The sequence below is a fragment of the Anomaloglossus baeobatrachus genome, chromosome 4, assembly GCF_048569485.1.
Source record: "Anomaloglossus baeobatrachus isolate aAnoBae1 chromosome 4, aAnoBae1.hap1, whole genome shotgun sequence".
Taxonomy (NCBI): Eukaryota; Metazoa; Chordata; class Amphibia; order Anura; family Aromobatidae; genus Anomaloglossus; species Anomaloglossus baeobatrachus.
The window spans coordinates 636,118,168-636,190,256 of NC_134356.1; the positions used below are offsets into that span (position 1 = coordinate 636,118,168).

General features: G+C 46.6%; 1 protein-coding gene across 2 annotated transcripts; it reads right to left on the reverse strand.

Moving 5' to 3' along the window:
• Window positions 1-4,405: 4,405 nt before the first annotated feature.
• On the reverse strand, window positions 4,406-57,978 carry RHOBTB2 (Rho related BTB domain containing 2). 2 transcript variants are annotated; one of them, XM_075346426.1, is made up of 10 exons: window positions 57,132-57,978; window positions 50,062-50,263; window positions 49,113-49,216; window positions 47,091-47,276; window positions 42,730-43,634; window positions 42,372-42,490; window positions 32,336-32,486; window positions 14,476-14,564; window positions 14,107-14,212; window positions 4,406-10,794 (listed from the first exon to the last, which is right to left on the reverse strand). In XM_075346426.1, exons 1-10 carry the CDS (start codon window positions 57,140-57,142, stop codon window positions 10,589-10,591), a joined length of 2,079 nt encoding a protein of 692 aa, XP_075202541.1. In that variant the 5' UTR covers window positions 57,143-57,978; the 3' UTR covers window positions 4,406-10,588. The 2 variants fall into 2 exon arrangements, with proteins under 2 accessions (XP_075202541.1, XP_075202540.1); XM_075346425.1 differs by having other exon boundaries at window positions 57,105-57,978.
• Between the last annotated feature and the right edge of the window lie 14,111 nt (window positions 57,979-72,089).

A 72,089-nucleotide genomic window follows, 5' to 3' on the forward strand; every position in this document is an offset into this window, starting at 1 on the left:
TTTTGTTTATCTGGCGAGGACGGAAGGCAGGGAGCAATCTCTGTTACAGCAGCGGGAGGAAAGGAGGGGGGTATTTGAAGGTGGGGTTTGCACTAAAGAGTGAGGGGGAACCCAGTGCAGGAGCATGTTACTCCTGGGGGTGCAGTTGTTTGGTTAACATGGGTCCCTGCTGGGTTGAGGTCTTAGTGGGACATTGGTTAGGCAACATTCGGCTAGGTGTCCTCAAGGAGGTGTGGTGCGGCTGAGGGCAGGTGGGGGAGCTGATGTTGCGATCAAGCAGTTTCTTGGTAACCTTCATTTACCCCTCCTCCTTTCGGGTTTTTCTATTCATGGTTACAGGTATAAAAATGTTATTGAAATGTTATTGTTTGATTTTATTGTTTATTATTTAATAAACGGGGCTACTATGGCCTTTTATATCCAAATATCACGTAGTCTTTGTGTTTCTTTTAGGTAAAGATTCGGGAGGTAAGGGGTGGGTGGTGGTCAGACGAGCAAGGTAAGGCCGGTCAGTCAGACATTCCGGAGTCATGACCTGATCACCCTAATTAGGCATGCCATCACTTCTACCTCACTTGGTGCTTTCCGAAGCTTTTTATGTCAGCACAATCAAAAGCTTCAGTATAGTCAATGCAATGAAGCACAGGTAGAGCTTCTTCTGGTACTCCCTTGTCTTTTCTATGATCCACCACAGGTATGCGATGTGATCACTAGTACCTTTTGCCCTTACACAATCCAGCTTGGGCGTCAGGTAATAGTCTATGAAGGATGTTGCCCAAGTGCTTCTGAATGATCTTTAGAAACTGGTTTCGCCATGGCAAATAATTCCCTTCTTGTAGGCTTCTTCAAGGTTTCATGCATCTGGCATTCAGGAAGATGTTCTTGTCTTTCCTGGTTTCTCTGTTTAGCTTGGCATTGAGTCTCCTCACTTCATTCAACCTGCCATTAGCATGGCCTTGGCTTTTCTCCTCTTTTAGTGATCTAAAGTGTGGCTGCAGTAAGCAGTTTCCACCACATATTGGCCTCTTGTATGGCACATGCTGTTGAACATTTTCACTGCCAATTCCTTTGATCTATTCATACAATTCTGGTTGAACCTGTTACTCTCTTTGATTGCAAACTGTGCAGGGATCTTACTGATATAAAACTTCCTCTGCATGTTTGAAATCTTTATCTTGCATAGTCTAAAGGGTACTTTACACGCTGCGATCTCGCTAACGAGATCGCAAGCGAGCATACCCGCCCCCGTCGGTTGTGCGACACAGGCAAATCGCTGCCCATAGCGCACAACCTCGTTAGTCCCCGTCACACGCACTTCCCTGCCCTGCGACGTCGCTCTGGCCGGCGAACCGCCTCCCTTCTAGGGAGGTGGTTCGTGCGGCGTCACAGCGATGGCACACGGCAGGCATCCAATAAAACCGGAGGGACGGAGATGTGTGGGACGTAACATCCTGCCCACCTCCTTCCGCATTGCCGGTGGAGGCAGGTAAGGAGATGTTCCTCGCTCCTGCGGTGTCACACATAGCGATGTGTGCTGCCGCAGGAACGACGAACAACATCGTACCTGCAGCAGCAACGATATTAAGGAAATGAGCGACGTGTCAACGAGCAACGATTTTTCACGTTTTTGTGCTCGTTGATCATCGCTCATTGGTGTTACACGCTGCAATGTTGCTACCGGCGCCGGATGTGCATCACTACCAACGTGACCCCGACGATATATCGTTACCGATATCGCAGCGTGTAAAGTACCCTTAACCCTGACTTTGGCTACGAGATGTTGGTGACCAGACCCACAGTCTGCACCTAGTAGTGTTTTTGCAAAGAAAATTGACCCCTTCCATTTTTCTGGCAAAAGATGTAGTGAATCTGGTTGCGATGCAGTCCATTTACTCATGTCCAGATTTAGAGGCACCGCTTCAGCTGAGGAAGGTGTTGGAGATCCGAGATACTAAACTTGTTCTCATGATAGAATTTCACTAGGCGGTCCCCGGCTTCATTCTTCTCCCCTAAGCAGTGTGACGACCTCTCCTGCATCATTTCCTTCTCCAACATTGGCATTGAAGTTGCTCATAATATTAATGTTGTCCCTTCTTGGGGTTTGTTTGAGAGCATGTTGAACCTGGGCGTAGAAGTCCTCAATGTTCTGCTGTTGGTATATAGACTTCAATGATGGCCATATTCATAGATTCAGGTCCATTCACATCAGAGGGAAACCTATCATTGAAGTCCTCAGATCCATTCCAGTGCAGTTCATTTACTCCCACTAGGTCCACACCTGTTCATTCCCTGTTGATAATATCCAGCCTTCCAATGCTCATCTCTGTCACGTATCACATTCCAATGGTATATCATTCTTTGCAGTTCAGGTAGCCCTTTACATAACGGACTACATCAATAATTGGACCCTTATGCCTCATTCTAAATGTGAAATTCAAACCTTAAATATCAGGAGGGTGATACAATAGTAATCTGATGTTGGCCACACACTTATAGATAACCATACCGATAAGATAAATGCAGGTCAAAATTAATTATATGCAGTGTTTTGTATTACTTAGAAACGTAATTTTTCTTGAAAATGACCAATTGTGAAACATGGAACGAGTATACTGGATTTCAAAAATGAGTTTGAGTTCAACATTGAGGATAGAGTTCAATGAGTTCACGTCAGGTGAGATCACCTGAGGTCACAGCTGGAGTACTGTGGGAATAGCCAGCTGTGACCTTAGGTGAACTCAGTGACGTCACCGCTCTCATAAGTGCGGCTCTGTCAGTGTATCCTTGACACCACAGTGCTCGATCACGTTTTCTAATGTGACCGCATGCTGTGACTTCAGGATGTAGCAGAGCAGGGATCATCGTGGGACGTCATATCTGTGGATTATGTTGGACCTGCAGGGTGTTTTGGGGGGGGTCAATAAATTGGAGAAAGAGGATGTTTGTTTTTTGTTTTTTTTTAATAAAAGATTTTTCTCTGTGTTTTGTGTTTATTTCTTTTTACTTACACGGTTAGTAATGGGAGGAGGTCTTATAGACCCCCTCCCCATTGCTAACCTTGTGCTTGATGACAGCTGTGATTTTTTTGACAAATCACAGCTGTCACTAATGCTTTTTATTATCCCAATTGCCACCGCACTATGGCAATCGGGAAGAACCGGGTAAGCACCCGGATTGTGTCAATTTTGGGGCTGCTGAGTTGGTATTTTTAAGTTAGGGAGAGCACAATAACCATGAGCCTCCCCAGCCTTAGAATATCAACCCGCATCTGTCTACTTTTTCTTGCGGTGTATCAAAATTGGGGGGACCATACGCCCTTTTTTAAATTATTTACATTTTTCTTTAAAAAAGACGAGTTCGGTCCCTCATATTTTGATACACAGCCAAGATAACGCACACAGCTAGGGGCTGCAGCCTTCAGCTGTCTGCTTTATCTGCACTGGGTATCAAAATGGGGGGATCCTACGCCATTTTTTTTAAAATTACATATGTAATTTTACACTCCACTTCGTGGACACAGATGGCTAGTGTGAGGTCAACCAATCACAGATGTTATTACAGAGGGCGGGAGAGGAAAGCAGTGAATATTCATGAGATTTAATGAGCGGACCCAGAAGCAGTGTGACAGCAGCGTGGAAACTCAGTAAGTATAACTGTCCTGCTTTCATTCCCATTTTGCTCCGTGATTGTTGGCAGATACAGGACTCATGGCAGCGCTCATATTTTCTGGACAATTATTCTTCAAGATGTGGGAATGGAGAACTCAAGCATTTTACCTTAAGATCTTATGTAAAAAAGCTAGCGTTCCCCATTATACTCGGGTACTCGAGTCGTGCCCATCCGAGCGTCTGACTGCCTGTTAGGAGTACCGAGCACCCGAGCATAGTAGTGCCCGCTCATCACTAGTTACAAGTACCGAGTACCCGAGCATGGTAGTGCCCGCTCATCACTAGTTACGAGTACTGAGCACCCGAGCATGGTAGTGCCCGCTCATCACTAGTTACGAGTACTGAGCACCCGAGCATGGTAGTGCCCGCTCATCACTAGTTACGAGTACTGAGCACCCGAGCATGGTAGTGCTTGCTCATCACTAGTTACGGGTACTGAGCACCCGAGCATGGTAGTGCCCACTCATCACTAGTTACGAATACAGAGCACCTGAACATGGTAGTACCCACTCATCACTAGTCCCAGTCTGAAGGGTCTTCATCAGATAAAAAATAACTTTGTAGGAACTAGAGGGATTGGACTACAAATTAATGGGGTAAAGTTGCCTTTTATTTTTTGTTTTTTCTTATGTATACCATGAGGTCATTTACTCATGTAGAAGATTACCTTGCTCACTATTCGGCTAACATATATGGTAGAAGACTGGACACAAAACACTGATACACACAAACCCAAATATTTTGTCAATTTTATTAAAAAACAAGAAACATGAATTGTTCGTAAACAGAATGATCAGTCAATTTAGCTCAAAATATACAGAGAGCATTTACATAGAAGCCTCCCCTCCATGAAATCAGCAGCCATAGACCCAAGGGGAGGCATATAAACTATAGTACCTACACAGTCATCCGCGCACGCACAACCCGTTGTGCCCTGATCAATATATACACCTTCTGTATATGAGCCACACACAATGAGTTTAACATGTAGATTGCTACATACCGATAGGACATGATTTAAGGAAAATGTATTAAAATCGTGGTCCATACTGCTGGTAAGAGTGATAATGTCTACAGCTTGTCTCCTCATGTGTCCCAAAGACGACACTTAAGCCTAGGTCACACGTAGCGACACAGCAGCGATCACGACGACGATAGGACCTTATCAGGATTGCTGCTGCGTCGTTACATGGTTGCTGGTGAGCTGTCAAACAGGCAGATCTCACCAGCCCCCAGCGACGCGTGGAAGCGATGCTGCGCTTGGTAACTAAGGTAAATATCAGGTAACCAAGCAAAGTGCTTCGCTTGGTTACCCGATATTTACCTTGGTTACCAGCGCACCGCTTAGCGCTGGCTCCCGGCACTCGTAGCCAAGGTACACATCGGGTTAATAAGCAAACCGCTTTGCTTATAGTTACCCGATGTGTACCTTGGCTATGTGTACAGGGAGCCGGCTTCAAGAAGCTGCGGACGCTGGTAACAAAGGTAAATATCAGGTAACCAAGCCTTTGCTTGGTTACCCGATATTTACCTTGGTTACCAGCGTCCGCAGAAGCCGGCTCCTGCTCCCTGCACATTCAGTTCGTCACTCTCTCGCTGTCACACACAGCGATGTGTGCTTCACAGTGGGAGAGCAACGACCAAAAAATGGTCCAGGACATTCAGCAACAACCGGCGACCTCACAGCAGGGGCCAGGTTGTTGCTGGATGTCACATACAGCGAAATCGCTAGCAAGGTCGCTGCTACGTCACAGAAAATGGTGACTTAGCAGCGACGTCGTCGTCGCTGTCATTGTGTGTGACATGACCATTATTGTTGTCCATGCTAGCATTATATACCTGATATTGTATGGTATTGATATGTATGTTGATTTGGATCCATATAAGTTCTTTATATTAATTTCTTAATGCTTTCCGCAAAAAAAACAACATCCACCTCTTCCATGCCTTCTGCATGGGCGTTTGGGTGCCGGGGCTGTGTATGATGGCAAGGCATACCGGCGTTACGCTCAAGAAGTCTTCCAGAAACACTACTTTTCAGTAGAGTTCTGTGAGAATTGGCAATTTTTTGGGCGGTCCTGAAGGTCATCCCTTTTTTCAAAATCCTCCAAGTCATTTTGGGAAAGTTTACAAGTATGCGTTATAACAAATTCTGGAGTTCGGTAACCTGGCAAAGGTCCATTTAAGAAGTGCAATAACCTTCATGTAAACACTTCAAGTGTCCATTACTTTTTGTTTCGAGTTCTCCGGTTAAACCTTTATGAGACGCCATCAGGAACTGATGCATAGTACCTCTTTCTTCATCCGTCCCATCACAACAAGTGGTCCTTTAAGGCTGCGTGCCTATGATCAGGGTTCACAGCGTTTTGGATGCAGCTGCATCCAAAACGCTGCATTGTACAGTACAAGCACAGTGGTGGGATTTCTAGATATCCCGTGCCCACTGTGGTTGGTTTTATCACAGCAAAAACTGATCTGCACTGCGACTTCCCGAGCTTCACTGCAGAGATGTGAGTGTTCTCTGCAGGGAGAAAACAGTGAGAGACCGCAACTGCCCGAACCCTGATCGTGGGCACGAGCAGCTGCGGTCTCCTGCGGAGGAGATTCGCGGCCCCGCAGGTCAGGACGCAGCGGATCCTGATCATGTGCACATACCCTAAAGACAATAATACACAGTGTGCAGGAGGCGAGAAAAGGGTGCTTTACACGCTGCGACATCGCTACCATTTGCTGGCGATGTTGAGCGCGATAGAAGCCTCCCCCGTCGTACGGCCGATATGTGGTGATCGCTGCCGTAGCGAACATTATCGCTACGGCAGCGTCACATGCACATACCTGCTCTGCGACGTCGCTGTGGCCGACGAACCGCCTCCTTTCTAAGGGGGCGGTTCGTTCAGCGTCACAGCAGCGTCACTGAACCGCCACCCAATAGAAAAGGAGGGGAGAAGATGAGCGGCCGGAACATCCCGCCCACCTCCTTCCTTCCTCCTTTTCCAGTGGACGGAGGTAAGGTGATGGCTGTCGCTCCTGCGGTGTCACACACAGCGATGTGTGCTGCCGCAGAAGCGACGAACCACATCAATACTGAGCAGAAAACGATATTTTGTTTTAGAACGACCTCTCCATGACCACCGATTTTTCCCTCTTTTGCGATAGTTTTCGGTCGCTCAGAGGTGTCACACGCTGCGATCTTGCTAACAAGGCTGGATGTGCGTCACTAACACCGTGACCCGGACGATATCTCGTTAGCGATGTCGCAGCGTGTAAAGCACCCTTAACTCTTCTTTAAAGCTTAGTTTATACTGAGGAATATAGTATTTAAAAAAAAAAAGGTTGCCCAATTGGTGGATGAGGACTTCAACGTTACCCCCCCCCCCCAAAACAAAAAAATTGAAGCTTCACAAATGCCAATTTCTATGCCTCTGCCCCATCCAAAGAAACGCAATAAAAAGCAATTAAAAACTTGCATTTATTCCGTGAGAGTGTCAATTCAAACTACAGCTTGTCACGCAAAAAACAAGCCCTTAAAACAGCTCCAAAGATGGAAAAAATTAGTAACCAATTTTTTTTCCTTCAAATTCTTGAATTTAAAGGGTTATAATAAAGTTTGCAAGTTATCCCCTATCCATGGGATACATACAGTAAGTGCCTGATCGCTGGTGGTCTGACCGTTAAGAACCCAACCAGTTTCACGAATTGTGGATCTGAAGACTGAAAGCATAACCTCTGGTCCGTTCAGACCAAACTGGAGAATTAAAAAAACACTAAAATCTGAAAAATTTATATACTGACTTGAAAATTCATTTTGTAGGGTCACTTTTGACGTTCAATGAACTTCATAAAAAGTAAACCCCCAAAAAAATGGCGGAATGTGTTTTTGTTCGTCATTTCATCACGCTTGAATTTTTTTCCTAGGTTTCTGTACATTATATAATAAGGCTATGTGCCCACGCTGCGGAAAATGCGCGGATTTTGCCGCGGATTTCTCGCGGAAAAGCCGCGGATTTCCTGAAAATCTGCAGCTCTGGCACTTCCCAGCCATTTCTATGGCATTTTGGAAATGCTGTGCCCACGCTGCGGATTTTTCCGCAGCGGATTTCGTGCGGATTTTGATCCGGAAAAATCTGCAACATGTCAATTATTGTTGCGGATTTTCATCCGGATTTTGGCTTTAAAATTGGAAAAAAAAAAAAAAAAAAAATCCACACCAAAATCCGCGGCAATTCCGCGGTAAATCCGCGGCAAATCCGCACCTTTGAAAAGGTGCGGATTTTGCGGGAAAGCTGCGGATTTTGATGCAGAAAAATCCGCAGCTACATTCTCCCGTGGACACATAGCCTAAAGGGAATAGTATAATTTAATATTACAGATCATCTTGTAAAAAACAAGCTCACATATGGCTATGTTGAGAAAAATAAGAAAAAAATGGAAAAAAAGCTATAAAAAAGGAAAAAAGACCCCCATAAAACTGGCCGGTCTTAAAGGGGTTCGATAATCCCAGATACGTAGATGCCTGCCAATTTCTCTTGTAGACCTCTGCGGGCAACCTAAGTCTATATCTGATTCATAAGTCATTTAGACAATATATTTTTAGTGATCGGCTCTGAGAGGAGGATACTGGAGCCCGATATCGGCACCTACCCATAGACCAATGTCGTCTGAGCCCTGTCGGTATGCAGCAGCCACATATCCGCTCCTCCGAATCCACACATATTCATACACACACATATACTATATACACTGATGTGCCCCTATGATAGGAGCACACTACACCCTGTAGTTCTCAGAGGTTAGGTACTCAAGAAATATATGAGCTAACTATGCCCACGATGAGGATGATGAGGAGGAGCATGCTGGAAACGCCATTCTGACTTCCCATCCCCCAATGACAGAATATACCAGGACGGATACGTCTCTGTAAGCATGGAGTATAATTATCAGTGCCATAGAAGTTGATAGTTATAGAGTTATTTTTTTTTTTGTAGTTTTTATTTCCTATTAAAATTTGAATGTAAATTTAGAAAAGTTTAATTTCTAAAACGGTTAAGATGGGAACTAATCGTCTTCTAGGTGATTGCTCCAAAGAGACGTCTATGAAAGGACGGTGGTGAACAGAATACTATATACTGCATGGGCTTCCTCCTGCGTGGTGGATGTTATGGGGTAGGAGCGCTTAAAGGGAATCTGAGAGCAACATTATGTAGGGGCAGAGACCCCTATTCCAGTGTTGTATCACTTACCGGGCTGTGTTTTGCTGTTTCAATATTATTAGTGTTTTATCAGCAGGAGATTATCAGTAGAGGACAAGCTGCCTCATGCCTCCTAGTCCAAGCACATTTTCAGCACTGTTTGGCAGCTTTCTGTAACTATACAATGTACACAGAAAGCTGCGGTTATACACAGCTCAGTATTCAGAGCTCCGCAACAGATAAAACTGTGATACATCACAGGAATCTGCTTCTCTGACCCTACATCATGTCAGATTACATAGTAAAAACCTGGTGGCATAATTCCTTTAATAAAGAGTCACTTTGGAGAGCTCAAATACCGTACATCCAGATGAAAAACTCAGGAGTCCCCTCAGTAAACATCAGTCCGTCTAGATATTTTCTTGAGATTACTAGTAAGTCTGGCCAGACCTGGTGCTATATTTTGGGAAGACGATAGATATATTTTTCAACGTGAAGAATATAAAAAGGGTACAATAATTCTGCTACAGTCCAAAGGCCAAACTCTGTAAACCTTAAAGGGAACCCGTCAGGCGCAATATGCACCCAGAGCCACGAGCAGTTCTGGGTGTATATTGCTATTCCCTGCCTAACTGTCCCTGTATACACTAGCATAGATAAAGGGATCTATAGAAAAAGTATTTCTAAAGATCCTTTATGATATGCTAATGAGCACAGGGACTAGTCACAAGGGCATTATTTCCCCTGACTAGTCTGGCCTTTTAGTACACCCCTGTGGACGTACTAACATGCTATGCGTTTTCACCAGCTCCGACACCAGGTTTAGGCCTAGTGCGCATGCTCAGAAGTCACCATACGTCCGGTCATGCGCACTATGAAGCCGGGTGTATGTGTCCCGGCTTCAGAGAGATCTAGTCTAGACAGGGGCGGGAACAGATGGCAAGACCGGACCCACCTATTCCCACCCCTGTTGTACCTGTCAATCAAATAGCAGGGCATTGCTGGATCTTTACTTGCTCATATTTCTGAAATAAAACCTCTAATTACTGAACAAAAGCTATGCTTACATTCAGCATCCTAGCGCCAGTATAGCACTGGCTTTACCTTATATATGAAAATCCAGATGGTTGGCTCCCTTTAAGAGGAAAATCTAGTTTCCACTGCAGTGGAAATACTTGGGTGACGGAGGTGTCACCTTGCAAAATAGCCATTTGTCAGGAGTAATGGGAGAGTGACCAAGGGCGATCAGCTGATTGCTCCATTTTGTAGGGATCGTCTCCGATGTGACATACCATTTAGAAGAGAACGATTCCAAAAATAATATTAGATTAAGGAATCGAGATAAAAAATGTCCCTACATCTGAACTAGATGATGACGAATGCCCCTTTAACAGTACCGTATGCTACAGCAAGACAGAACCGGTTGCGCTCCAACCAGTGATGGCGAAAGGAGATTTCTACATATCAAAGAACTCTGTGCACAGTGGTAAAAAGTTCCTGGGAAAGTTTTCGGAGGTTGCATTGCTGAGGCGGTTTGTACCTATAGATAGTGGCTTAATCGGGCCAAAATCTAGATATGATTTGTCATTTTGTACAGTTCAGTAGACATTAGGCAAAACAGTAGTGCACATTCATTCATAGATGCCGGAACACAAGACACACACAGCCTCTCATATCCTTGCATGCACTCATAGCTGCCGGAGGGAGATTATGCAGATGTGGTACCACGTCTTAGCCCACCGCAGAGGAAGGGTTCGTAGAAGACGCCGGAGAAGCTGCACTATTGCTGTTCCAGAACAACCAGCGTCTCTTGGGCTGTCTCTTCTGGTGTAGGGCCATCTCTTTCTCACGTTCCCTCTGTGCTCTTTGGAAATGGTCTTCTTCCTTCAGGTACCAGACGGGGGGCCAACGCTGCCCCTCCAAGATCTGCTGATTCTCTGCAAAATACAACCATAAGAGAAGATGAGTTTTCGTTAAGTCTATGGAGACTGTACAAGTTCTGGTCTACAAGGATTTGTAGACAGTTTCACATGTCTGAAATTCACAGTCCTGAGTACAGACTGCAAGGATCGGACTGGCCAAGGGTGGCCTTCACCCTTTATTGTCATATATGAGGCTGTGGAGTTCTGAGGAGACCTGCAGGTGGTCTGGACTCTGGATGTCAGACTTTTGAAACCAGCCTAAATTTGATAAAAGTCACCCAAGCTTGCCAAAATCGAGTGGATGATCCCATGTGTATAATAAGCAACTAAACACCAATCCTTTGTTCTCATGCAAAGTAAGCCCTACGAGAGGTGTCTGGCAGCTGCATATTGAAATAATTGGTTGAGCTGAGCAAGCATGGTAAAAGAAAGCATCAAGAGAGATTTTGGACATGCAATTGGTCACAAATTATATCAAAGGTACAAAATATATTCCCAGTCCGATCAAGGTTCATGTAAACATTGGGTTCCCTTGATAGAAACCACAGAAATCCTCCAAGATTGTCTATAGAAATGTCATCAAGAAACATCCAACAAGTTAATTCTTAAAGGGAATCTGTCACCCTTTTTTAGTTATTAATATGGGCATACACGTGTCGTAAAGGTGAAATTAGCCATACCTGTCTGCCTCCTGGATAATGGGTCATTTGGCAAAAATCATTTTTTTATATCTTCTATCTTCCAGGTTATGGGGGTGCGCTGCCCAGAAGATAAGACTGCCTCCGGTCTTCATTATAGAGGATTCCTCCTCCCCTTCTCTTCCCTGGTGTCCCTGTGACGTCATGTGAGCAGCCAGAAATCTCGCGCCTGCACATTATGCCTGATGTCTCTCCCTGCACTGTTCCACCCATCTGTGGCCACAGACTTCAATTTTTCTGTGTGCAGGCGCCGGAGAGTCACTGCTGCTTCACAGTGCAGGGGAGAGACGGCAGGCAGAATGCGCAGGAGCTGGATTTCCGTCTGCGCGCCTGACGTCACAGGGACTCTGAAGAGAAGGAGAGGAAGAATCCTTTATAATGAAGACCAGAGGTTGGCTTATCTTCAGGGCAGCGCACACCCCATAGCCTGGAAGATAGAAGATAAAAACAAGGATTTTTGAAAAACGACCGATCATCCAGGAGGCATACCGGTATGGATAATTTCATCTTTATGCCACCTGTATGCCCATATTAATAAATAAAAAAAATGGAAAAGGAAGACAGATTCCCTTTAAGGGTTTCTTAGATAGGTATTCCCATCTCCATATGGAATGGCGTATTGCTGGGATGAGCCACCTGATAATTACCGGGGGTACAACCTCTGGGACCCCCATCTATCCCGAGAATGAAGAAGTTGCAGCATCATTCAAGTTTTTCCTCTGCATCGGGCCTTTCCTGGCCTCTCACCGCAGTGCGGCTCTGTTAAATTGAGCTGGAAGCAGTCCGTAATACAATATTGTGAGGAGGTTGCTGTGGACTAAAAAATTTTTGGAGCAATGGACGTAGAGTACAGACCTCAATTAAGCCATTGTTCTCCCAGCCAATAGCCCCATAATGTGGAGCCGTCACCACAGGGGTCTCACATGCAGTCCCAGATGAGGGGCTCGGCCTCAGGAAAATACCTCCGCCAATGCACAGTTAGCTTGAGGAAGGGGGGTGGAGATCCTGGGGGCCGGGCTTGAATCTGGGGCGTCTTGGAGTACTTAGGACACTAATGAGTACATGGGGTATTGTTGCCGGCTGGAGCTGGATACACGCGTGATGGTTATGGTATCTGTTGTCTGAAGGAGCATAGGCAGAGACTGCAGACCATACCGGCAGGAGATACAAAAGCTGTGGGCCAACCAAAAGTTTGGAGACCATGGGTATCGCCTGGTACGGGAGCAGTGGAAATACCAGTCCCCTTTTGGGATCTCGTGGATTGGGGGCATCTTGTTTTGGCAATCTACACAGAGTTGTTGGAAGACCGTGGATGGAAGAATAACAATAATTGCATTGTCAAACTGTCTAGGTGATTAATACAATCCACAATCTCAGATCTTCACAAGTATAACGGCCAAAAATCTGAATGGGGATACAGAGCTGAGGAAACACTGGCCCCCTTTATTCTCAAGAGTAAAAAAAATCATTAGGTGATGAAGATATGACATCACTTGCTAAGCCGGGAATACCCCTTTAATTTTTTCTATGGGAAGACTTAAGCGGGCTTTACACGCTACGACATCGCTCAAGTGATCTCGTTGGGGTCACGGATATTGTGACGCACATCCGGCCGCATTAGCGATGCCGTTGCGTGTGACACCTATGAGCGATTTTGAATCGTCACAAAAACGTGCAAAATCGCTCATCGGCGACATGGGGGTCCATTCTCAAATATCGTTACTGCAGCAGTAACGAAGTTGTTCCTCGTTCCTGCGGCAGCACACATCGCTCCATGTGACACCGCAGGAACGAGGAAGCTCTCCTTACCTGCCTCCCAGCCACAATGCGGAGGAAGGAGGTGGGCGGGATGCTCTATTGGGCGGCGGATCAGTGATGCTGCAGTGACGTTGCTGTGACGCTGAACGAACCGCCCCCTTAGAAAGGAGGCGGTTCGCCAGTCACAGCGACGTCACAGGGAAGGTAAGTAGTGTGACGAGTCCGGGCGATGTTGTGCGGCACGGGCAGCGATTTGCCCATGTCGCACAACAGATGGGGGCAGGTAGCCACGCTAGCGATATCGGTACCGATATCGCAATGTGTAAAGCGGTCTTTAGTCTGTTGCAGTTCCTTAAAGGGGTATTCCCATCCCTAAGATCCTATCCCTATATGTAGTAGGTGTAATATTATTATTATCAATAATAATATTAGCAAATTCCTCCAATTAGAAATGTAGTATAGTTCTCCTGATATAGCCATGCCTCGTACCTCATGTGCAGGGCATTGCAGCTTAAGTATCCATAGCTATGACCACGAGAAACTAACTGACTGTCACTATATGAGAGGATGTAACCATGGAAATCTAGGCTGCAATGTCCTGCACATGGGGTATTACATATGGCTGATCAGGAGAACCATACTACATTTCTAACTGGAGGTATTTGCTATTATTATTATTACATCTAATATAAATTAGAATAGGATCTTGGAGATGGGAATAACCCTTTAAGGACTTTTTTTGGGGGTGGAGGAATAGTGCTCGAGGGATACCTAGCATGCCTTCATCACCAGTTGGTATAATACCAATGCGTTGTGCTTTTGTAGTGCAGGGTAAAGTGTTTAAGTGCTATTACTGTACCGCCATACTCACCTGATGACACCATCTTGATTTCCCGGGGGAACCTCCTGCACACGCGGTTATAATTTGTGGAGATGTGATGTACACACCAGGCTGCCAGCTGCTGAGCACCATGAAACTGAAAAACACAATGCAAAAGTATATAGGAACCTCTGGATTAGATGATTCCGTAGATACCAGGACATTGGCACATACAGACTTGTTTCGGGCTGTGTCTCTGCAAACATTGGGTTGGCACCTTGGCAGATGTGCCCTTACTACAGATGGCCAGAGCATATTGTACAGTCGGTACGTTTAGGGGATAAAGATGTATAATCAGAGGACAATCTGATTTTAGGCCAGGTCTAGACCAGGTGAGAATAGAGGAGGCACGGCGGTTACCTGAGAAGCTTCCAGTATCAGAAGTACTTCCTTGTCAATATCCTCGTTATCCAGAGACGCGTCCATAATGAACGACACTGTGTATTTCTCTGGGGAAACAGAATAAGATGCAAATTCAGTCTGTAGCGGAAATCAATATTAATCATCATCATCATCATCGGTGCTACATCTGCACAATCACCGCACAATGATGGATATTGTCTCCTGTAACGCTCTGTGCCCTAAAATCTGCTCTAATATTAGACATGAATAGTGATGAGCAAACCCGTGGATATATTCAGGTTCTCTGAATCAGCACGGAAAAAAAAGAACAAAAAACGGGATCGGCGAGTAAACTTGACGCTGAACAATGAACCCAATACAAGTCAATGGGGAGGAGACGTTCAGAGTTGTAAAATGTCTGCAAAATGGCCATAGTAAGCGCTAGGGGGCTGTGATGGAAGTAAATGGCAGTAAGAGCAAGATAGTTATACAGTACATACTGTTTTTCCAGGAGGATCACACTGCAATTAGGGCTCTTTCAGGCCCGCTACTTAAGGTTCATGTGTAGCGCCCCACAGGGCAGGTGCGTTTAACCTACTCGTTGCCGAGCCATTGACTGTCGCGGTCACGGGCGGCCTTAGCCCGGCTCCGTTGCCTCGAGGCATACAGAAGATGGCAGGGGAGAGCTATTGGGGTAGTTGTGAGGTGATTGTCGTGATGCCACCTGCGGTATTCGGCCAGGGAATGGGCCGCCGTTGCTGTCACTGTCCTCCGGGGCAGGTGGTAGTAGCACCCATGAATGATATCGCTCTCCACAGGGAGAGCGGGCCCCGGGGAGGATGATGGGGAGAGTAGTAATGGCGGCGGGGAGCAGCAGTACCGGTAATAAAGAGTCAGAGTCTATAGTTGCAGTTCCTGATTGTTTACTCATTTTTGTACGATGCAGCTCACTCAGGTAATACAGGTCACTTGCTATGATGGGCTCCGCTGAACCCGAATCCCTTTAGAAATCAGTCCGGTTTAGTGTTCGTTGGGTTTGTCCTTGTAACGTCTGTCTGTGGATCCCCTGGCTTGAAGCTACGAGGGGACCCTGGGTTTCACAAGATGTACTCTTGTCCCTATATGCAGGTGCCACGGTTTCGATGTGGGGCCCGGCTTGAAGAGAAACCCCGGATCCTATATGGCACTGTACTGTCAAGCGCTGTGTGGTCAGGGAAGCTCGAAAGTTTCCTCGTCCAGGCAGATTCTGTTAAACCAAATTGAAGTATGATCTTCCCTAGGGCCCTGCCACCCTGTGTGGCATCGGTTCCGTGGGGAGCAGAGATCCCTCTCCCCGCGGCGACCGTTGTGAACTTCTCCTCCTTCCCACCGGACCACCTGTAGAGGCGACTGGGCCACTGCTCTCCTGCTGGAGAACTCTCTAGATTGCCTCCTGAGTGTGCCTAGCTCACTCGCTTTTTTAGCTGTTGTGTGACTCCAACCTCTCCCTTCTGGCTGCACCTCTCCCCTCCCAGGTCCTAAGCTAGTGGGACTTGGGCCCCTGTTGAGGACATCCTATGAATGCCTCTCTGTCGGTGACCCCTTTATTATCCTACCCTAGCCCAGTCCCAATTGGGAACAGGGCAACTTGGTGTGTCGTTGAGTGTGTAATGTGGTGAAACCGGGACTGATCTCCTCAGGAATTGGGTTTAGCATTACACCCAAAGATGGGTGAAATACTCTGTGGCGACTGAAGCCTCAGGGGCGCCACACATGAATATTCACTGCTTCCCCTGCCCACCCTCTGTGTCAGTGTCTGTGATTGGGTGTAGTCAGTTTGCTGTATAGTAGTGTAAAAATAAATATCTTTAAAAAAAAAAAAGCCCTAGGCTTGTAAGGTGCCATTGATTTTGGCCCCTCCAGCCTAAAAATACCAGCCCGCAGCTGCCCAAAAATGTTACATCCATTAGATGCATAATTTCCAGGCTTTACTTGGCTCACTCCAATTGCCTTGGAGCAGTGGCAATCAAGGCAATATAAGGGGTTAATGACAGCTCATGGCTGCCACTAAGCCCTAGATTAGTAATGAGAGGAGTCTAGAAGAGCCCCCCATTACTAATCATGTAAGTGAAAAGAAATAACACACAAACACTAAAGAAATTCTATATTTGAAATAAAATACGCACACCCTCTTTCACACTCTTTATTAATCCCCAAAACACTCTTGAACATCCGATGTAATCCATACAAAGTCCCATGATGCTCATCAGCTCTGCTACATCCAAAGCTTGGAGAGATTGGAAATGCGTCCACTCTCCACATTCTCCGGGAAACACGGACAGCAGCGGGGAGAGCCCGGGTGTGACCTACGCTTAACTGAGTGACATCATCAGCCAACGGGGGACCTGGCTATAGCAGGTGATGCCACTCAGTTCACTGGACTCCCCAGCTCCTCTCAGTGAAAGTCTAACTCGCGCGAGAATCGAGTTGCATCACCTGGAACAGCCTGACGGTCTCCCTACACAAGCGTGCATGTGCATATATTGGTATGCAGCTGCACGCTCCTGTCTGGAGAGTGGCAGGCTGTGCCAGGTGATGTGCCACTGGCCTCACTGAGAGTAGAGTGGACCTCTGGTGAACTGAGTGACGCCAATTGATCACAGCTGGGTCCCCCATTGGCTGGTGACATCCCTCAGTTCAGAGGAGGTCACACCTGGTCTCCCCCCGCTGCTGTCAGTGTTTCCCGGAGCCTGTGCAGTGCGGATGTGTTTCTCGTCTCTCCAAGTTCTGGATATAGCAGTGCCAGGATTGCTGTGGGACGTGGTGTGAATTACGTCAATCTTCAAGGGTCGTTTTGGGGTTAATAAAGGGAGGAAAAGGGGTGTCACTCACAAGATTACAAATGGATGCAACAATTCTGGGCAGCTGCATGCTGGTATTTTTGGGCTGTGGGTAGAGGGGGCAATTATCATTAGGCCTTCCATCCTGATAATGCCACCCCAACCTGTCTGCTTTACCGTGACTGGATATCAAAAATGGGGGGGAGCCTATGCCTTACCCCCCCTATCTATTTTGATATCCAGCCACGGTAAAGCTCACAGGTGGGGGCTGCAGTCTGCCGCTGTAGTATTACCCGTGCTGGCGGCAAAATATGGAGCGAGCCTAGGTCATTTTTTAATTTAATTACGGACACAGGGTAGGGGGCAACCAGGGTCGGCTCTAGGTTTTTGTGGGCCCTGGGTGAAAGAGTCTCAGTGGGCCCCATCCTCACACAGACACGCACATACAGATACATACACATACAGGCATACGTACATATACATATTTAAAGAGAAATTCCGAAAAATACATATGAAACAGACAAATCCGTACACAGTCATATACACTGACATACATAGATACACATCATATACACACAGACACATTAGAGATATTATTAGTATGGGGAAGTCAGCAATAGCCTCACTCACCTCCCCGCTTGTATCTCGTTCAGCTCCTCCAGGGCATGTGGCTGTGCAGCGCTGATTGGTGACTGTCACTAACAGACATGGCCGCACACAGAGCACACTGACACTGCTGTATATACATCACAGGAGAGGCTGGGGACATACACGTTACTGGGGGGCATACACATTATTGAGGAGGGGGGCATACAGCTCCAGAGGGGGGAGGGGGAACAGCTCTGAGGGGCATACAGCACTGGGGTGGAGGGGGCATAGAGCTCTGGGGGTATACAGCACTGGGGTGGAGGGGACATACAGCTCTGGGGGGTATAGAAGTATGCACCCCCCACATTCCTCCAAATAACATAATGCACCCATATTGCTCCACATAATTTAATGCAGCCTCATATTACTCCATATAATGCACCTGTATAATCCTCCATAGTGTTATGCAGCCCCCATAGTCCTCCATATAGAATAATGCACCAAATATTCCTCCATATAAAATAATGAACCCCAGATTGCTCCACATAATATAATGCACCCCTATGTGGCAGCCTTATGCAGAACCCATGTGGCAGCCCCATGCAGCCCCCATGTGGCAGGACCATGCAGCTCCATATCGTTTAATGTACCCCCATAGTCGTCTGGACACCGTGATTAATACATACAATTGAAAGTGTGATCCTCAGCAGGGTGGGCCGGGGGGCCCCTTCACCACCACGTTGGCACTCGGCCTCTCTGACTCATGGGCTCAATAGCAGATGCGTGGCCTGCCGCCATTGGCGGTATGCCACCCTGCTGACTGCGAGTGGGCCCCCTCGACAGTCTAGGGCCCCGACACTTGCCCAGGTGTGTCGGGTGCTGACGCCGGCCCTGGGGGCAACCAATCACAGGACACAGGGTGGGCGGGGAAACATTGAATATTAATGAACCTTAATTAGAGGGTCCAGAAGAGAGTCTGACTGCAGCGTGATCATCTGGGAAACACGGTATGTATAAATATCCCGCTCTTACTACCATTTAAACCTCCATTTGTAGCCCACATTTTTTTTTTACAGTGATTTTACTGGGCAAACACAGCCATGTGATGGCTTCAGAAGTGCCCACAGCCTAAAAGCTTGCTGATTGACTGCTCTGCAACCTTTCAACAAGCTTTATTCGGGTGGCAAACCTGAACAGGAACCGGACGTACAGTCAAAAGTCTTTGTTCACAACTGCACACAAGGTGTTCGATACGGACCCCAAATTTTACAGTACGGGTTCGCTCATCCCTAGACATGAAGGGAAGGGAAGAATCGGCTCCGCCGGTATGACGAATTCCCAGGAAAAGATCAGATTGGAACACTTTTTAGGGATCCACTTGCTTTTTTTTAACCCCTAACAATATTAACATGGCAAAAAGTTTGCAAACTGCCTTACTTTTTTAAATGTGGATATTTAATTTATGTCTCAGAGAAATATAGGTGGCGCATAACTCCAGCCCCTTCATGCATATTATACACTATACATGCTGCACAATTTTGCCTTAAAAATGTCCAAAAAGGAGCAGAGGAATGAAAAAGAATAAAGTGTAAAAATGTGCGCAGAGTGCGGCTGTCAGTACAACAGCTCCCCCTGCTGGAGGACTACAGGAAAAGCGAGAATTAAAGGGGATGTTCTGTTATTTATTTATTTATAGACCACCATTAACTCCATGGAAAATACAGATATAAATTGCAGTAAACAAGCTAACAATGACAGACGGGTACAGAGTTAAAAATAAATTGTTTAACTCCTGTATAATGTATCCCCTTTCCACAGCTGATATCTATATTTTTATCCACGACGCTGATGTCTTACAGTCATATGAAAAAGTTTGGGCACCCCTATTAATGTTAACCTTTTTTCTTTATAACAATTTGGTTTTTTTGCAACAGCTATTTCAGTTTCATATATCTAATAACTGATGGACTGAGTAATATTTCTGGATTGAAATGAGGTTTATTGTACTAACAGAAAATGTGCAATCCGCATTTAAACAAAATTTGACCGGTGCAAAAGTATGGGCACCCTTATCAATTTCTTGATTTGAACACTCCTAACTACTTTTTACTGACTTACTAAAGCACTACATTGGTTTTGTAACCTCATTGAGCTTTGAACTTCATAGGCAGGTGTATCCAATCATGAGAAAAGGTATTTAAGGTGGCCACTTGCAAGTAGTTCTCCTATTTGAATCTCCTATGAAGAGTGGCATCATGGGCTCCTCAAAACAACTCTCAAATGATCTGAAAACAAAGATTATTCCACATAGTTGTTCAGGGGAAGGTACAAAAAGTTGTCTCAGAGATTTAAACTGTCAGTTTCCACTGTGAGGAACATAGTAAGGAAATGGAAGAACACAGGTTCAGTTCTTGTTAAGCCCAGAAGTGGCAGGCCAAGAAAAATATCAGAAAGGCAGAGAAGAAGAATGGTGAGAACAGTCAAGGACAATCCACAGACCACCTCCAAAGACCTGCAGCATCATCTTGCTGCAGATGGTGCAATGTGCATCGGTCAACAATACAGCGCACGTTGCACAAGGAGAAGCTGTATGGGAGAGTGATGCGAAAGAAGCCGTTTCTGCAAGCACACCACAAACAGAGTCGCCTGAGGTATGCAAAAGCACATTTGGACAAGCCAGTTACATTTTGGAGGAAGGTCCTGTGGACTGATGAAACAAAGATTGAGTTGTTTGGTCATAAAAAAAGGCGTTATGCATGGAGGCAAAAAAACACGGCATTCCAAGAAAAGCACTTGCTACCCACAGTAAAATTTTGTGGAGGTTCCATCATGCTTTGGGGCTGTGTGGCCAATGCCGGCACCGGGAATCTTGTTAAAGTTGAGGGTCGCATGGATTCAACTCAGTATCAGCAGATTCTTGACAATAATGTGCAAGAATCAGTGACGAAGTTGAAGTTACGCAGGGGATGGATATTTCAGCAAGACAATGATCCAAAACACCGCTCCAAATCTACTCAGGCATTCATGCAGAGGAACAATTACAATGTTCTGGAATGGCCATCCCAGTCCCCAGACCTGAATATCATTGAACATCTGTGGGATGATGTGAAGCGGCTGTCCATGCTCGGCGACCATCAAACTTAACTGAACTGGAATTGTTTTGTAAACAGGAATGGTCAAATATACCTTCATCCAGGATCCAGGAACTCATTAAAAGCTACAGGAAGCGACTAGAGGCTGTGATTTTTGCAAAAGGAGGATCTACAAAATATTAATGTCGCTTTTATGTTGAGGTGCCCATACTTTTGCACCGGTCAAATTTTGTGGATGGCACATTTTCTGTTAGTACAATAAACCTCATTTCAATCCAGAAATATTACTCAGTCCATCAGTTATTAGATATATGAAACTGAAATAGCTGCTGCAAAAACCCAAATTGTTATAAAGAAAAAAGGTTAACATTAATAGGGGTGCCCAAACTTTTTCATATGACTGTATGTCAGTTTTAAAATGGAGCAGCAGATTGAACACCCAACCGCCGCTCCATTAATTCTCTAAGGGGCTGGCGATAAAAGAAGAGCGTAGCGCTCCTCAGCCACATAGGAAAGTAAAGGAGTTCCTTGTTCTCCAGCGGTCGGACTCCAAGTATAAAGCCCACTTTACACGTTGCAATTAGTTGTACAATCGCATTTGCGATGTGACACGCCCAGGTTGCATACGGGATCTTATGAGATTGCACGTTGGTCGTTCATTTGCTGTCACACGTGCGTTAGTAGTCTATGTTAAATTGGTCAATTTTGTGTGCGATCCTTTAGATCATGTGTTCTGTGACGTATGCATTGGGCACCTTTTTTTTTTTTTTATTTATTGACTTGCCAAGCGTGTGTAATGTGTAGGGATGCGTTTTTACTATGTCATCTGCCATTCAGCTCTGCTACATGGCTGCTGACAGCAGACACAGACAGCCATGTAGCAGAGCTGAATGGCAGATGACAGCAGACACAGACAGAGCCGCACTGTCAGAATGAACTCGGGTGAACTTCACCCGACTTCACGGTCATGCTGCGGCTCTGTCTGTGTCGCGTCCTGATTAGCGGTCACCAGTGAAGGACTCACCGGTGACCGCTAATCTCCTAAGTTACTGAAGTTAGCAGCCCTCTCTCATATACTCACCAATCCCCGATCCCCGGCGCTGCACGGCGTTCACACTGCTCCGGCGGCTTTTACTGTTTTGAAAAAGCCGGCCGCCCATTAAACAATTTCGTATTCCCTGCTTTCCCCGCCCACCGGCGCCTATGATTGGTTACAGTGAGACACGCCCCCACTCTGAGTGACAGGTGTCACACTGCACCCAATCACAGCAGCCGGTGGGCGTGTCTATACTGTGTAGTGAATAAATAATTAAATAATTAAAAAAAACGGCGTGCGGTTCCCCCAATTTTAAAACCAGCCAGATAAAGCCATACGGCTGAAGGCTGGTATTCTCAGGATGGGGAGCTCCACCTTATGGGGAGCCCCCCAGCCTAACAATATCAGCCAACAGCCGCCCAGAATTGCCGCATACATTATATGCGACAGTTCTGGGACTGTACCCGGCTCTTCCCGATTTGCCCTGGTGCGTTGGCAAATCGGGGTAATAAGGAGTTATTGGCAGCCCATAGCTGCCACTAAATCCTAGATTAATCATGTCAGGCGTCTATGAGACACCCTCCATGATTAATCTGTAAATTACAGTAAATAAACACACACACCCGAAAAAATCCTTTATTAGAAATAAAAAACACAAACATATACCCTGGTTCACCACTTTAATCAGCCCCAAAAAGCCCTCCATGTCCGGCGTAATCCAGGATGCTCCAGCGTCGCTTCCAGCGCTGCTGCATGGAGGTGACCGGAGCTGCAGAAGACACAGCCGCTCCGGTCACCTCCACGCAGGTAATGAAGACAGCTGCGCGATCAGCTGCTGTCACTGAGGTTACCCGCTGTCACTGGATCCAGCGGTGGCCGCGGGTAACCTCAGTGACAGCTCAGCTGATCGCGCTACTCACCTCAGTTGCTGCGTGGAGGTGATAGGAGCGGCGGTGAGTAGCGCGATCAGCTGAGCTGTCACTGAGGTTACCCGCGGCCACCGCTGTATCCAGTGACAGCGGGTAACCTCAGTGACAGCAGCTGATCGCGCGGCTGTCTTCATTACCTGCGTGGAGGTGACCGGAGCGGCGGTGTCTTCTGCATCTCCGGTCACCTCCATGCAGCAGCGCTGGAAGCGACGCTGGAGCATCCTGGATTACGCCGGACATGGAGGGCTTTTTGGGGCTGATTAAAGTGGTGAACCAGGGTATATGTTTGTGTTTTTTATTTCTAATAAAGGATTTTTCGGGTGTGTGTTTATTTACTGTAATTTACAGATTAATCATGGAGGGTGTCTCATAGACGCCTGACATGATTAATCTAGGACTTATTGGCAGCTATGGGCTGCCAATAACTCCTTATTACCCCGATTTGCCAACGCACCAGGGCAAATCGGGAAGAGCCGGGTACAGTCCCAGAACTGTCGCATATAATGTATGCGGCAATTCTGGGCGGCTGTTGGCTGATATTGTTAGGCTGGGGGGCTCCCCATAACGTGGAGCTCCCCATCCTGAGAATACCAGCCTTCAGCCGTATGGCTTTATCTGGCTGGTTTTAAAATTGGGGGGGACCGCACGCCGTTTTTTTTAATTATTTAATTATTTATTTCACTACACAGTATAGACACGCCCACCGGCTGCTGTGATTGGGTGCAGTGTGACACCTGTCACTCAGCGTGGGGGCGTGTCTCAGTGTAACCAATCATAGGCGCCGGTGGGCGGGGAAAGCAGGGAATACGAGATTGTTTAATGGGCGGCCGGCTTTTTCAAAACAGTAAAAGCCGACGGAGCAGTGTGAATGCCGTGCAGCGCCGGGGATCGAGGATCGGTGAGTATATGAGAGAGGGGGATAGACTGACATGGACAGAGAGAGAGGGACAGAGATAGTGACCGACTGACAGAGATTAGTGAATGACAGACATTGTGAGGCACTTCAGAACGCAGCTTTTCAGCTGCGCTCTGAAGCGGACCTTTTTTAAGCTGCGGTGCAGAGCGCACACCTGCGCACATAGCATCAGACACCAAAATCGTATGAGGGATGTCACACGTTACAATTGACTAGGTTCGTGCAACAAAACGCTCAATTCTAGAGAAAGATACGATGTGTTTGCGATCAACGGTTTTGCGTTCAATCCTGATCGCACGTAGATGTCAAACGCAGATACCTCACAAACGATGCCGGATGTGCGTCACTTACAACTTGACCCCAACGACGGATTGTGAGATATATTGAAGCGTGTGTAGCGGGCTTAAAATGTAAAAAATGACTGCTCACCTCAAATCCTCGTCATCACATTGTAGGTCCCCATTGATGTCACTGCTGCGAGACCATGTCCATCAATCATGTGAACACCGCAGCCAATTGCAGGTCTGGCATGTGACAACTGAGGTCAATGATTGGCTGCAGTAGTCACATGAATGAGTGCACTGGTCACATGCTTTTTACAGCACCAGCAAAATCTGAGACTTCAGAAATCTCATACACATGATTTTTTTTTTCTGACTGAAATGGAAAACTGCTGCTTTTTTGTAAGAAGCAGCGTGTCAATTCTATCAGCATTTTTCCTGCTTTTTCACCATTGAAAGCAATGAGAGTTAAAAACTGCAGCTGCTTTTTTGCTGCTTTTGTGGCAAATTAAACTAACATTATTTAAACATGTACTGTAAACAAGTGACACCCCAAAAACGCAACTAAAACAATTCAGCTTTTCTTATTGCCAAGAGATCAGGTTTTGTGGCAGAAAATAAATGCAGGAAAAAAGCAACGTCTGAACATAGCCCAAGGCTATATTCACACGTTGCCTTTTTTTCATGAGTTTTATAAAAATAAAGAAGGGAATTTTGTTTACTTACCGTAAATTCCTTTTCTTCTAGCTCCTATTGGGAGACCCAGACAATTGGGTGTATAGCTTCTGCCTCCGGAGGCCACACAAAGTATTACACTTTAAAAAGTGTAACCCCTCCCCTCTGCCTATACACCCTCCCGTGCATCACGGGCTCCTCAGTTTTGGTGCAAAAGCAGGAAGGAGGAAACTTATAAATTGGTCTAAGGTAATTTCAATCCGAAGGATGTTCGGAGAACTGAAAACCATGAACCAAAAGAACAATTCAACATGAACAACATGTGTACACAAAAGAACAACAGCCCGAAGGGAACAGGGGCGGGTGCTGGGTCTCCCAATAGGAGCTAGAAGAAAAGGAATTTACGGTAAGTAAACAAAATTCCCTTCTTCTTTGTCGCTCCATTGGGAGACCCAGACAATTGGGACGTCCAAAAGCAGTCCCTGGGTGGGTACAAGAATACCTCAATAACAGAGAGCCGAAAAACGACCCCTTCCTACAGGTGGGCAACCGCCGCCTGAAGGACTCGCCTACCTAGACTGGCATCTGCCGAAGCATAGGTATGCACTTGATAGTGTTTTGTGAAGGTGTGCAGACTAGACCAGGTAGCTGCCTGACACACCTGCTGAGCCGTAGCCCTTAACACCCTGTTAAGGTCCCAGGGTTCCAGCGGACGCTTGTAGGGTGGAACTATGTGGCAAACTCCCTGCAGGAACGTGCGGACCTGCGGAAGCCTTGCCAGGCGCTTTTGAAAAAATACTGAGAGCGCCGATACTTGTCCCTTGAGAGAGCCGAGTGACAAACCCTTGTCCATTCCGGATTGAAGGAATGAAAGAAAAATGGGTAAGGCAAAAGGCCAGGGAGTAAAACCCTTATCAGAGCACCAGGACAAGAAGATCCGCCACGACCTGTAATAGATCTTGGCGGACGTTGGTTTCCTGGCCTGTCTCATAGTGGCAATGACATCCTGAGATAAACCCGACGACGCTAGGAGCCAGGACTCAATGGCCACACAGTCAGGTTGAGGGCCGCAGAATTCAGATGGAAAAACGGCCCTGTGACAGCAGGTCTGTGCGGTCTGGAAGTGCCCACGGCTGACCCACCGTGAGATGCCACAGATCCGGGTACCACGACCGCCTCGGCCAATCTGGAGCGACGAGAATGGCGCGACGACAGTCGGATCTGATCTTGCGTAACACTCTGGGCAACATCGCCAGAGGAGGAAACACATAAGGGAGTCGAAACTGCGACCAATCCTGAACTAACGCGTCCGCCGCCAGAGCTCTGTGATCTTGAGACCGTGCCATGAAGGCCGGGACCTTGTTGTTGTGCCGTGACGCCATGAGATCGACGTCCGGCGTTCCCCAGCGGCGACAGATCTCTCGAAACACGTCTGGGTGAAGAGACCATTCCCCCGCATCCATGCCCTGACGACTGAGAAAGCCTGCTTCCCAGTTTTCTACGCCCGGGATGTGAACTGCGGAGATGGTGGAGGCTGTGGCCTCCGCCCACAGCAGAATCCGCCGGATTTCCTGGAAAGCCGTTAGGGCTAGATACACTGCCCTTATCTCCAGAACATTGATCTGAAGGGAAGACTATCGGAGTCCAGGTTCCCTGAGCCCTGTGGTGGAGAAAAAACGCTCCCCACCCTGACAGGCTCGCGTCCGTCGTGACCACAGCCCAGGATGGGGGCAGGAAGGATTTTCCCTGCGATAGAGAAGTGGGAAGAGGCCACCACTGAAGAGAGGTTTTGGCTGCAAGGGAAAGAGAGACGTTCCTGTCGAGGGACGTCGACCTCCTGTCCCATTTGCGGAGAATGTCCCATTGGAGTGGGCGCAGCTGGAACTGCGCGAAGGGCACTGCCTCCATTGCTGCCACCATCTTCCCCAGGAAGTGCATGAGGCGCCTCAAGGGGTGTGACTGACCCCGAAGAAGAGATTGCACCCCTGTCTGCAGCGAAAGCTGTTTGTCCAGCGGTAGCTTGACTACCGCTGAGTGAGTATGAAACTCCATCCCGAGGTAAGTCAGTGATTGGGTCGGTGTCAACTTGGACTTTGGGAAGTTGATGATCCACCCGAACTGCTGGAGAGTCTCCAGAGCGACGGTCAGGCTGTGTTGACACGCCACCCGGGAGGGAGCCCTGACTAGGAGATCGTCTAAGTAAGGGATCACCGAGTGGCCCTGAGAGTGTAGGATCGCCACAACGGATGCCATGACCTTGTGAAGACCCGTGGGGCTGTCGCCAGTCCGAAAGGCAGTGCCACGAACTGAAGGTGTTCGTCCCCGATGGCGAAACGCAGGAAGCGTTGATGCTCGGGTGCGATCGGCACATGGAGATAAGCATCCTTGATGTCGATCGATGCTAGGAAGTCTCCTTGTGACATCGAAGCGATGACCGAGCGGAGAGATTCCATCCGAAACCTTCTGGTGCTCACATGCCTGTTGAGCAGTTTGAGGTCCAGAACGAGACGGAATGATCAGTCTTTCTTTGGCCCACGAACAAGTTGGAGTAGAAGCCGTGACCATGTTCCTGAGGGGGAACGGGAATCACCACTCCTTCTGACTTCAGAACGCCCACAGCCTGAAAAAGTGCTCCGGCCCGAGATGGGGGCGGAGATGTTCTGAAGAAACGAGTCGGAGGACGAGAGCTGAACTCTATCCTGTAACCGTGAGACAGAATGTCTCTCACCCATCGGTCTTGGACATGTGGCCCCAGGCGTCGCAAAAGCGGGAGAGCCTGCCACCGACCGAGGATGCGGTTCGGGGAGGCCGAAAGTCATGAGGATGCCGCCTTGGAGGCAGTGCCTCCGGCGTTTTTTTGGGGGCGTGACTTAGACCGCCACGCATAAGAGTTCCTCTGGCCCTTCTCTGGCCTGTTGGACGAGGAGGATTGGGACTTGGCTGAGGGCCGAAAGGACCGAAACCTCGGTTGTATTTTCCGTTGCTGAGGTCTCTTCGGTTTGGACTGGGGTAAGGATGAGTCCTTTCCCTTGGATTCCTTAATAATTTCATCCAATCGTTCGCCAAACAATCGGTCGCCAGAAAACGGCAAACCGGTTAAGAACTTCTTGGAAGCAGAGTCTGCCTTCCATTCGCGTAGCCACATGGCCCTGCGGACTGCCACCGAATTAGCGGATGCTACCGCTGTACGGCTAGCAGAGTCCAGGACGGCGTTCATGGCGTAGGACGAAAAAGCCGACGCCTGAGAAGTCAAAGACGCAACTTGCGGAGCAGAGGTACGTGTGACCGCATTAATCTCAGACAGACAAGCTGAGATAGCTTGGAGTGCCCACACGGCTGCAAAGGCAGGGGCAAAAGACGCGCCTGTGGCTTCATAGATGGATTTCACCAGGAGCTCTATCTGCCTGTCAGTGGCATCCTTGAGCGATGAGCCATCTGCAACTGATACTACAGATCTAGCCGCCAGTCTAGAGACTGGAGGATCCACCTTGGGACATTGAGCCCAACCCTTAACTACGTCAGAGGGGAAGGGGTAACGTGTGTCATTAAGGCGCTTAGTAAAGCACTTGTCCGGAAATGCTCTGTGCTTCTGGACAGCATCTCTGAAGTTAGAGTGATCGAAAAACGCACTCCGTGTACGTTTGGGAAACCTAAACTGGTGTTTCTCCTGCTGCGAAGCCGACTCCTCTATAGGTGGAGTTGGGGGGAGAAAGATCTAGCACCTGGTTGATGGACGCTATAAGGTCATTTACTATGGCGTCCCCTTCAGGTGTATCAAGATTGAGAGCAACGTCAGGGTCAGAGCCCTGAGCTGCGACGTCCGCCTCATCCTCCAGACAGTCCTCAAGCTGAGACCCCGAGCAGCGTGAGGAAGTCGGGGAAGATTCCCAGCGAGCCCGCTTAGCCGGTCTGGGACTGTGGTCCGTGCCGGAGTCCTCCACGTGAGACCTAGGGGCCACCCCGGGAGCACGCTGCGGCGCAGACCGAGAGGGGCCTGGAGGCGATGATCCGACAGTGCCCGGGGCCTGTGTAAGGACCGGTCTGGACTACAAGGCTTCTAGTAGCTTGGCAGACCATTTGTCCATAGACTGAGCCATGGATTGAGAAAGCGACTCAGAGAGTTTCTCAGCAAAAACTGCAAACTCTGTCCCTGCCGCCTGGACAGGGGAAGCAGGAGGGTCTGCCTGAGCCGAGGGGCCCACTAGTGACCGAGGCTCCGGCTGAGCAAGTGCAACAGTGGTCGAGCATTGCTCACAGTGAGGGTAGGTGGAACCCGCAGGTAACATAGCCCCACAAGAGGTACAGGTTGCAAAAAAAAAAAAACCCTTTGCCTTAGCGCCCTTGCTCTTTGTGGACGACATGCTGTTGTCTCCTAGGAGAGTGATCACTGAGGGTATATAGCCAAAAGCAAAACAACCCGGCCAAACAGAGAAAATATATACCAATATATATATATATATACTCCGGCACCCTAGGGGGACCAGCATCGGGTGACCGGTGTGGCTAACCGACCGCCCAAAGCGGTGTGTGTCCACCAGATTCCCTGCCTTAGGTCTCCCAGAGCTGCAGAGCTCGTTCCTGAAATCCTCCACCGGCAGAATGTGTGTAAAAATGGCTGCCGGAGCTCTCAGGGGAGAAGGGAGCCGTGGGCGGCGACTAGTAAAGTGCGGGAATCTGGGGCCCCACAGTGATCAGTGAGGGGGGGGGGGAAACCTAAAGTATGCTCCAGCCCTCACTGCCGACGTCAGGTCGACCGTCCCGCCCTTACCCCTGACTGGCAGGCCCGGGGGCGGGAGTTATGGTACTAGGCCGCAATGAAGCCGGGGACTAAATTTAATACCGCGGCCGACAAACAGGCGCGGTCGGCGCGGAAGTCCCGGTCTTCACAAACCAGCAGCTGCTGCAGCGTCTGTGAAACAAGCGCTCCATGCACCGTCCCCATGGGGACACAGAGTACCTTTAGATGCAGGGCCCTGTCCCTGAGGATACATAGACTCCTGTCCGGCAGATTCCCACAGGGGCTGCGGAGGGAGCCCGGTCCCAGTGAATGGATGACCGGTTAGGATCCCACTTCTCCCAGAGCCTCTAAGGGATGGTGAAGGAAAACGGCATGTGGCTCCAGCCTCTGTACCCGCAGTGGGTACCTCAACCTTAACAGCACCGCCGACTTAGTGGGGTGAGAAGGGAGCATGCCGGGGGCCCTGTGGGGGCCCTCTTTTCTTCCAACCGATAAAATCAGAAGCTGCTGCTGACTAAAATGGGATGCATGAGTGGATGTGTGCCTCCTTCCACACAAAGCATAAAACTGAGGAGCCCGTGATGCACGGGAGGGTGTATAGGCAGAGGGGAGGGGTTACACTTTTTAAAGTGTAATACTTTGTGTGGCCTCCGGAGGCAGAAGCTATACACCCAATTGTCTGGGTCTCCCAATGGAGCGACAAAGAAAAACTGCTTTTTACAGTTCCAGGAAAAGCTATGAGATTCCAGAAATCTCATGCACAAACTTTGCTTTTATTTTCCTGACTAAAATGGAAAACTGCTGCGTTTTTTCAAGAAGCAGCATGTCAGTTCTTTCAGAATTTTTGAAGCTTTTTTCACCATTGAAAGCAACAAGTGCAGAAACACTGCTGCATTTTTTGCTGAGTTTTGCAGTAAATGTAACTAACTTTATTTAATTTAAAAGATATACTGTAGAGAAATGCCACCCAAAACGCAACTAAAAAAAGCGGCAAAAACACAGCTTTTCTTTTACTGCCAATAGAGCAGGTTTTGCTGCAAAAAAAAAAAAACAGCAGCAAAAAAGCAACATGTGAACATACCCCAAGTGAGAAACTTTTTTCAGATAAACATACATACCATACCATACCATATACCCCATTTATGGCGAATAGACAAATCCTTTTAGGCCAGTTTCACACATCCGGCTTTTTGCCGGTTTGCCGGATTCGGCGCACACCAGTACAGTGTATATAGTACAATCCGTCCGGGTCACATACTACGATCCCATGACAGCATGTGACCGGCGCTTGTCGTGCTGCTATTGTACTGTATACACTGTACTGGCGTGCACTGAATCCGGCAAACCGGCAAAAAGCTGGATGTGTGAAACTAGCCTTGATGAAAACCATTCACTCGATTCACAGGCAATATGAATCAGAGACTGGCTTTTTAATGGCAGCTAGATTGTCAGGCTTCTCCCTATAGCACAGTGGGCAGGGAGAAGTCTCCGGAGACACATGTGACTAGTCACCTCTGCCCCAGCCCTGTTATCAACTATATTTTTCTCTAAACGTCTGCAGCACAGTGTAAAACTTACATGTCGGTCTCTGATTCATGCTGCCCACCGATCAGGCAGCATGAATCAAGTGCCAGGTTCCCTTTAAGCCACGCACATACAGTGTCCACCCATATCCTGTCCACCGCTATTAACTTGAGAATGGCGGCAGCTATAGGCATAGAAGTGGTGTCTAGGTATAGTAAAGTAGCCATGTGCTACGCAATGAAACCACCTATAGCGCCACCTGGTGGAAAACAACAGAGTTAGCATTGTTATCTCGAAAACGGAACGAGATAGAGAAAAAAAGTGAATTACAAAGTTCTAGGGCATCATCAATTCAATACGAATCGACATCTTGCATACAGAAATGCTATGAAATGAAACCCATGACCCCCCCCCAAAACATTGAATGCTGGTCACGCATATGGCACTCATTTAACTTTGATGCTGAAAGTGGCCCCCGTCAGCTGCAATGCACATCTGGCCTCTGCACAGCATACTGTATCTTGCTGCACGTTGTGCAATATGGTAGGTGACACGTTTGCACAAGCATCTGTAATACGTCGTCGTAGGTCCTGCAATGTTGGTGGAGGGGTCGCATACACCTGCTGTTTGAGGTGACCTCACAGAAAGAAATCCAATGGGGTCAGGTCAGGTGAGTGTGGAGGCCACTCCACACAGCCACCATACCCAATGACTTGTAGGAAGGTCTCCATGAGGTATCGCTTCACGTCCGCAGCCTTGTGAGTTTTACACGCTCTAATAATAGCATCTCTGTATGCAAGGTGTGGATTCGTATTGAGTTGATGATGCCCTACAAATTTGTAATTCCCTTTTTTTCTCTATCTCGTTCCGTTTTCGAGATAAAAATGCTAACTCCGTTATTTTCCACCAGGTGGTGCTATAGGTGGTTTCAATGCGTAGCGCATGGCTACTTTACTATACCTAGACATCACTTCTATGCCTATAGCTGCCACCATTCTCAAGTTAATGGCGGTGGACAGGATATGGGTGGACACACTGTATATAACTCTATAGTCAATGAAGAGTTTCATGTCAGTGTTTTACCATGTATATAGTGACTGATCAACTCCTCATTGCCTTATAAACTGAGAAAGTGAAAAACAAACCCTCCGATGCTGCGCAAGAGGCTTTTAGAAGCACAGATTTAGACTAAATCTGTAGCAACAGAAATTTCAATGCAGTGCCAAAGGGGTCTGATAAATTAATGGCGGTCAATCCGACACTACCTGGTCATTCCTTACCTGTCAGTGCTACCAGATGTGGCAGGCAGAGCCGGTTCGCCAGTATAATGAGGTCCATGGGGCCAAGGTCGGGTCCGTCGGTGAACTGTCCAGTGTACAAATACTCTAGTAACGCACGCATACTGCCTCTGGTGGTGAACGGAAGAACTACCTGAAAAAGTGAGATATGACCATAGTACAGTTTTATTGTTATGCATTATGTAAGGTAGTGATTTGTGTACTAACGAATCCAAAATAGGGTTTATTGTCAGACCAAAAATCAAATACTTGAGTTCCCATTGTCAGACCCCCAGGACCTAAGAATAACTGGGCTCCGATGTCTTTTCTCAGTGAAAAGTTACTTGTACCCTTCCAAGGAGACGAGAGCGCTCACTAAATTGTTATGGTGCTTCACTTTGAGGCTGGTTCACACATCAGACATTCCTCATCCAAGAATGGATCACATTGTCCAGAATGGTCGTGGATCTCCTGATTGAAAGTGAAGAGTCTCATAGGCATATAAAAAAATATGGAGTTTGGGTCTGGAGACCAATGGGCGATCCAGGCATTGTGATCCTTTCTCGGACCTTGATTCCCGGATGAAACTGACCTGACAATCACTGAAGGTTAATGGGGTTGTCCACTACTTCTGCATTGATGGCCTATCCTTAAGATAGGTCATCAATGTCTCACTGGCTGGGGTTCGACACCCCGCACCTCCGTTGATCAGCTGTCCTTGGTCCCACAGGCGGCAGCAGGAAATGCCCAGTTCTGTAGCTGCTCTTTCTTCCTATAACAGCCGCGGCCGGATAGTGCACAACCGCCTCCCATTCTAATCAATTGGACGCGGATGTGCAGTACCCGGCCATGGCAGCTATCAGAAGATGGAGCAGCTCCGGAACTGAGCATTTCCGGTTGCCTGTTGCTGCTGCCAGCAGCGAGAACAGCTGATCGGCGAGGGTGCGGGCTGTCAGACCCCAGCCAGTCAGATATTGAGTACCTATCCTACGGATAGGCCATCAATGCAAAAGTAGGGGACAACCTCTTTAAGATCTTCATGTTCTTGGGGTTAATAGGTATCCCAACAACCAGAACCAACACCAATAACATGTCCAATTGTACTACCATGTCAAAAAAGTCAATATGGAGATCCCTTTAGTCACTAGAATTACTCCTTTATTGAAATTATTATGTACATCAGTCACAATATGAAACCACAGCCATCATCAATAGAGAATGAAGACCTTCCTGGTGTCCAGACTAATCAGAGGGTCCCTTGTATTTCTAACGTCATACACAATCCACTCAGAGGACAGGAAGGCAAGCTTTTTTCCTAATTCTAACGCTTTTCTACAAACACCATGTAAGACGTGTAGCTTTACAGATGCTCTGTTCTAGCTATCCACAATTTTGTGGCCCTCAGTCCTCATGTTAATGGGAGCAATGGAAGGTGAGTATATTTTTATTTTATTTTTTTTGGGGGGGGGGGGATTGAAGAACAGGGACATTACTACTGGAAGTAACCCAGGATGAAGGACACAATACCTGGAAAGAGCCCAGAAAAGGAGGCCAAAATTGGGGAAATTATTACAGGATGGGGGACACTGTTACATGAGAGGGTGAGCACATATGTCAGGATCTGGAACATTACAAAGGCCCGTACATATGTTGAGCATGCAGATGGGGGTCAAGTCCAAATATGTCACCGGGGCCCATTGAACTCTAGTTACGCCACTGCTCACTGATAATAGCACAATCCTGTAAAAGGTGAGACCAGTGTAACAACAGTTCCTCACATTTCTTTCCTCCTGTATTCTACCATCACCTGTGAGTGATATTATTGTGAAGTGGAAGGAACCGGAGTAACTCAGCCACAAAGTGTTTTCCACATAAAGCTAAACATATACAAGGTGGCGTACAGGTGGTAAAACACGTGGGATAGCTGTTTACAAAATGTGGCCACATAAAGTAACAGAGCGGGCTCACCGAGTGCTAAGGGAGACAAAAGTCACCAATGCTTTGGTGACTTCATAACTGCACAGTCCAATCCTCTTCTGGTAACATCAGAACAGACACTGCACCCGCCGGGAGCTTCATGGCCGAACAGATGCCTGCAGCCGTACATCACCAAGCACAATGTTGAGTGTCGGATTGAGTGGTGTAAAGCCTTCACTGGAGAACATTAACTGCCTGACTGTATTGTGCCCGCTGTAAAGTTAAGTGGAGGAGAGATAATGCTATGGGTGTTTTATTACAGAGTCGGCCCGAGGCCCCCTAGTTCCGGTTAATGCGGGCTTCACATGAGACGATCTATCGTGCGATATATCGTCGGGGTCACGGTTTTCGTGACGCACATCTAGCTTCGTTGGCGACGTCGTCCAGTGTGACACCTACGAACGATTGCAAATTGGTGACAAACCGTGAGTCGTGTACTCGTCGTTTAGTTTTAAAAAATCATTTAACTTTGCGCCGGTTGTTCATCGTACCCGGGGTAGCACACATCGCTCCGTGTGACACCACGGGAACGACGAACACAGCTTACCTGCGTCCCGCGGCACCCGCCGGCTATGCGGAAGGAAAGAGGTGGGCGGGATGTTACGTCCCGCTCATTTCCGCCCCTCCGCTTCTATTGGCCAGTGGCTGTGACGTCGCTGTGATGCCGAACATCCCTCCCCGTTCAGGAAGATGATGATTGCCGCCCACAGCGAGGTCGCTCAGCAGATAAGTACGTGTGACGGGGGTTTAATGACTTTGTGCGACACGGGCAGCGATTTGCCCGTGACGCACAAACGACGGGGGCGGGTACGATCGCTCGTGCAATCGCACAATAGATCGCAACGTTTAAAGCCCGCATAAGGCTAGTTTCACACATCCGTCTTTTCGCCGGATTGACGGTTCCAGCGCACTCCAGTACAGTGTATACAGTACAATGGCAGTGCGACAAGCGTGACCTGCCATTGTACTGTATCATACTGTACTGGAGTGCGCTGGAACCGCCAATCCGGCGAAAAGACGGATGTGTGAAACTAGCCTAATGCAAATCTTAATTCTTTACCACTTCAGCATTTTGGACAGTTTTATGATTACAAAGGCACATGACTGCGCCCAGTGGACAAGGCCCATAAAGATGGTTTGGGGAGTTTGGGAAGAACACCTCAACACCCTTGGGGTGAACTAGAATGGAGATTATGAACTTGGCCCATTCCCCAACATCAGTGTCTGACCTCACAGATGTTCTTCTGGATGAATGGGTAAAACTTCCTACTGAGGACCTCCAAAATCTTGTAGAAACCCTTCGCAGATAAGTGTTTATACTAGTTAAATATATCGGTATGCTAATCTATGGAGACGGATCATTCTTATCCTGTTAATATCCGATTTCATCACACCAGACCTGACTCACCGGCATGATGATGCCACGCCAATATGATCCGGCTGCAGATTAGAAGTGAGCTTTTAGGCAAACTACTATTGTCACCAGGTGACAAACTATCGGGGCACAATTATTTAATCTAGGTTCATATCATCATCTATGAATATGCAAAGAAGGGAATTTTGTTTACTTACCGTAAATTCCTTTTCTTCTAGCTCCAATTGGGAGACCCAGACAGTGGGTGTATAGCTACTGCCTCTGGAGGCCGCACAAAGAACTACACTTAAAAGTGTAAGGCCCCTCCCCTTCTGGCTATACACCCTCCCGTAGGAGTACGGATTCCTCAGTTTTAGTACCAAAGCAAGAAGGAGGAAAGCCAATAATAGTTTCAAAAACAAATTCAATCCGATAACAAGATCGGAGAACTTAAGAAACAACATGAACAACATGTGCACCCGAAAAACGAAACCCTTAGAACAAATAGGGCGGGTGCTGGGTCTCCCAATTGGAGCTAGAAGAAAAGGAATTTACGGTAAGTAAACAAAATTCCCTTCTTTTTCGCTCCTAATTGGGAGACCCAGACAGTGGGACGTCCAAAAGCAGTCCCTGGGTGGGTAAAAGATACCACATGAACGGGCTGTCAGACAGCCTCTTCCTACAGGTGGGCCACCGCCGCCTGAAGGACCTGTCTACCTAGGCTGGCATCTGCCGAAGCGTAGGTATGCACTTGATAGTGCTTGGTAAACGTGTGCAGACTCGACCAGGTAGCTGCCTGGCACACTTGCTGAGCCGTAGCCTGATGCCGCAATGCCCAGGACGCACCCACGGCTCTGGTAGAATGGGCTTTCAGTCCAGATGGAATCGGAAGCCCAGCAGAACGGTATGTGTGAAGAATTGGTTCCTTGATCCACCGCGCCAGGGTGGATTTGGAAGCTTGCGATCCCTTATGCTGACCAGCGACTAGGACAAAGAGCGCATCAGAACGGCGTAGAGGCGCCGTGCGAGAAATGTAAATCCTGAGTGCTCTCACCAGGTCCAACAGATGTAAACCTTTTTCAAATTGGTGAACTGGATGCGGACACAAAGATGGCAAAGTGATATCCTGATTGAGATGAAAGGAAGAAACCACCTTGGGAGAAAACTCTGGAATTGGACGCAGTACTACCTTGTCTTGGTGAAACACCAGGAAGGGAGATTTGCAAGATAACGCCGCTAGCTCGGACACTCTTCGAAGAGACGTGACCGCCACAAGAAAAACTACCTTTTGTGAAAGCCTAGAAAGGGGAACCTCTTTCAAAGGCTCGAAAGGCGGCTTCTGGAGAGCAAGGAGAACCTTGTTCAGATCCCAGGGTTCTAATGGCCGTCTGTAAGGAGGAACGATATGACAAACTCCTTGGAGAAACGTGCGTACTTTAGAAAGCCGTGCCAAGCGTTTCTGAAAGAATACGGATAGCGCGGAGACTTGACCTTTAAGCGAGCTAAGCGACAAACCTTTTTCCAACCCAGACTGCAGGAAGGAAAGAAAAATTGGCAATGCAAATGGCCAGGGAGAAAACCCTTGAGCCAAGCACCACGCTAAGAAAATCTTCCACGTCCTGTGATAGATCTTAGCAGAGGATGGTTTTCTAGCTTGTCTCATTGTGGCAACAACTCCCTGAGATAAACCTGAGGCCGCTAGGATCCAGGACTCAATGGCCACACAGTCAGGTTCAGGGCCGCAGAATTCAGATGGAAAAACGGCCCTTGAGACAGCAAATCTGGACGGTTTGGTAGTGTCCACGGTTGGCCTACTGTGAGATGCCACAGATCCGGGTACCACGACCTTCTTGGCCAATCTGGAGCGACGAGTATGGCTCGATGGCAGTCGGACTTGATTTTCCGGAGAACTCTGGGTAACAATGCTAGAGGTGGGAACACATAGGGGAGTCGGAATTGCGACCAATCCTGAACCAAGGCGTCTGCCGCCAGCGCTCGGTGATCGTGAGACCGTGCCATGAAAACTGGGACCTTGTTGTTGTGCCGTGACGCCATCAGATCGACGTCCGGCGTCCCCCAGCGGCAACAGATCTGCTGAAACACTTCCGGGTGAAGGGACCATTCTCCTGCGTCCATGCCCTGGCGACTGAGAAAGTCTGCTTCCCAGTTTTCCACGCCTGGGATGTGAACTGCGGATATGGTGGACGCTCTGCTTTCCACCCACGTCAAAATCCGCTGGACTTCTTGAAAAGCTTGGCGGCTGCGTGTTCCCCCTTGGTGGTTGATGTACGCCACCGCCGTGGAATTGTCCGACTGAATCCGAATCTGCTTGCCTTCCAGCCATTGTTGGAAGGCTCGCAGGGCAAGATAGATTGCTCTGATTTCCAGAACATTGATCTGCAGGGTGGACTCTTCCTGAGTCCACGTCCCCTGAGCCCTGTGGTGGAGAAACACCGCTCCCCACCCTGAAAGGCTGGCATCTGTCGTGACCACTGCCCAGGACGGGGGAAGGAACGACTTTCCCTGTGACAATGAGTTGGGGAGAAGCCACCAACGTAGAGAGTCCTTGGCAGTCTGAGAGAGGGAGACAGTCCTGTCGAGGGACGTCGATTTCCCATCCCATTGGCGTAGAATGTCCCATTGGAGAGGGCGCAGATGAAACTGCGCGAACGGGACTGCCTCCATTGCTGCTACCATCTTTCCTAGGAAATGCATGAGGCGCCTCAGTGAGTGCGACTGGCTCTGAAGGAGAGATTGCACTCCAGTCCGTAGCGAGCACTGCTTGTCCAGTGGAAGCCTCACTATCGCTGATAGAGTATGAAACTCCATGCCAAGATAAGTTAGAGATTGGGTCGGGGTTAGATGAGACTTTGGAAAGTTGATAATCCACCCGAAAGTCTGGAGAGTGTCTAGCGCCACCTTCAGACTGTGTTGGCATGCCTCTTGAGAGGGTGCCTTTATAAGCAGGTCGTCTAGATACGGGATAACCGAGTGACCCTGCGAGTGCAGAACAGCTACTACTGCTGCCATGACTTTGGTGAAGACCCGGGGGGCTGTTGCCAGACCGAAAGGTAACGCTACGAACTGTAGGTGCTCGTCGTGTATGACGAAGCGTAGGAAACGCTGATGCTCTGGTGCAATCGGCACGTGGAGATACGCATCTTTGATATCTATTGATGCTAGAAAATCTCCTTGAGACATTGAGGCTATGACGGAGCGTAGGGATTCCATCCGGAACCTCCTGACTTTTACGTGTCTGTTGAGCAACTTTAGATCCAGGACGGGTCGATACGATCCGTCCTTTTTTGGGACCACAAACAGATTGGAGTAAAAACCGTGACCTTGTTCCTGAAGAGGGACGGAGGTCACCACTCCTTCCGCCTTTAGAGCGGCCACCGCCTGCAACAGAGCATCGGCTCGGTCTGGTGGTGGAGAAGTTCTGAAGAAACGAGTTGGCGGACGAGAACTGAACTCTATCCTGTACCCGTGAGACAGAATATCTCTCACCCAACGGTCTTTGACGCTTGCCAGCCAAGTGTCGCCAAAGTGGGACAGCCTCCCACCGACCGCGGGTGTGGGAATCAGAGACCGCAAGTCAGGAGGACGCCGTCTTGGCAACGGTTCCTCCGGCTGGCCTTTTTGGGCGTGACTGAGACCTCCAAGAATCTGAGCGTCTCTGGTCTTTTTGAGTCTTTTTTGACGCGGCGAATTGGGACCTGCCCGGTCCTCGAAAGGACCGATAACCAGACTGACCCCTCCTCTGTTGGGGTTTGTTTTGTCTGTGTTGCGGTAAGGAAGAGTCCTTACCCTTGGAGTGTTTGATGATTTCATCCAAACGCTCTCCAAACAATCGGTCACGAGAAAAAGGCAAATTAGTTAAGCACTTCTTGGAATGAGAATCTGCTTTCCAATGTCTCAACCACAGGGCCCTACGCAAAACAACGGAGTTGGCTGACGGCACTGCCGTGCGGCTTGTAGCGTCAAGAACAGCATTAATCGCGTACGACGCGAATGCCGTCATTTGCGAGGTCAATGGTGCTACCTGCGGGGCAAAGGCACGTGTGACTGAGTCAACTCGCGCAAGCCCGGCCGTGATAGCTTGGAGTGCCCATACGGCCGCAAAAGAAGGCGCTAATGACGCTCCAATCGCTTCATAGATGGATTTCAGCCAGAGCTCCATCTGCCTGTCAGTGGCATCTTTAAGTGCCGCTCCATCTTCAACTGCAACCAAGGATCTAGCTGCAAGCCTGGAAATTGGAGGATCCACTTTTGGACACTGGGTCCAACCCTTGACCACTTCAGTGGGAAAAGGATAGCGTGTATCTTTAAGCCGTTTAGGAAAACGCCTTTCAGGATAAGCGTGGGGTTTCTGGATTGCGTCTCTAAAGTCAGCGTGGTCCAGAAAAGTGCTTAATGTACGCTTAGGGTATCTGAAATGGATTCTCTCGTGCTGCGAAGCTGACTCCTCTACCAGAGGAGCTGGTGGGGAAATATTTAACATCTTATTGATGTTAAATATAAGATCATTAACTATGGCGTCACCATCTGGTGTATCTAGATTGAGAGCGGTCCCAGGATCAGAATCCTGATCAGTTACGTCCGCCTCATCACCCATAGATTCATCTCGCTGGGATCCTGACCATTGAGATGAATGTGAAGGCCCGTCATAGCGAGCCCGCTTAGGCTGCCCGGGGCCATCGTCCGAGTCAGAGTCTTCACCCTGAGGTGTAGATGCCCGTCCCGGAGCTTGGAGATAATTGAGCTGAGGGGGACCAGGGGGCAATGATTGCACAGTGTCCGTGGCCTGAAGTACAGGCCTAGCTCGCAATGTGTCAAGAATTTGTGACATAGTGAGAGACATTCTGTCAGCAAAAGCTGCAAACTCAGTTCCTGTCACCTGGACAGCATTCACAGGTGGTACACCCTGGGACACGTCCAGCAGAGGTCCCGACTGTGCAAGTGCCGCAGGGGCCGAGCACTGCACACAATGGGGGTCCGTGGAGCCTGCCGGTAGAAAAGTCCCACATGCGGTGCAGGAAGCATATAATGTCTGTGCCTTGGCACCCTTGCGTTTTCCGGACGACATGCTGCTGGCTCTCTGCAATGTGAGAGAGTCTATAGCCAAAGGGCAACCAGCGCTATGCAACACAAAGTATTTGTAGCAACAAAATACTAAAAATACTACTGGCACAAGAGGGGGTGAGCCCTGAGGGCTGCTTACCGCCCGCTGAATAGCGGGTAAGAGGCGCAGAATTCCTTGTCTGGGTCTCCCCGGCTCCCCTCTGCAGCTCAGCGTGTCAGCAGGAATGGCTGCCGGCGTCTGTGGAGAGGGGCGGTCCGTGGGAGGTTCCAAACAAAAGTGCGGGAACAGTGTCCCCTCTGTGCCGACTGTGAGGGCTGGAGTATGTAAAAAAGACTCCAGCCCTCAGCGCTGATGCCTTGGCCAGCGTCCCGCCCCTCTCCTGACTGGCAGGTCTGGGGGCGGGAACGAACGGAAGCAGGCCGCAAAAGCCGGGGACTCGAGTTATCAGCGCGGCCGCCGTAAAAGCGCGGGCCGCGCTGAAGTCCCCGGCGCACCACAAGTGCCAGCCGCCCCAGCGGCCGGCGCGACCGATTCCTCGAAGTGGCCGGCGTCCCGCCCCTCTCCTGACTGGCAGGTCTGGGGGCGGGAACGAACGGAAGCAGGCCGCAAAAGCCGGGGACTCTAGTTATCAGCGCGGCCGCCGTAAAAGCGCAGGCCGCGCTGAAGTCCCCGGCGCACTACAAGTGCCAGCCGCGCCGCAGTCCCAGCGGCCGGCGCGACCGATTCCCATAAGTGTGCCTGCTTCAGCGAAGCTGAATGAGGCCATGGCACAAGCGCCGCAGCGCTGATGTCCCCCGGCGCACTACAACACCCAGCATGCTGTGGTGTGAGCGCCAAATGCACGGGGACACAGAGTACCTTGAGGAAGCAGGGCCATGTCCCTGATGTACTCCGCTCCATCCAGCATCTTCTCCAGGGGCTGTAGATGGAGCACGGTCTCAGTGCCTGGAGACCGGTAAATCCCACTTCACCCAGAGCCTTGTAAAAAGGGATGGGGAAGGAATCAGCATGTGGGCTTCTGCCGCCGTACCCGCAATGGGTACCTCAACCTTACAAACACCTCCGACATACAGTGGGGTGAGAAGGGAGCATGCTGGGAGTCTGTATAGACCCTCTTTTCTTCCATCCGACATAGTCAGCAGCTGCTGCTGACTAAAAACAATGGAGCAATGCGTGCGTGTCTGACCTCCTGCGCACAAAGCTAAAACTGAGGAATCCGTACTCCTACGGGAGGGTGTATAGCCAGAAGGGGAGGGGCCTTACACTTTTAAGTGTAGTTCTTTGTGCGGCCTCCAGAGGCAGTAGCTATACACCCACTGTCTGGGTCTCCCAATTAGGAGCGAAAAAGAAAATAGCTGGGAATATAACAACATGAAAGGGAGAAGACATCATAACAATATGGTTTATACAGTGTCGGGGTGAATTCCTCAGTAATTTGCTGCCTGTTTATACCTGCTGGGTCGTTCTATGGGAGGCTACATCTAAAAAGTACACAGGAGGAGAAGAGTAATGGAGTTATACTGTGTACTTACAGATATTTTGCAAGAATGAAAATCTTAATTGCTTCCAATAATCTAAAGTTAAAAGGGATAGATGATAGTCAAAAGTGATTCCATGTTCCTTACCTCAGAGGTGCTGCTTTCCAAAAAGGGTCCTCCAAACATGGCGGCCATCCAGTCACAACCGGAGATGAGCAGCGGTTTATGGGCATTTATGCTCCCGTCGTCCAGAACGAAAGTGACATCTAATGGAGAATAAAAAATAAACAAGGGAGAAAAAAAAAAAAGACTGATGAAAAGTAAGTGATTTCAGACAGACCCCAGCAAATCCAGACAATTCCTACTAACGTATGAGGCAGGTTAGGTTAGGTTGTGATAATCATTCACGTACATTTGATAAATCATTTCTTGTCAGTGAATGAGGTTTCCGAGCCACCATTTATATATACATATCTCTTTTATAGTCCCACCAATCAATTCTCACCAGAGAAGATTCCCTTTGTCAGACACTCCTTGATACGATTGCTCCTTCTGACATGGAAAGCTCTAGTGATCTCTTGGTTCATGAAGGCCTCTCGATTCAGGATGTTTGCCACCATCATACGCAAGTCAAACACCTCCAAAAGCTCAGCGATGTGTGCCACCTCCATCAGCTCGGGCTCTCTTTCATCCAGTCGTCCAGTGTACAAATATTTCAGCACAGCTCTGAAGGGGCCAGACCTCACTGAGCTGTCCATCTTTACAACAGTTACCCTTCTGGCCCGGTAGCCAGGTGGCTCCTCCAGAACTCCACTTCGTATGCTTTCAAAAGCCCTGCTCCACCCAGACAAATCTCTATCTCCATCCCTGCCCAAAGTCCCATCACTGGCTGAGGTTCTCATTCCTCCTCCATCCGTTTCCCCTGAACCCTCACAAGCATCAAAGCTAGAGGCACGAAGAAGGGGGTCCCTGGCTTGAGATGGTGGATCTCCATCCTCCATTAGGAAAAGGTCACAGAATTTAGAGGAAGCGGTGGAGAGGTAGATGCGGTGGGCGTAGATACGAATCCTTTCTTGGACCACCAGCACCACGTCGGCACAGGAGGATTCCTCTAAAAGGCGTCCAGGATGATCTTCACTCTGAGCAGGAGGATCAGGCACTATGATAACAGGGGGTGGGGGCCGGGGAGGAAGAAAAGGGGCTTGTGGTAGAGGTTTGCGTACACTCCTCAAGTGTGACTTCCAAAACTGTAAGTGACGACGAGATATGAGCGCCGAGCGGATGGCGTTATCAAAAACTTCCTTAATTCCGCATTGGGCCACCACGCTGGTTTCGTAATATGGTATGCCAAGCTCTTTGGCTACTTCCCGACCTTTCTCAGGTGGAAGAATCTCCTGGGGTCGGATTGGCCTAAAAGAAAAAAGAAAAAAAGAAAACAAGTGAGAACAAGTGAGAAGCCATATATAATCAAAATCCACCCAAATCCTTGGAATAACGGTAATGAAACACATATATATTTTTCTACGAAGTCTCTGCTTGCCGAGCAACCGTATTCTTTCTTACTGGGTGACCACCAGTTTTATTTAATGTTGATATATGCATTGAGGTGGTCAAAGGAAGTTATCTACGAAACTGTCTCCAAAACCAACATACTATACTCTATGGTTTCCTCTGATCTGGGTCTAAGTTTATGCAGGAGACCATTTCTATAGCTGCTAAAAGACTGTCCACGTCCACAGTTTCCTTTCAATATTGATCACTAAAAGTCTAGGGGCAAAAACCCGACCGTTACCCATAGCCAAAGTGATTGGCTGAGAAGTGTATGGATTCATAGGTAGTAATCTGCTCAATCTGCTCGAAGCTGAGCTCCTCTACCCAATTTTTCAGCGATTGACAGATTTTTAGTACCTGAACACCAATTAATCAAAACTTCTGGTCACTATGACGAAAAGTTTTATGAAACCTTAGGTATTCTTTAACTAAGGTAGATCAGTATATTGATAGATTTGCTAACTTTCAATGCTTATTCACATATCAGAATTTTACATACAAGCTCCGTATTTTTCATGTATATACTGTGTGTGTGTATATATATGTATATATATATATATATATATATATATATATCTCAATCAGTCTATGGAGCTGTTCACATGTCCATGATTTTTTTTTTTTGCAAACCAAGTGGCCCATGCAAATTCGTGTCCAATCTTGATCCAAGTGTTGGGAAGAAGAAAAGTTTATGTTTGTGAGAAAGTTGGACGGGACTCATATGGCAATTTTTTCATGGACTAATAGGTTAAAAAAAAAATGTTTCGCCACCTTCTTCTGTCTAGTTTTCTCATGAGAATAAAAACTGATGAAACTCAGACAAAACTGATGACTCTCTAATCAAAAACACTGATGAAAATTGGACCAGTTTTCTAGTATGAGCCCTTACCCTAGTTGTGTGGCTGCTTTTTCTGATGCCAGACAAGCCTCTTATTTGGTGGGGTGTTTGATTGAGCACCGTCTCTTTCACACTACATTTCACAGGCTGTCTGGAGGTGTAATTCTGAAGGATTTCCTGACATACAATGTTCCTGTACTGTATGTGCATTGTGGTGTCTGAGCACCATACACTTCCATATTAGAAAAAAAATTGTGAAAAAAATAAATAATGCCTCTGTATGGAGCAGCACTACAAATGGAGCTACACCATACAACAGAAAAAAAAGGTAAATTAAACAAAAGGATGGAGTCCAAAAGGACCGTCTCTTGGCCTCTATTTAGACTCCATCCACACATCAGCGTTTGTCGATCGTGGGTTGTCAGTTATTTCAATGGATTGCACACAACAACATCATATTCTATGGGGCTGTTCACATGGCAGAATGTTTTTTTTTTTCTGATCTAGACCAAGAAAATAGTCATGTCCTACTCTGGTATAATCTTCAGAACAAAGTCGCACATGGAAGTGAATGGATTCTCTAAAAAGGAAGAGCACAAAGATGTTATCTGACTTCTATCCATGTGCATTCCCTTTTTCACTGGTTGCTCAGAGAAGCTTGAAAAAAGTCAAATTTTCTTTCAAATTAGAAAAAGACAGAGAGAGAAAGAGACAGAGAGACAGACAGAGAGAGAGAGAGATAGAGAGAAAGAGACAGACAGAGAGAAATAGACAGAGAAAAAGACAGAGATACAGAGAGAGACAGACAGAGAAAAAGACAGAGAGATACAGACAGACAGAGAGAAAGATACAGACAGAGAAAAAGACAGAGATACAGAGACAGATAGAGAGAGACAGACAGAGAGAAAGACAGAGAAAAACAGAGAGAGACAGAGAGAAAGAGACAGACAGAGAGAAATAGACAGAGAAAAAGACAGAGATACAGAGAGAGACAGACAGAGAGAAAGACAGAGAGATACAGACAGAGAGAAAGATAGAGACAGAGAAAAAGACAGAGAGATACAGAGACAGACAGAGAGAGACAGACAGAGAGACAGAGAAAAACAGAGACAGACAGAGAGAAAGAGACAGAGAGAAAGACAGAGATACAGAGAAAGAGAGAAAGAGACAGAGACAGACAGAGAGAAAGACAGAGAGAGACAGAGAGAAAGAGACAGAGAGATATAGACAGAGAGACAGACAGACAGAGACAGATAGACAGACAGAGACAGTCAGAGACAGATAGACAGACAGACAGTCAAAGACAGTCAGAGACACAGAGGCAGAGAAAGTGAGACAGAGAGAGAGAGACAAAGAGAGACACAGAGAGAAACAGAGACACACAGACAGACAGACACACAGGCACAGACGAAGACACAGGCACAGACACACAGGCACAGGCAGAGACACAGGTAGAGACAGACAAGAGACAGATGACAATTGGATCCAGAAAACTAATGAAAACTTGTCCATTTTTGGGCAAGAAGAATGAAAAAACCTAGGCATGGAATAAGGTCACAAGGAAATGGGGGCCTAATGAATTTGCCATGTCCCAGCACATATGGTCCTGTGTATGTGTTGTGTACCTATAATGGGTGCAGGTGGAATGGGGCCACAGTGCTTAGAGGCTCAAGGGGTCTCTTTGGCCCCTATGAGAATGCCCATACGTTTGAGGATCTGTGATAGTTGGGGGCCCTGTTAGGGATTTTGTATCAGGGCCCTTAAGCCTCAAGTTACACCCCTGCAGGTTTCATATGTCCTTTTTTGCATACAGGAATAATGGATCGATTTTCATCAGTGCTTTTACATCCAACTTTTGGAAGAATACTACCATAGGATGATATACAGATTGTACCCGTGTGCTGTCTTTCTTTCTATTATGCACCTATTGAATTGAGTGGGAGATTTTTGAGATTAATTTCGAACATGTCTATTTTTTGGAGGGTTTTTTTTGCGCGGACACTCAGTCTGCAAAAAAACTAGACATACAATATAATGGATATGCGAACTATTCATGAAAGACACAGGTAGAACACATACAAGAGAATTGGATGTGTGACAGGAGGCTATATTGTAGGCTTGTGCATTGTTATTACCCTGCGGACTAAGGCTCCGGTGGGGTCAGGAACATTTCATTTCTATTTAAAGCTTTGTCCTGCAATGTATTTTCTGGAATCCAGTGGGTGAGCGGCTAAGCTGAGAAAGAACGACTCCTTAGCAGTGCCAAGTGGCTTCACATTCTCGGCTCAGCATGGCACCAACGGACTGACATTTAGGATGGGGCAGGTGTAAGGCAAGAGCTGATGGCAGAATTAGACAGTTGTTTGCTCATTTCAGTGTCATGCCAGCTCACTGATGGATCAGCGTGACACGAGAAAGATATTAGTGTGATGATCACCCACAAATCTTGTAAGATGTAAACATACAAAAAAGACAACCTGGCCAGCGGGCGTCGGGCGCGGTTCACCGCTTCCAGATCGGCATAGCGAAGATCCAATTGGCATCCAACCAGAATGACGGGTGCTCGTGGGCAGAAGTGCTTTATCTCCGGGTACCACATAGTTTGGACATGCTGCAGGGAGTTGGGGTTTGCAATGGAAAAACACAAAACAACCACATCTGACCTGTAAAAGGCAACAAAGAGGGGTCATGAGCCTTGGGTGCATCAGTAGGAGGCGCTGACTCCCCAGTCTGTTCCCAAAATGGTCCAACCACCCCTCTGGGACAAAAAAAAGACACCTGTGAATATAGGGCCCATTTCACACATCAGTTTTTTGCTGTCAGTCACAATCCGTTGTCTCGACAGATCCAGCGTAGATTGTGGAAAAACTGATGCAAAGGATCCGACTGGCTATTTGATAGTAAATAAAATAAATTGGAGCATGCTCAGTTAAAAAAACGGAATCCGTCATTTGACGGCTTACGACGGATCCTGCAACCATAGGCTTCCATTCTAAGAAACAACGGATGGCGACGGATCCTGCGCCCATAGACTTCCATTCTACCAAACGACGGAAGGCGACGGATCCGTCGCTGTCCAATTTTTCGACGTAGACAAAAAAACGTTACTTTGTCCATTGTCTCCGTCAGCCGGACAAAGAATTTTCGACGGATCCGTTGAACGACGGATAAAACGTGAGGCCATCAATCACTAATAAAAAAAACGGATCCAGTGGCATCAGTCGTTGGATCAGTTTTTTTTCCAAATTTGACGGATTGTGACTGACGGCAAAAACCTGATGTGTGAAAGGGGCCTAACAGTGGGAGAAACTGATACTGATTTTGCAATCTGCTCCAAAAATTGCAACATTTCTCTTGGATTAAGGAATGCCAAGCAACACCTTTGGAGGTATATTATGGTGTAGATTAACCGGCCAAAAAATATGGCCCGTCCTCTTGCAAATGGAATTCAGTGCCCCACCATTGCCCTGCAGACCGGTCAGGATTTGCCGACAGTTACGATATTTTATGACTGCTTGTAAACCAGTGTAGGGCATTAATCCCTCAAAGGACCAAACTTTTTTTTTTTTTGCATCGCCTCATTCAAAAAGTTGGCAAAACAGATGGGACTAGCGCAAAAATGCCAAAAATATGCGTTGCACAAAAACGTATTTCATCAATTCTGGCAAAAACTAATGAACCAGGATAATGTTGTTATCTTTATTCTGTGGGTTTCTGATGATACCAAAAATAAAGCCATGTGCACACAGTGCATTTTTTAATACATTTTTAGTGCAGATTTGTCACAAAACTGAATGCAAATCCTAATGCCAGCAAAATCAACGAGAATTCTGACATTTTCTGCACGTTGCTTTTTTTTCCCATGCAGATTTGGTGCAGAAATAAATCTGCAGCATGTCAATTCTTTCATTGTTTCTGCAGCATTTTTCCACCCCCAGAATGCATAGGAAATACATGGAAAAAATGCATAAAAAAGTGGTAAAATGCAGCGAAAACATGCTTTTTTTTTCTGCCAGGAAATGAAAATTTGGTGCAGCAATTTCCGCATCAAATACTCAGCATGCACACAGCCTTATGAAAAGTTTCCTTTAAATTTCATCACTTTTATGCAATAAATACACTGTTACAAAATAAATAAATAAATAAATTATATTATTATATATATATATATATTATGGGTCTCAAAATATATTAATATTTTGCTCACCCAATTTTTCACCCAACTTTCGCAGTAAAACTGAAGGATAAATAAAAAAAAAATAGTTTTTTGTGTTGCCAGATTTTGAGAGCTATAAACTTTTTTTTTTAAACTCTCAGAATCTGGCAACACAAAAAAACTATTTTTATTTATTCTTCAGTTTACTGCAAAAAAAAAAAAAAAAAATTGTGGGGGGGGAGCAAAATATTTTGAGACCCATAATTTCTTTTTAACATTTTTTTCACAGTAGGAGCTATGTGATTTTGCAATGGGGGGGGTTAATACATTGATTTAGTCATACCTTCCATATGCGAATCGTCTATCTTTATGGTGGTCTCCAAAAGTGTCCCATAGCCTCAATGACACACTGACATCATCAACGACATCTCGGGAGCGCTCCAGCACCTATAGCAAGGGGAAAGAGAAAGATAAGGAGATCTCTGGAGTAACCGACATAGTTCCAGATGTCTGTCCTCAAGGGAAGGTATTCATGTATGTCCTATAATTAACTATGCACATAAATTTCAAGGCTCGCTTCACCTTCTGGGATCAGTGGCCATGGTATGGGAGGAAATTTGTAAAACCTACTACACAGAGTTAGCTTGATTCTCTGGATTTAAAGGGTTTGTCCGCCTTTGAGAACATTTTTTCTTATTTAACTGCATGTATTTTTGGCTAAAATACAAATTATATTTGTATTTGCAATTTGGTTCCATCATTTGTGCACCATGTGCATTTCACAGCGCCTGTATTGCTAGCTGCAGAATGAGTTAACTGAGTATCCATGAGTGAGCTCATTATGGCGATCCAATGGAAGAGTTGAACTCTTGATTTTTTTATTTTTTTTTTAAGCCCCTTCAAGATGGTGTATGATCACAGATCACATCAAAATTGAATGTGCAGAGAAAAAAGCTCCTGTAAAAAGCAAATATGGTGAAGGTTTTTAATTAAACCAAATTGCAAAAATTATTTTTAGTCCCAAACAAATACATTCATTTAGGTAGCACACAAAAAAATATAAAGTATAAAATATATATATATATACACATACATACAGTAAATTATATATATACATACATACATACACACATATATATATATATATATACACATACACACCGCATATATTATATAAAAATATATATATATATACACATACATATACCTTATATATCCCCTTAAAGCTTCTAACGACTATCCCCTTTATGCCACATCTCCCTTGTGACGGTGAACCGATGCGGAATGCTTACCTCTTGGCACACGCGGTACTGATCTATGGCCCAGACAGTTGGCACATGTGTGGCGAGAAGCTGGTATTGTGTTAGGGTGGCGTTACATGCCCGTGCACAGATCAGGCGAGTCTTCCCGACGGCGTTGTCTCCGACCACTACACATTTTATCGTCTCAACATTGGGACGCTCATAATCCATATCAGTGTCCAGCAGCTGGGATCTATACATTGGAGGAAGGAAGAAAGACAAAATGAGGGTGGGAGGCGGAGTTATATGAGCTCACACAATCATCCATTCATGTGGTGCAAACTATTCAATCAAAATAAAAAATAATGGGGCCGATATATTAAACCTATCCAAAAGGAAAACTATCTGTTGCCCAAAACAACCAATCACAGCTCAGTATTCATTTTACCAGAGCCATTTAAAAAATAAAAGCTGAGTTCTGATTGGTTGCTATGGGTAACAGCCTGGTATTTCTATTAGATAGTTGTGGTCTACCTTAGGCCTAATATGTTTACGACACAGGAATACACAGAACACAAGGGCCTTCATATTAAAGGGGTTGTCTAGTTTACAAAATCAATGTTTATATACCCTGCTAGGGGGTCCTGAGATAATAAAGTGGTCCTCAGTTCAGGAGCCAAATGTGGAGAGCGGTAATTCAGAGTATTGCTCCCTCTTGACCTCAACTGCCCTATATTATATTCGAGAGCCCAATGATTTAAAGGGGTTGTTCAGTGAAAACAAGTTATCACCTATTCATGACATATGATGGGAATCTGACTAGTAATCGGTAGGACCCGCACTGATCAGCAGAGGGAGCAGTGCACATGCTCCATCGCCACACCATTCACTCATCATGGAGCTACCGAGCGCTGCACTCGCCTTTATCCGGAAACTCCATAGACATTGAATGGAGCATTGGACCAAAGTGAAGTAACCGTATTGTGGGTATCTGACCAATCATCCATAGGACTCGCGCCAATCAGCAGAGCGAGCAGTGCACATGCTCCATCGCCACACCATTCACTCGTCATGGAGCTGCCGAGCGCTGCACTCGCCTTTATCCGGAAACTCCATAGACATTGAATGGAGCATTGGACCAAAGTGAAGTAACCGTATTGTGGGTATCTGACCAATCATCCATAGGACTCGCGCCAATCAGCAGAGCGAGCAGTGCACATGCTCCATCGCCGCACCATTCACTCGTTATGGAGCTACAGAGCGCTGCATTCACCCTTTTTCTGTAAACTCCATAGAGATCGAATGGAGCGTTGGTCCAAAATGGAGCAACCATATTGTGGGTATCTCACCAGTCATCCATAGGACCCACAACGATCAGCAGAGTGAGGAGTGCACATGCTCCATCGCCGCACCATTCACTCGTCATGGAGCTACCAAGCGCTACGCTCGCCTTTTTCCAGAAACTCCATAGAGATTGAATGGAGCATTTGTCCAAAATGGAGTAACTCTATTGCTCCATTTTGCAAAGCTGATAAAAGTGTCCGGTCTGGGATAAAAACTCCAGGTCCCAGTGGTCGGACACTCACCGATCAACACGTCATCGTATATACGGTGGACAATCCCTTTAAAAAGACAATATGTAATGCTTAATTTCCCCTGTGGTGCTTCTTTACAAAAGCTCAACATTAGATTAAAAGGTCATGAAACTGAATAATGGTAACTAAAAAGAACATTCATCAGATGAAAAGTTAAGAATGAACCACTACTTTAGCAGACCGATCACACAGTTATCACATTGAATAAAAATTGGCCATTTTTTTATTTTTTTGGCCGATACAACAAAATACTGTAATCTAATGTGTATAGAGGTCCAGGTGTCCCCGCAGATTACAGCTGATCGCTGGGGGTCCAATTAGGGGGTATATTTTGTGATCACTTTATTGTCACATAGGGATTGTCCAAAGAGGAGAACATCCTTTAAAATAAGTTATGGTCTTAAGAAAGCTCCAATCAGGCCCCCAATTATTGCAAGTCTTTAATAGCATTGTCTTTTCATATAGGCCAAAGGCACTTTTGGGGCATCCTAGGCCCCAGAACTGCACCTATTGCAGTTACGCCCCTAGTTATGTTGCTGATTTATTGCCATCACACCATCAATTTCAGGTGCTGTGAACCCAGAACTTGTTGCTCTCTGCTCATTGCCCCCCAATAGGCAGGTTTCACATTCACATTTCAAGTACAGACCATGATGTCCAGACCGGCAGCGGGACCCCTGATCCAAACTAAATGCCCTTATATATGAGTACAAGGCTGTTGAGTTTGGATAGGGGGAACTCACAGCTGGTCCAGACATAATGGTGTAATGCTGGCATTCCTGCGCTGCTCCGCTTCTCCCTCCTGGCAAGGACGCAAAAGCACCCACCACCACAGGCACACACATGTCAAGTATGTTCTGGCTCTTGTGGTGGCTCCCAGCTCCTGTGCCCATTGCGTAGGTCCCCTCGCAATGCACTTAGGGCGCATGCACACATTACTTCTTAAAAGGGGCAGCATGCACACTCCGTAAGTGACCCCAGCCTATGGCTTGGATGCACTGGCTATTCAAAGGCACCCTCCCCTGTAGGAAGGAGCCTGAGCAACTTTAGTTCTAGCTAGTCTGCTACCTGCTAGTTGTGTTGTTAGGGCCCTGTTCCTGAACCCGTCTTGAGACCCTGTCCTTAAACCTGTCCAGTATACCTGTACCTGATCCTGAACCCGTCCTGTCTGACTCCTGCCTGTGACTCTGACTCCGTCTCGCCTGTTGCCACACTAGACTCCAGCCTGTTTGCGCCATTGGGGTTAGTTGCAGCAGACTTGGGGACTGCCCTGGAGTGATACCTGGCGCTTACCTGCAGCACAAGCCTAACCTCACCACCAGAGGTCCTAGATAATACCAGGTAGTCACTTAGACGTACCCCTCTAGGGTAAGCCCAGGGCTCCGTAGCGGAGTGGGTCCACACCCGCGTGTGTGACAAATGGTCCATACTTGGACCATAAAAGTCACATTACTTAGAAAAGTGCACAGGGCCAGCCTAAAAGAGATCCTATTTTATGGGGCCCTATAGCACCTTCACAAGCTAACTTTTGTTTTTTTAAACCCTCCTTCATAAGTCTCTAAAAGTTAAATGTAGCACTTTACGTGGTTTTGGTTTTCCCTTTTTAGGTGAATTGATTTGCAACTTGTTACAAATCTCTCACTGTTTACAAGATCTCTGCTTGCAGCCAAGGAATGGAAATGATATACATCAGCTCCGGAGACAATGTGTCTCACTAATGTAACTGGTTTGTAGCCAATTCTTAACTTGCAATAATATAATGGGTATTGATTGTTATCACAGCATAGTTCTGCCATGCCCGGCACTCTGATTTATTATTCAGCTGCCAAGAGATAATCCAACAAGGATTGTATTATGTTTCTTACAACAAAATGGCCACTAATCCTGAAATAAGAACATTAAGTGACCAGTATTACTTGTAAGTATGGACCACACAAGGTAGAGCTCTGAGATACATATATGCATTACTCATAAGGGCTCATTGTAAAAAACAAAAAAAACCCACAATAACCATACACACTTAGGCCCTGTATGCACGGTGCAGTTTTTGATGTGTTTTTGGTGCAGTTTGTTGCCCTAAACTGCATGCATTTCTTTCCCCAGCAGAGTCAATGAGATTCAGAAATGCTGTGCGCACGTTGCTTCTTTTTTCCTTGCAGCTTTGGTTGCAGAGAAAAGAAGCAGCGTGTCAATTCTTTGTGGTTTTTTGACCTGCGTTTTTCCATTGAATAAAGTGAAAAAACGTATGGGCAAAAAGTACCTAAAAACGCACCGAAACACCGTATTTTTTTTATACGTTATTCGGCCAGAGGATGTGTTTTTCACTGAAGAAATAAAAGTGCAGCGTGGGCACATAGCCTTAGTCTGGGGTCACACGGGGATTACTGCGATCCCCTCTTATGACAATCGTCTCACGCTGGCAGTACAACGGAAGCAGAGTGTCATGCGAGTGTCCCTGCAACTGAAATCCGATCGTGCGAGCGGACCTCAGCTGCGGGGGAAGGGCCGGCTCTGAGGAGGGGAGGAAGGGACTTATCTCCCTCTCTCCTCCGTTGCAGGCTATTGCCATTCTCGCCCTGCACTCACGGTACACCGGTGTAATGCGAGTGCAGTGCGATTTTTCTTTCGCCCCATAGACTTGAATGGGTGCGAGAGAAAACAGGATCGCATTACAGTCGCAGCATGCTGCAATTGTTTTCTCGGTCCGATTAGGGCTGAGAAAATAATCGCTCATGTGTGCTGACACATAATCTAATTTTAGTCCGAGTGCAATGGGATTTTTTATCGCACTCCACTGGCACCGATTTTCATGCAGTGTGGCTTAGGGCTCAGTCTGTGTGCACACAGTGCGTTTGTGATGCATTTTTTTGTGCAGTTTGTGGCCCAAATCTGCATGTCTCTTGTCATGCCTGGTATGCCAGCAAAATCAATGAGAATTCAGAAGTGTACTTGCAGATGTGGTGCAGAAAATAATCTGCAGCATGTCAATTGCTGGTGCGTTATTTCATGCGTTTTGCAGCCATTCCACCTACTGACTTCATTAAAAAAAAACAAAAAAACGCATGGCATAAAAACGCATGCATTGCTTGGTGCATTTTTCTGCCACAAGGTGCAGATTCCATGTAGAAAATTTCTGCACCAAATCTGCAGCGTGCACACATACCCATATTGTGCGGGGTACACGGAAAACACAATCTGAAAACAAAATGTATACCAAGTTCTACCACTCGGGTGGAACCCAAAATGACACTTTTTTGGCCCCATAAAGAGCCCTAAGGCTATGTGCGCACTTTGCTTTTTACCTGCTTTTTACCTGCTTTTTCAACTGCAGTGTTTAATGCCAAAATGGATGTGTTCTGCTTTTCAAGCAAAGTCTATGGGAATTTGGGTTTCTTGTCCGCACTATGCAGTTCAAACTGCAGCCTTTTTGTTGCAGAACTTTGGTCAAAAACTCAGCTTTGCAGTGCAAAACCCAAATGGCAAAAACAATTGTCCTGTTTTTGTTTTTGCCATTTGGGTTTTGCCCTGCAAAGGTGAGTTTTTGACCAAAGTTCTGCAACAAAAAGGCTGCAGTTTGAACTGCATAGTGCGGACAAGAAACCCAAATTCCCATAGACTTTGCTTGAAAAGCAGAACACATCCATTTTGGCATTAAACGCTGCAGTTGAAAAAGCAGCAAAAAAGCAGGTAAAAAGCAGGTAAAAAGCAAAGTGCGCACATAGCCTAAGGATATGTTGAATGCACGCGCTGTATACTACTATTCACACAAGCAGATCTGATGTTCCAGTGATATCTGGAAAACCTGCGCAAGTCTATATAATTAAAACTACAAGTCTCAGAATGCAATACCCTAACTTATATATAGTGACATAATAAAAAAATAAATATATACACACACAAACATACATACACACACACACACACACACACAAACATACACACACACACACACCGTACATACAGACACACACACACATACATATACACATACATATACACACACACATACATACACATACATATACACACACACATACATACACATACATATACACACACACATACATACACACACATATACACACACACATACATACACACACACACACACACATACATACCGTACATATACATACACACACACATACATACAGATGTAGCAGAGAAGTGTTGCTAAAATATAACAGAGCTGCATATATTACATGTAACCTGGCATGACTCGAGAGGGTAGTAAATGGGTTACACAGCTCCTCTCACTTCCGCGTAGGGATGCAATGTCCATCAGCCACCTGCCAGGCCTTGTGCCAAGTCGGCTGGTGTATATATTGTGCACCAGTCCTATTAATTAGAATAGGACACGACAACAGGGGCATAATACTTGGCATAAGACTAATGGATACCATTTTAAAGAGAATCGGTCACCAGTTTTTTGCTCTCCCATCTCAGAGTAGCTTAATGTAGAGACAGAGACCCTGATTCCAGCGATGTGTCACTTACTGAGCTGTTTGTTGTCATTTTGATAAAATCAATGTTTTCTTTCCTGCAATCTAGTAGTTATACAGAGCTTATGAATATGCTGGACTACTTGCAGCACGCCAAGTAGTCCTATGATGATAATCAATTAATAGTGCCTTTCAATTGTTGAGTGAGGTGCTCTGGAGAGCCCCTTCTATCATAGGGGTGCAGAGATTGCATCACACACAGACCCTAGAGGGATCCAAAAAGTTCTCTTTCCCCATATTAGGAGACCAATACTATAAGGCCCTGTCCACACGTTGTGTATTTGGTGAGGTTTTTACCTCAGAATTTGAAGTCAAAAGCAGGAGTGGGTGATAAATAGAGAAGTGGTGCCGGGTCTCTATTATACGTCTCCTCTGATTGTCCCACTCCTGGCTTTGGCTACAAATACTGAGGTACAAACCTCACCAAATACTCAGTGTGTGCACAGGGCCTGATCGCCACATTTGTTTTACATAGGACTGCAGGTTGAACTGGTAAAGAAAAGCAATAGCAGTACCCTAACCAATTCAGCCTGCCACATCTGTACTATATAACAGTGGCAGATACCACCGTGCTTTACCAGAAGTATATATGAATTATGCCATTGATCGGATTAAAAATCACATAACTTCGAGCTCAGCATTTCTAAGAATAAAACTATTGAAGCGGCTGAGGAGAAAACCAGGTCATAGTACAGTGCAGAATACAGCGTCTCCAGGGCACCATGTCTGGTTAAAAAATAATAACTTTCTCGCCCCGTTTACATTACGGAGAAAATCAGGTCACATTCTTACGACTGAAGATCAAAGTTTGAGGGCGAAAGAAACCATAACTGGAAAATAACAGGACCCGGGGGGAGGGGGTGGGGGGGGACAGACTATTGTACAATCACAAACAGTACCCCCTTATCCCCAATCATAGCATGCAAAATAAATCACAAGACCCCATAATAATAAACTACCATCCACCAATGTCACACACACAAAGAGGATACTACACCCAGTCCAAGTAAGGCTTGTTCCATACATGGCAGCCATGTTGTCACCCGTGCATCCTCTCTGCAGACCGGAAATCGTCAGGCCACAGCTATGGGTATATGTGCCTAGCTATAACTACACATATATAGTGCTGGTGTGTGCATATAGCCATGTATGCTCGCTTTCATCATATGTCCAACAAGCTGCAATATGTGTGTTTGTGCCTGAAATATTAGTGTGCGTTATGTGTGTAGTGTTAGTGTGCAATGTATATCAGTGTAGTGTTAGTGTGCATTGTGTATCAGTGTCGTACTAGTGTGCGTTATGTATCAGTGTAGTGTCAGTGTGCGACATGTATCAGTGTCGTATTAGTGTGTAATATGTATCAGTGTAGTGTTAGCGTGCATTATGTATCAGTGTGGTATTAGTGTGCGTTATGTATCAGTGTAGTGTATGTGTGCGTCATGTATCAGTGTAGTGTTAGTGTGCGTTATGTATCAGTGCCGTATTAGTGTGTGATATGTATCAGTGTAGTGTCAGTGTGCGTTATGTATCAGTGTGGTATTAGTGTGCATTATTTATCAGTGTAGTGTCAGTGTGTGCTACGTATCAGTGCATTATGTATCAGTGTGGGATTAGTGTGCGGTGTGCGTTATGTATCAGTGTGTGTATATGGTGTCAGTGTGGTATTCGTGTGCGTTATGTATCAGTGTGCGTTAGGTGTCAGTGTCGTATTAGTGTGCGTGTGTGGTGCAGCCTGGAGATCAATGCGGGCAGCTGTGCCTCTGGATCCGGATACTGCAGCCCTGTGTCATGATGCAAGTGTCTATCGCGGTGATGGGTGCAGGTTGCGATTCCTCATTTCCAGCAAGGAGGTGTGCGTGTATATGTATGAGAAGATGTGTTTCTAACCAAGGGGAGGAATTCTATTTTAGCTGGAAAGGAAAGTCTTGAGTGCCACCTGCAGGCTCCGTGGCGTCATAGACATCTTGGGAAAATCCAGATGCAGCTGCTGCAAAATGATCAGAGTGTTCTTCATTTAATCTGCTGACATACATGGAAAAGAAGTAGCGCACAGAACATGGTGACATGGGGCTGCAAATACGCGACTGTATTTCGGAAGCATCGTTCAACTGTAGAGAAATCAGGGACGTAGATGCTGGCAGGGGCATGGCGGTAGAGGATGCAGGGGCATGGCGGTAGATGAGGCAGGGGCATGGTGGTAGAGGATGCAGGGGCATGGCGGTAGATGCTGGCAGGGGCATGGTGGTAGAGGATGCAGGGGCATGGCGGTAGATGCTGGCAGCGGCATGGTGGTAGAGGATGCAGGGGCATGGCGGTAGATGCTGGCAGGGGCATGGCGGTAGATGAGGCAGGGGCATGGTGGTAGAGGATGCAGGGGCATGGCGGTAGATGCTGGCAGGGGCATGGTGGTAGAGGATGCAGGGGCATGGCGGTAGATGCTGGCAGCGGCATGGTGGTAGAGGATGCAGGGGCATGGCGGTAGAGGATGCAGGGGCATGGCGGTAGAGGATGCAGGGGCATGGCGGTAGAGGATGCAGGGGCATGGCGGTAGAGGATGCAGGGGCATGGCGGTAGAGAATGCAGGGGCATGGTGGTAGAGGATGCAGGGACAAGGCGGTAGAGGATGCAGGAACAAGGCGGTAGAGGATGCAGGGGCATGGCAGTAGATGATGCAGGGGCATGGCGGTAGAGGATGCAGGGGCATGGTGGTAGAGGATGCAGGAACATGGCGGTAGAGGATGCAGGAACATGGCGGTAGAGGATGCAGGGGCATGGCGGTAGAGGATGAAGGGGCATGGTGGTAGAGGATGCATGGGCATGGCGGTAGAGGTTGCAGGTGTAGCAATCACATCCAGCCACTATAAATGGCGAAACCTAAATGCTGTGTGTGTGAAAACAGCCCAAAAATATGTTCACATACCGTAGTTGCGCATGTATGTAAATTGGACCAGACCAGTATGTTGCAAAAAAAATTTTCTGAGGTCCATGTGCAAAGTCATCAAGTTGCACTATAGATAACACTGGTCTACAAAGAAAAACATTTTTTGGCATGGACTTTAAGAACAGTTTTAGACTAATTTGAGGGTGCTGAATTCAAATCTGATCTTATAATTTCTCTATCACATCACATTTTTGCACTATAGGTATATATCCCATTTTCATGAATTCCATGAAAAATACAAGTAGTGTATCAAAAGTGCCGGATTATACGGATCACTAAGGTAAATTTAGTTTTCATTTAGGGGTACTTCTCACATAGCGAGATCAATAGCGAGATCGCTGCTGAGTCACGGTTTTTGTGACGCAGCAGTGACCTCATTAGCGATCTCGCTGTGTGTGACACTGAGCAGTGATCTGGCCCCTGCTGTGAGATCGCTGATCGTTACACACAGTGCTGGTTCATTTTTTGGACGTTGCTCTCCCGCTGTGAAGCACACATCGCTGTGTTTGACAGCGAGAGAGCAACGATCTGAATGTGCAGGGAGCAGGAGCCGGCTTCTGGCAGCCTGCTGTAAGCGGTAACCAAGGTAAATATCAGATAACCAAGGGAAGCCCTTTGCTTGGTTACCCGATATTTACCTTGGTTACTAGCGTCCGCCGCTCTCAGGCTGCCAGTGCCGGCTCCCTGCACACGTAGCCGGAGTACACATCGGGTAAATAAGCAAAGCGGTTTGCTTATTAACCCGATGTGTACTCTGGCTAGGAGTCCAGGGAGCCAGCGCTAAGTGGTGTGCGCGGGTAACCAAGGTAAATATCGGGTAACCAAGCGCTTGGTTACCCGATATTTACCTTAGTTACCAAGCGCAGCATCGCTTCCACGCGTCGTTGGGGGCTTGTCACTGGTGAGATCTGCCTGATTGACAGCTCACCAGTGACCATGTAGCGACGCACCAGCGATCCTGACCAGGTCAGATCGCTGGTGGGATCGCTGGAGCGTCGCTAAAGTGTGCCGGTACCCTAAGTCTCCCAATAAATGAGAATATCTTTGTTTTCTTTGATCATGCATAATTCCCATTTGTTATGATAAGAAAGTAAACAAACAGTTTTCAAAGTACACAACAGTCATGTGCAGGTACTGTTTACTGTTGAGCTATTGGCTTCAAAACTCCAAGAGAATCGAATGTTGAAACCCAGCACAAGTGTCTCATTTTATCGTAACAGGGAAGCAGAACAGTGTAAGTACTTCCATTCAGATGGCCAGCTTGTCTATTGTACTGATGTTGAAGGGCTACTTCTCTTTATGGAACTTCCAGCATATAATTCAAGGGATTGGAGGCTTTTTATTGATAGTTCCAAACGAAGTTTAAAATGTGTTCTGTTACACAATGGAAATAAGTTTGGCTCTGTACCAACAGGTCATTCTGTAAAACTTAAAGAAGAATATAAAAACATCAAGATTGTTCTAGAGAGGTTACAATATAATGTTCATGGGTGGTTAATTTGTGTTGATTTGAAAATGGTTAACTTTCTTTTGGGTCTGCAAGGAGGGTACACAAAACACCCTTGTTTTCTGTGCTACCGGGACAGTAGAGCTACAGCAGAGCATTGGGTGAAAACTGAATGGCCTCAGCGACAGAGTTTGGCATCTGGCGATAAGAATGTCATCCATGATCCTCTAGTGCAGAGGTTCCCAACTCCAGTCCTCAAGGCACACCAACAGTGCATGTTTTCAGGATTTCCTTAATATTGCACAGGTGATAATTTAATCACCTGCAAAGGTGCTGAATCCAACACCCATGCAATGCTAAAGAAATCCTGAAAACATGCACTGTTGGTGTGCCTTGAGGACTGGAGTAGGGAACCTCTGCTCTAGTGGATAGCAAGAACATTGTCTTCCCTCCCTTGCACATAAAACTTGGATTGATGAAGCAGTTCGTCAAAGCTCTCAATCACAGTAGAGAATGCTTTATCTATATATGTTCAACTTTTCCTGGTCTTAAGCCTGCTTTACACCTTACGATTAAGCATACGTTATCGTATGCGATCGTGTCCGCCCCCATCGTATGTGCGGCACGTTAAATTTGTTGAACGTGTTGCACAAACGATTATTTCCCGTCACACGTACTTACCGTTCCATACTACCTCGATGTGGGCGGCGAACATCCACTTCCTGGAGCGGGAGGGACATTCGGCATCACAGCGACGTCATGTGGCAGCCGGCCAATAGAAGCGGAGGGGCGGAGATGAGCGGGACGTAAACATCCCGCCCACCTCCTTCCTTCCGCATTGCCGGCGGGAGCCGCGGGACGCAGGTAAGATCTGTTCATCGTTCCCGGGGTGTCACACACTGCGATGTGTGCTACCTCGGGAACATGGAACAACCTCACGTTCAATTTTTAGGAATTGAACGACGTGCGTGCGATGAACGTTTTAGCGTTCAATTGCAATCGCATGTAGCTGTTACACGCTACAATATAACTTACGATGCCGAATGTGCGTCACTTACGACGTGACCCTGCCGACACATCGTAAGATATATTGTAGTCTGTAAAGCGGGCTTTAGTGAAGAGAAGAAAAAGGCTGGAATATTTTGATGGGCCTCAAATAAGAACACTTATGAGAGACCCAAATTTTATCACATCAATGAATGAGACAGAAGAAAGAGCTTGGAATGCATTTTGTAATGTGGTGCAGAATATTCTATGGAATAAGAAGGCAGATAACTATGAAGAGATTGTGGAAGAGCTACTGATGAGTCTGCGAAATCTTGGATGTAGAATGAGTATCAAGATTCACTATTTACACAGCCATTTGGACTTTTTTCCAGAGAACCTTGGGGATGTGAGCGAGGAACAAGGGGAGTGTTTTCATTAGGACATTAAAACGGTATCAAAGCCGGTGGGACTCACATATGATGGCCGACTATTGCTGGAGCTTCATGAGAGACAACCCTGAAGCTGTACATCACAGATCAGCCAAGAAAAGAAAGTTCAAATAACTGCCATTTGCCATTCATCTGTGTGCCATATATATGTGTTTTTATATTTTGTTGTTTAATTCTGTAAGTATATTTGATTTGCTGTACATAGACTTTGTAATCTTTGTTATTCCTTGATTAAAAATCTACAAAATGTAGGACCTAAAATCGTGTGTTTTTATCATAAAACATTCGAGTAATTTTCATCAAAAATTGAAAATATCTCGAAATCCTGCTGTGATAGCCAAAAACGGAGTTCATATTCGTAATCAGCAGGCAAACTTGACTTAAAATGTGTTTTAAAACCTTTTGCCAGAAAAATTGCGTTGACCAGTGTAATGTAAGGAGGTTTTCGGAAAAGCCCTTTCTCCCTGCAGAGATATTCTAAGAAAAAAAATGCGCTCTACTTACCCTCCCCTGGTCCTCTACTGAGCCTCCATCACTGCTCCTAGTAACCATTATCGTCTGCAGCACAGATGTCAAACCGACAGTGCTTCAGACAATAACTGGTTCTGCTCACGTTAACGGCACGATCAGTGATTGGCTGCAGCGCTGAGACTCAGCACTGGACCTGAGAAGGGCAAGTAAGGAACAGTTTGATTTTTGAAAAGAAATTGTGCCTGAAAACAGTTGAAAAAAGATTTTGGACCAGATGAGGGCATGCTTCCATTACTTTCTGAGGTCTACATGCAAAATCATCAAGGTGCAATATACATAATTTAAAGAGGTTTTCGAAAAAAGCCCTGTCTCCTGGCAAACATTTTAGTTTAAAAATAAACAAACTGTGATACACTCACTCTTCCCGGGTCCAGTGCTCTGCCTCTATCATTGCTCCTAGTGACAGTTATCGTCTGCAACATAGACGTCACATCGACGGTGCTGCAGACAATAACTGGTTCTGCTCAAGTTGACGGCATCTCCTGCTCAGAGCTCAAGGATTGGCTGCAGCGCTGAGACTCAACACTGGACCTGGGGAGGGCAAGTAAGGCACAGTTTGATTTTTTTAAAACAAATTGTGCCTGAGGACAGTTGAAAAAAATGTTTGGACCAGACAAGGGCATGCTGCAATTTTTTTTCTGAGGTCCATGTGCAAAATCATCAAGGTGCACTATATACAATTAAAAGAGGTTCTTGGAAAAGCCCTGTCTCCTGACAGAGATTTTGGTTTAAAAAAAAAATCAAACTGTGCTTCATTCACCCTTCCCGGGTCCACCACTGAGACGCCATCGCTGCTCCTGGTGACAGTTATCGTCTGCAGCACAGATGTCACATCGACGGCGCTGCAGACGATAACTGGTTCTACTTGAGTTGATGGTATGAGTGATTGGCTGCAGCGCTGAGACTCAGCACTGGACCTGGGAAGGGCAAGTGAGGAACAATTTGATTTTTTTTAAAACAAATTGTGCCTGAGGACAGTTGAACAAAGATGTTGGTGTGAACACACCCTACGCTTTGCCTTTTTATGGACCCCACATGGTGCCATGGAGAATGCCCCCCATGTGACTTTTGGCTCCCACATTGGATCGTAGGGATTCATTCTGTTCTGCTATGTTTCTCCCTGACCCAATCTTTCCCTTCTATATATAATTGTACGTTTGACACTTGGGCGTTTCCTAAATGATACATTAATTCCGTCCAGTTTATATAGTGCAAAATAAAAATAAAAATGTAGCAATAAAGCTCTTAAAGGAATTGTTCATTAATAAAAAGAATAAATCTTCAGGGGTTTTTTTTTCCTGAAACAGCGCCACTCTTGTCCAGGCGACATTTGGTATTGCATCCGGTAGAGCTGCAGTAACACATGCTGCCATTGGACAAAAGTGGCGCTATTTCTGGAAACCAAATTTTTTTTTTTTTCCAATCCTGAGTCCTTTACCCAAAACAATAGAAAACAAAATGCATAAATATGGAAAATTCACAATTTAAAGTCATTTCTCCTTTAATTTTGCAGAGGATTTTAGAGCATTTTCACATTTTTTCCCGCAGCAGCTGCAGCTAAATCTCTAGAACAAAACTCTACTGTGTAATTAGGGTCAATTTACCATGGAAAACAGGGAAATCAGCATAAATCCTGACGGTAATTCCCCCGGTTAATCCGTATTAAACGTTTAGTGAACTCTATTACACATAATTATGGTAAATGCAGAACAAAACAGCCCAGGTTAAATATTAACCACGTGATGGATTTCGGGGTCATATGAGACGTCTGGTTATAGGGTTGTCAGATTTGCATATTCATGATATGCAAATATTAGCAGGCAGTGCATGCTGGGATGTGGAATTTCCGACATGAAGTTGCTTAGTAACGTGCAGGCTTGGAAGGAGATGAGGAAAGGGAGAGCATGTGAGAGAGTCGGGGCTGGAGGACGTGACGTGGGACATTATGTAACACCACGCACGGTTCACATAAGGTAGTGCCAGAACAAAGCGAAAGGGAGAATCTGACGCTTCCTATAAGACATCGCCAGGAAATAAGTCTTGTTTTGTAGGGATTGTCCACCCTTAGTGACAATTTCTGTTTTCATTATTACTTAAATGTACAGTGGGTACGGTTCTGAAGCCATTCCTTTGGTATTTTAGCTGTGTGCTTAGGGTCATTGTCTTGTTGGAAAATGAACCTTCGGCCAAGTCTGAGGTCCACAGCACTCTGGAAAAGGTTTTCTTCTAGGATATCTCTGTACTTGGCCGCATTCATCTTTCCTTCTATTGCAACCAGTCGTCCTCTTCCTGCAGCTGAAAAACACCCCCATAGCATGATGCTGCCACCACCATGTTACACTGTTGGGATTGTATTGGGCAGGTGATGAGCAGTGCCTGGTTTTCTCCACACATACTGCTTAGAGTTATCACCAAAAAGTTCTATCTTCCTCTCATCAGACCAGAGAATCTTATTTCTCATAGTATGGGAGTCCTTCATGTTTTTTTGCAAACTCTATGCGGGCTTTGATATGTTTTGCACTGAGGAGAGGCTTCCATCGGGCCACTCTGCCATAAAGGCCCGACTGGTGGAGGGCTGCAGTGATAGTTGACTTTGTGGAACTTTCTCCCATCTCCCTACTGCATCTCTGGAGCTCAGCCACAGTGATCTTGGGGTTATTCTTTACCTCTCTCACTGAAGGCCTTTTCCCACAATTGCTCAGTTTGGCTGGACGGCCAGGTCTAAGAAGAGTTCTGATGGTCCCAAACTTCTCCCTTTTAAGGATTATGGAGGCCACTGTGCATTCTGCTCTTTGATCAATTTGTGACTACATATTTCCTTTGTGGTATTGGAACACACGGCTAGCCTTCACTACCCACATCTATCAATGAGCCTTGGGCGTCCATGATCCTTGGTTCACTGGCTGTGTGTGATCGGACCAGACTGCTAGTCTTCACTATCCACTTCCATCAATGAGCCATGGACATCCATGATCCTTGGTTCAATGCTTCTGGGATCATATCAGACGGCTAGCCTTCACTACCCACATTCACATGACTCTTGATTCACTGGCTGTGGGATCGGACAAGATGGCTAGTCTTCACTACCCACATTCATCAATGAGCTTTGAGCACCCATGATCCTTGATTCACTGGCTGTGGGATTGGACCAGACGGCTAGCCTTCACTACCCACATCCATCAGTGAACCTTGGGTCTCCATAACCTTTGGTACACCGGTTGTGGGATAGGACCAGATTGCTAGTCTTCACTACATACATCCATCAATGAGCCTGAGGTGTCCATGATCCTTCGTTCACCGGTTGTCCCTTCTTGTAACACTTGTTACATACTGGAACACCCAAGGTACTCTATTTCATAAAGTACAGATGACTACATCAGGCATTTTGCACCTTCATCAGAGCAGGCGCCTTCTTCTATTCCTCCATGGTCCAGTTTTGATGCCTAATGTAGGGGCTTTTGGCAGTGGTCAGCATTGGGCTCTTTGATCAATCTGTGAATACATATTTATTTTGTGGGATCGGACCACAAGGCTAGCCTTCACTACCCACATCCATCAATGAGCCTTGGGCATCCATGATCCTTGGTACACCGGTTGTGGGATAGGACCAGATGGCTAGTCTTCACTACCCACATCCATCAATGAGCCTGAGGTGTCCATGATCCTTGGTTCACTGGTTATAAGATTGGACCAGATGGCTAGTCTTTACTACCCACATCTATCAATGAGCCTTGGGTGTCCATGATCCTTGGTTCACAGGCTGTCTCTTCTTGTAACAGTTTTGTTATGTTACGTACTGGGAACAACTAAGGTACTCTACATCACTAAGTACAGATGACTAGATCAGGCATTTTGCACCTTCATCAGAGCAGGCCCCTTCTTCTATTGCTCCATGGTCCGGTTTTGTTGCCCACTGTAGGGGCTTTTTGCAGTGGTGAGTTCTGGGCTCTTTGATCAATCTGGGACTACATCTTTCTTCTGTGGGGTCGGACAAGACGGCTAACCTTCACTATCCACATCCAATGAGCCTTGGGTGTCCATGATCCTTGGTTCACCAACTGTAGGATTCGATCAGATGGCTAGCCTTCACTACCCACGTTCACCAATGAGCCTGGGATGTCCATGATCCTTGTTTCACTGGCTGTAGGATTGGACCAGATGGCTAGCCTTCACTACCCACATCTATCAATCAGCCTTGGTTGTCCATGATCCTTGGTTCACCGGTTGTCTCTTCTTGTAACATTTTTGTCTTGTAACATTTTTGTTATGTTATGTACTGGGAACACCTAAGGTACTCTAGATCACTAAGTACAGATGACTAGATCAGGCCTTTTGCACTTTCATCAGAGCAGGCCCTTTCTTCTATTGATCCATGGTCCAGTTTTGTTGCCCACTGTAGGGGCTTTTTGCAGTGGTCAGCACTGGGCTCTTTGATCGATCTGGGACTACATCTTTCTTCTTTGGGATCGGACAAGACGGCTAACCTTCATAATCCACATCCAATGAGCCTTGGGCGTCCATGATCCTTGGTTCACCAGCTGTAGGATTTGATCAGACGGCTAGCCTTCACTACCCACGTTCATCAATGAGCCTGGCGCGTCCATGATCCTTGGTTCACCGGCTGTAGGATTGAACCAGACAGAAGCCTTCACTACGCACGTTCATCAATGAGCCTTGGGTGTCGATGATCCTTGGTTCACCGGTTGTCTCTTCTTGTAACATTTTTGTTATGTTACGTACTGGAAACAACAAGGTACTCTACATCACTAAGTACAGATGACTACATCTGGAATTTTGCACCTTCATCAGAGCAAGCGCCTTCTTCTATTGCTCCATGGTCCAATTTTGATGCCTACTGTATGGGCTGTTGGCAGTGGTCAGCACTGGGCTCTTTGATTAATCTGTTACAACATGTTTCTTTTGTGGGACCGGACCACACAGCTAGCCTTCACTACCCACATCCATCAATGATCCTTGGGTGTCCATGATCCTTGGTTCACCGTTTGTGGGATTGGACCAGACAGCTAGCCTTCACTACACACATCCATCAATGAGCCTCGGGTGTCCATGATCCTTAGTTCACTGGCTATGGGATCGGACAAGACGGCTAGCTTGCACTTCCCACATTCATCAATGAGCCTTGGGTATCCATGATCCTTGGTTTACGGGCTATGGGATCAGACCAGACAGCTAGCTTGCACTACCCACATTCACCAATGAGCCTGGGGCATCCATGATCTTTAGTTCATCGGTTGTCCCGTCTTATAACACTTTTGTTATGTTACGCACTGGTAACAGCCAAGGTACTCTACAGCACTAAGTATAGATGACTACATCAGGCATTTTACGCCTTCAGAGAAGGTGCCTTCTTCTATTGCTCCATGGTCCAGTTTTGTTGCCCACTGTAGGTGTTTTTGGCAGTGGTCAGCACTGGGCTCTTTGATCGGTCTGTGACTACATCTTTCTTTTGTGGGATCGGACCAGACGGCTAGGCTTCACTACCCACATCCATCAATAAGCCTTGGGCGTCCATGATCCTTGGTTCACTATCTGTGGGATCAGACCCCACGACAAGTCTTCACTACCCACATTAATCAATGAGCGTTGAGCATCCATGATCCTTGGTTCACCGGTTGTCCCTTCTTGCAACACTTTTGTTATGCTACATACTGGGACCACCCAAAGTACTCTACATCACTAAGTACAGATAACTACATCTGGCATTTTGCACCTTTACCACTTTCACTGACATCACACATTTATTAAACCTGTTCCTCTTTGTTTTTACACCCAACCCAGGCTTCTTCTCCAGTTACGTATGTGTAATCGTACAAGACGTGAGCCCCACACACCCTTATCTTGCTCCATCCAGAATATGCCAGTCCTCTTGTGTCACATAGAAAAGGGACAGAGAGATCCTGAGAATGGAAAAACATTCCGAGGAACAAAAGAGTGACAAAAGTAGGTAATGACCATCAATCAGGACACGGAGATCTTGTAAACAAGGGTGTGGAACGTGTCTATTTGAGCCAGGGGCTATTTTTTTTTTTTTACTTATGAGTGACATAAATATAAGCTGGGTGCCCATAGAAAGTTCATCCAGTGCTCGCAGCATTGATATCGTTCCTCTCAAGCAAGTGGGCTCTATATACAAGAGGACCACTGTTACCAATAATAAAGGCTCTCCTAATTGTTTAATACAGGTCTGCAGAACATACTGCCCGCCAGAGGATTTGCTGCGGCCCGCGGACCTGTCCTGCATATGCTGCGCCCTTCTTATATTCAAATGTATTCACGTCTTTCAGATATTTGAACACTCTGATGCCGGGATTGGGGCCGAGGAACGCAGGGCTAAGGGGGTGCAGGGCAGAGGACAGCAGGGCCAAGGAGCACCTGCCATCCCCGGCCCTGACGTACAGCAGCGTCAAGAGGGCAGCACACTGCTACTGGCGCCACAGAGGAATATGACATGGCTGGCTATGGTAAGCGCTCCAGGAGGAGCCGAAGATTAAATGTGCAATTTTTACGAGGTGGTAGAAGACGGATCGGGATTACTAACAAGCCACAATGTGGGGAAGGGGGTGATTGTTAAAGGGAACACAGTATAAGGAGCAGTGGGACTTTATGTAGAGGAGCAGTATGATTGGAATATTATGAATAGGGGTAGTTTGGGGGAATAATAGCATGGAGAGGCTCAGTCTGTGGGGGACAATATGTAGAGGGGCTGTTTGATGGTAAATATTTTGAAGAACGGCTGGGTGGGGGGATATTATGGATAGGGGTAGTGTGGGGGTAAGTGGGATATTATAGAGAGTCTCAATGTGGGGGGAGACAGTATGGAGAGGTGCCGTGTAGGGGAACATTATAGAGCAAATTATATTATGTATGGAGATGGGCAGTGTGAGGGTACATTATGGAGAGAATTATATATGGAAAGGGAAAGAGTAGGGGATATTTTGTACAGGAAGCACAGTGAGGGGCAATTATTTATTCAGGGGTGCAGAAAGGGAGATATTTATTTATGGAGCAATGTAATGATACTTTTATTTTTAAGAGCAATGTGCTGCTGAAGATGGAGAAGAGGGAAGTCTGCAGAGATGAGCACTGGGCATGAAATCTCATTATGGCGTCTGTAATACATGGAGACAAAAGCAACGGAAATGAGTCCAATCAGAGATGCCATCTATAAGGAGCCTGGATGTAAATGTTTTTTTGTGATACTGACTACATCTCATCAGTACTGTGGTGCCTGTAGTGTGTGTAATCTGATAATTACTAATAACAACATCTCCCAGTATCTTCTTACTATTGTTAAGGACATTACTGGTCATTGCAGGTTCAAACAATACCTGAATGAGGCTGACATAACATTACAATTGATTGCTGCACTATGCTTGGTGCTGTATATTTGTACTAATGGTGTTTCTGGTGCTGCATTCATGTCACCTGAGCTGAACTGTCACTTCTGACCCATGGCTGTTTCATGAATCGCAGTCTGTACTTGGACTGTGATGTCAAAATTTAGCCTTAGGCTAGGTTCACACTTCCGTTGTTTTAAATCCGTCAGGTCCGTCAGCAACGGATCAGTTGTTTTTTAGTTGTCAACTGATGCAACGGATGTGTTTTTGACGCGGTGCGTCAATTTTGACGGCCAGAAAAACGTTACATTCTGCGTTGCTCCCGCCCGGTGGTAAGTCAAAAAACGACTGATCGCGACGCAGCGGATGCAACGCAAGGTCATCAGTCGCAATCCGCCACTAGTACAAGTCTATGGGACAAAACGGAATCCGCTAAACGGATAGCGTTGTTTACCAGAGCAGCGGGTTGTGACTGATACATTTTAACAGAAGTGTGAACCTAGCCTTAGAAAGTAAGGGACCCAGTGATGGACACAGACAGAGGACGGCCCCTGTGTAGGAACAGTATATGGGCCCATTGCAGTCACAATTCCATCCATTTTGGAAATAGAAATGGGGCCTATTTACCTTACAGGCCCCTGTGCGGTTGGACCAGTGATATGGTCGCCCCTGAAGGGGACCATTTATTGCTCCTACCCATAAATCTGCATGAATTTGGAGGTAAACTGAAGATCCCAACATGCCCTCTCCTTCATGCGTGAATTCCACAGCTAAATTTACATTAATAGAGGATAAATCTTTGGGAATTTTATGTGCTGCCTCCATTAACCTTTAATGGAGCAACTTCTTATTTACCAGTAGCCCGAGTATGTCATGGCCGCCTGCAGCACGCCTCATACCGCAGTATTGTGCAAGTTCACGGTGACTAGCTGGCGGATATTGCTTCCGATGACAGAATGGCTGATTCCACTATGTGCAGACGACTGGTCCATTTTTACATTGTTTTTTCTTTTTTTCACCTGATCTTATCTGTAGAAGTAGCTCAGTGACATTCTGTTACCTGCTGAGCTCACAACCTGTTCTGGCCGCCTGTCAATAATGGCCTTCTATTCCCCCCTCCCGGGAGGCTCCATTACAAGGTCACTATCAGCCGTTTCCACAAGGGGTTATTATATATGAACAGTTAGATTTACATAACACCATCCAAAATCACCTTTAGTCAAATACATCATGTACCTATGAAACGCGTCAGTAGCCATCATTCCGTCCCCATTCGTTTTGCATCGGCCAATATAAGGGGGACTTAAAAATGAACGACAATCGACTCGTTATATTGCCAATCACCAGGGCATCAATCCACTAGTGTAAATGCAACTTCATTATATATAACAAGTTGAGAACTTTTGTGAACACAATATATCACAAAAGTGAGTACACCCCTCACATGTTTTCTTATAACTTTTCATGGGCCAACACTGAAGATCTGACCCTGTGATACAATGTACAGTAGTCAGTGCACAGCTTGTATAACATTGTAAATTTGATGCTTTCTAACGAACTCAGTGCACAGCCATTAATGTCTAAAGCACTGGCTATAAAAGTAAGTACACCCTAAGTGAAAATGGCCAAATTGTGCCCAATAAACTATTTTCGCTCCCCGGTGTCATGTGACTCATTAGCGTTACAAGGTGTCAGGTGTGAATGGGGCGCAGGGGTGTTACATTCGGTGTTATCGCTCACACACTCTCTCATACTGGTCACTGGAAGTTCAACATGGCTCCTCATGGCAAAGAATTCTCTGAGGATCTGAAAAAAAAATAAGAATTGTTTCTCTACATAAAGATGGCCGATGCTATAAGAAGATTGCCAACACCCTGAGACTAAAGGGCACTTTACACGCAGCGATATCGCTATCGATATCGCTAGCGAGCGTACCCGCCTCCGTCGGTTGTGCGTCACGGGCAAATCGCTGCCCGTGGCGCACAACATCGCTTACACCCGTCACACTACTTACCTGCCTAGCGACGTCTCTGTAGCCGGCGAACTGCCTCCTTTCTAAGGGGGCGGTTCGTGCAGCATCACAAAGCGGTCGCCCAATAGAAGCGGAGGGGCGGAGATGAGCGGGGCGAACATCCCGCCCACCTCCTTCCTTCCTCATTGCGGGCGGCCGCGGGTAAGGTGATGTTTCTCGTTCCTGCGGTGTCACACGTAGCGATCTGTGCTGCCTAGGGAACGACGAACAACCTGCGTCCTGCAACAGCAACGATAA

Excerpts from the sequence above, each read along its gene's own strand:
- RHOBTB2 (XM_075346425.1), bottom strand. The coding sequence starts at position 57,142 with ATGGCTGCCATGTATGGAACAAGCCTTACTTGGACTGG. Across the intron at positions 42,491-42,729 it reads GACAAAGGGAATCTTCTCTG|ATGTCACTTTCGTTCTGGAC; the intron begins GTGAGAATTGAT and ends ATTCTCCATTAG. Across the intron at positions 32,487-42,371 it reads TGGAAAGCAGCACCTCTGAG|GTAGTTCTTCCGTTCACCAC; the intron begins GTAAGGAACATG and ends TCACTTTTTCAG.